Source organism: Oncorhynchus clarkii, chromosome 12, assembly GCF_045791955.1.
Source record: "Oncorhynchus clarkii lewisi isolate Uvic-CL-2024 chromosome 12, UVic_Ocla_1.0, whole genome shotgun sequence".
NCBI classification, from domain to species: domain Eukaryota; kingdom Metazoa; phylum Chordata; class Actinopteri; order Salmoniformes; family Salmonidae; genus Oncorhynchus; species Oncorhynchus clarkii.
The window spans coordinates 100,229,963-100,302,051 of NC_092158.1; the positions used below are offsets into that span (position 1 = coordinate 100,229,963).

Here is a 72,089-nt window from a genome sequence, read left to right on the forward strand (position 1 = left end):
TGCTCGCTGCTGCTGACGACACAACCTTTATAGTGGGGCTGAGTTGGCTACTGTAGTGAGAAGGCAGAGTGGGTCTCTGCTGGTTGATGAATTTGACAATGACATGGAAAATACGTTTTTCTCAGCAAGAAGTGACTGAATTAATGTTCAGGTTTATTGATAATCATTATAGTAATGAAGTATAACAATAATTCAAAACATGAGCATAAAAACAGATAATAATAAACATGAATCATAATTATATTACTTCACAGTAATCTGTTAAATGCTTTTTGAGTCCTTCCTCTTGTGTTAGCAGTGTGGAAAGGGACAGGAAGAAGCCCTCTTGTGCTAGCAGTGTGGAAAGGGACAGGAAGAAGCCCTCTTGTGTTAGCAGTGTGGAAAGGGACAGGAAGAAGCCCTCTTGTGTTGGCAGTGTGGAAAGGGACAGGAAGAAGCCCTCTTGTGTTAGCAGTGTGGAAAGGGACAGGAAGAAGCCCTCTTGTGCTAGCAGTGTGGAAAGGGACAGGAAGAAGCCCTCTTGTGTTAGCAGTGTGGAAAGGGACAGGAAGAAGCCCTCTTGTGTTAGCAGTGTGGAAAGGGACAGGAAGAAGCCCTCTTGTGTTGGCAGTGTGGAAAGGGACAGGAAGAAGCCCTCTTGTGTTAGCAGTGTGGAAAGGGACAGGAAGAAGCCCTCTTGTGTTAGCAGTGTGGAAAGGGACAGGAAGAAGCCCTCTTGTGTTAGCAGTGTGGAAAGGGACAGGAAGAAGCCCTCTTGTGTTAGCAGTGTGGAAAGGGACAGAAAGAAGCCCTCTTGTGTTAGCAGTGTGGAAAGGGACAGGAAGAAGCCCTCTTGTGTTAGCAGTGTGGAAAGGGACAGGAAGATGCCCTCTTGTGTTAGCAGTGTGGAAAGGGACAGGAAGAAGCCCTCTTGTGTTAGCAGTGTGGAAAGGGACAGGAAGAAGCCCTCTTGTGCTAGCAGTGTGGAAAGGGACAGGAAGAAGCCCTCTTGTGTTAGCAGTGTGGAAAGGGACAGGAAGAAGCCCTCTTGTGTTGGCAGTGTGGAAAGGGACAGGAAGAAGCCCTCTTGTGTTAGCAGTGTGGAAAGGGACAGGAAGAAGCCCTCTTGTGCTAGCAGTGTGGAAAGGGACAGGAAGAAGCCCTCTTGTGTTAGCAGTGTGGAAAGGGACAGGAAGAAGCCCTCTTGTGTTAGCAGTGTGGAAAGGGACAGGAAGAAGCCCTCTTGTGTTGGCAGTGTGGAAAGGGACAGGAAGAAGCCCTCTTGTGTTAGCAGTGTGGAAGGGGACAGGAGGAAGCCCTCTTGTGTTAGCAGTGTGGAAAGGGACAGGAAGAAGCCCTCTTGTGTTAGCAGTGTGGAAAGGGACAGGAAGAAGCCCTCTTGTGTTAGCAGTGTGGAAAGGGACAGGAAGAAGCCCTCTTGTGCTAGCAGTGTGGAAAGGGACAGGAAGAAGCCCTCTTGTGTTAGCAGTGTGGAAAGGGACAGGAAGAAGCCCTCTTGTGCTAGCAGTGTGGAAAGGGACAGGAAGAAGCCCTCTTGTGTTAGCAGTGTGGAAAGGGACAGGAAGAAGCCCTCTTGTGTTAGCAGTGTGGAAAGGGACAGAAAGAAGCACACAGGAGTTTTCCTGTGAGGGGGAGTGGTGGTGTATCCAGGGAGAAAACTAAACTAATCTTCTGAAATGTCATTTGTGGTCTAATGCTGCCATCTATTGGAATTATGTAGCAACTGCAGTAGTACTGAATAATGTGTAATTCCTTACTAAAGTAGTAATTACTCAGAATTGCGAAATATGACATTTTCTAGTTCATTTTCCCACTAACAACAATAAAATAACAATGTATAGTATAACAAACAATGCACCTGACAAACCAAAAACACCATACATTTAGTTAATTATATATATAATTATTTATTTAGATGGGTGACATTATCTGCCAAAGTAGCAGCCCTGTAGACAAAGAAGAGCTCTCCAGTAGATACCAAAACTTTCAACGGACATTTTCTCAAAAGTGAGGTTACAAGTTCATCAACGTTCAAAGCAGAATTACTTTCCCATTGTTCCTCATCTGTAGTGTCTGATATAGCATTATCTAGCCCTCAGTCTCTACTTTTATCCAATCTGGAAAACAACATTTCAAATGTTGCTAAATGAGACCGAATCGAGCCAGAAACATTTGAGAGTGAGGCAGATATTTAGCATTCAGCAAAACCACATGATTATTTGTCTCTTTGAATTGATACCATCATCATCAAGTGATAGATTTTAAACAAATACATGTCTGTCATTGAACAACCCCATGCCATGATTAGATAGTGAACAACACACCAATCTCTTTCCTAATTCCTTTAAACAATAAAAGCTAATTTACGAACATTTCCGAAAAGTGAGATTTTGCGTTTTGGAATGAAACTGTTCTTATGTTTCCCCATCTGAGCTCAGAGTAGATGAGAGATGTAATGTTTGTCTCTGTTGTGTTGAAGACCAATCAAGCAGGAGAGACCAGCCTCCCCTGTTCCCAGCTGTGTGTCCATGAAGAGTGACTGGTCTATGAATCCTCCTCTAAACTTTAGAGAGGGAGACTTTTCTACTGAACAAAGGTAAGAAGAACTCATGGGTCCTGGTCAGTGAGTTAAACAACACTGTCTCTAGTCATTTCTCCTCTCCCATTTTCCCATTTATTGTTGTTGTTTTCATAATCCATAGGCTAATCATTTTGTCCATTTGCATAGTCCTAAAACAATATTAAACAAACACAACATTCCCTCCGTGTGTGTGTGTGTGTGTGTGTGTGTGTGTGTGTGTGTGTGTGTGTGTGTGTGTGTGTGTGTGTGTGTGTGTGTGTGTGTGTGTGTGTGTGTGTGTGTGTGTGTGTGTGTGTGTGTCTGTGTGTGTACTCCCTGGATGAGGAGATGTAATCTCATGTTTTGTCCACAGAAACCAACAGGAGAGATCAGAGTCAGAGATTCTCAGTGGTCAGTCTTCCCAGAGTCATCAAACAGACCTGGCCTCCATATTCAGTGTATGTGGTCCTGTTATATACATTTGTTTTTGTTTACCTCAAGTAAAGTTGATCTGTCAATCATTCATTAATGTGTTAATGAGAAAGCATTTAGTCTCTTGCTTAACTTATATACTTTATTTATTTCAGTTGCTTGAAGAGAAAATTATGACATTTGTGAAGAACGAGCTGAAGATGTTCAAGAGGATTCTTAGTCCAGAACTCCCAGAAGGCTTTGAGAGTCAGAAGCAGGATAAGGAAGTGGTGGACCCTGAAGATGAGCAGCAGGAGAGCAGTGCCAGAGAGGGGGCTCTGAAGATCACACTGCACATCCTGAGGAAAATGAACCAGAAGGAGCTTGCTGACACACTGGAGAAATGTAAGATCTGTCTGCCTCATGTTGAATGCTGTTTTATAACATTTAAAAGCTGTAGCTAAAGTACAGCTAAAGTAGCTGTGTAACTCAATGATATTGTAGCAGCCTTAACACAACACCTAGTGACCTCATCAAGTAGCAGCAGGGATGTGTTGTGGTGATTAATTAAGAGAGAGAGAGACAACATTAATAATACCTTCAATAATACCAATAATAATATAATCAGTCACGCCAGTCTGTAATGCATTATGAAAACATTTACACATTTATACAGTCAGTTAAGAAAAAAAAAAAAACAGTCTCTGTGCAGAAGTTCATTCTGGACTGGGCTGAAGGAAAAACAAATCAGGATGTCCAATTTGTATTTTCATTCCCTTTTCGGGAGCTGAATTTGATGAAAGAGGACAACCACACGTTGATTGAACTTCTCAATCACTTCTCAATGGAAACCAAACAATCAAGAATCTCCATCTACAACAAGTACAAAGTTCTGTTCATCTTTGATGGTCTGGATGAGTGCCGACTGCCCCTAGACTTCCAGAAGAACAAGATCTGTTGGGACGTCACAGAGTCAACCTCAGTGGATGTTCTGCTAACAAATCTCATCAAAGGAAATCTGCTTCCCTCTGCTCTCCTCTGGATAACTACCCGACCTGCAGCAGCCAATAAGATCCCTTCACGGTGTATTGACCAGGTGACAGAGGTACGAGGGTTCAATGACCCACAGAAGGAGGAGTATTTCAGGAAGAGATTCAGTGATCAGGACCTGGCAAACAGAATCATCTCCCACGTAAAGACATCAAGGAGCCTCCACATCATGTGCCACATTCCAGTCTTCTGTTGGATTTCTGCAATAGTCCTTGAACACATACTGAAACATAAGAGAGAAGAGATGCCCAATACTCTGACTGAGATGTACACACACCTTGTGGTGTTTCATACCAAACAGAAGAATTAAAAGTATCTTGGGAATGTAGAGACAGGTATACACTGGAATAAAGAGAGCATTCTGTCACTGGGAAAACTGGCTTTTCAACAGCTTGTGAAGGGCAATCTGATTTTCTATGAAGAAGACCTAAAAGAAGCTGGCATTGATGTCAATGTAGCCTCAGTGTACTCAGGATTGTGCACACAGCTCTTTAAAGAGGAATGTGTGCTGTACCAGGACAAGGTGTACTGCTTTGTTCATCTGAGCATTCAGGAGTTTCTGGCTGCTGTATGTATATGTGTTCCTCTCATTCATCAACAACAATGAGAATCTTATGGACAAACTGCAAACAAAGTCCAGTATCTTTTCTTCGATGTTCAGAGACGAGCCTGAAGTTAATGTCTACAAGAGTGCTGTGGATAAAGCCTTACAAAGTGAGACAGGAAACCTGGACCTTTTCCTCCGCTTCCTTCTGGGCCTCTCACTGGAGTCCAATCAGAAGTACTTTCGAGGTCTGCTGACAAAGACAAGAAGCAGCTCACAGTGCCATGAAGAAACAGTGAAGTACATCAAGGAGAAGATCAGGGAGAATCCCTCTCCAGAGAGGAGCATCAATCTGTTCCACTGAGGAGATCCAAAGCTTCCTGAGATCAGGAAGTCTCTCAAAACCCAACCTGTCACCTGCACAGTGGTCAGCTCTGGTCTTTGTGTTGCTGACTTCAGAAAAGGAGCTGGATGTGTTTGACCTGAAGAAATACTCCAGATCAGAGGAAGGTCTTCTGAGGCTGCTGCCAGTGGTCAAAGCCTCCAGAGCTGTTCTGTGAGTAAATAACATGACATATAAGAACTAATCATCGGGAATAAATATTCAGTTTAGAGAAAAATATGTATTATAATATGTACATAATATTATATTGAAAAACATATTGAATAAATGCATTGATTTTCACATTAGTATAACATTATGACCATACAATTTAGGAGAAGAAAGATGGATCTTTTCATTGTTTGGGAGAATAAACCAAATGCATCTGCCATTGTCCTTCTACACTACTGGTGTTAAATTAACAGCGTGTTTGTGAAGTCATGATGATCTATTTGCAGGCTGTCAGGCTGTGGAGTCACAGAGGAAGGCTGTGCTTCTCTGGTCTCAGCTCTGGAGTCAAACCCCTCACACCTGAGAGAGCTGGATCTGAGTAACAATGACCTGAAGGATTCAGGAGTGGAGCTGCTCTCTCATGGACTGGGGAATCCCCACTGTAAACTGGAGACTCTGAGGTCAGTATTATCAGATATGAAAGTGCTTTATGTATTTAGTTCTACCATTTGAAATACGAAGCCTGGTAAGTGTTCCTACCTTTTAATAACATGACAACAATGATTGATAGCTGCCTCCGATTGAGAACCATACCAGGCCAAACACAGAAATCCCAAATGATAGAAAAAGGAACATAGACTGCCCACCCCAAATCACGCCCTGACCATACTAAAACAAAGACAAAAGAAAGGAACTGAGGTCAGAACGTGACAGAACCCCCCCCCCCCCCCTGTGGTCTCCGGCCGCAAACCTGAACCTATAGGGGAGGGTCTGGGTGTGCGCCTGACCGTGGTGGCGGCTCTGGCGCGGGACATGTAACCAACTCCACCATAGTTTTTGTCCGCCTCTTCACCTGCCTCCGTGGCCTCTTTAGAGTGGAGACCCTCGCCGCCGGCCTCGGACCCTTGTCCCGGGTCCCGAATGGACGAGAGATTCCGGCAGCACCGGACAGGCGGGAGACACCAGCAGCTCCCGACTGACGAGCGGCTCTGGCAGCTCCTGACTGACGGACGGCTTTGGCAGCTCCTGGCTGACGGGCGGCTCTGGCAGCTCCTGACTGACGGGTGGCTCTGGTAGCTCAGGACAGACGGGCGGCTCTGGCAGCTCAGGACAGACGGGCGGCTCTGGCAGCTCAGGACAGACGGGCGGCTCTGGCAGCTCAGGACAGACGGGCGACTCTGGCAGCTCAGGACAGACGGGCGACTCTGGCAGTTCAGGACAGACGGGAGCACCTGTAGGGAGGAGACGGAGAGACAGCTTGGTGCTGGGGGCTGCCACCGGAGGGCTGGTGCGTGGAGGTGGCACCGGATAGACCGGACCGTGAAGGCGCACTGGAGCTCTCGAGCACCGAGCCTGCCCAACCCTACCTGGCTGAATGCTCCCCGTGGCCAGGCCAGTGCGGCGAGGTGGAATAGACCGCACTGGGCTGTGATGGGACCAGGGACACCATGCATAGGGCTGGTGCCATGTACCCCGGCCCGAGGAGACGGGCCAGAGAACCATACCAGGCCAAACACAGAAATCCCAAATGATAGAAAAAGGAACATAGACTGCCCACCCAACTCACGCCCTGACCATACTAAAACAAAGACAAAACAAAGGAACTAAGGTCAGAACGTGACAATTATAAGTAAGAATAGAAGATGTTTCTGTACACTTCTACATTCATGGGGATGCTACTATGATTATGAATAATCAGAAATGGTGAGAGGTTAGTATGTTTTGTTGTAGCCTCTGTTGTTGGTAATGATGAGAGGTTAGCATGTTTTGTTGTAGCCTCTGTTATTGGTAATGGTGAGAGGTTAGCATGTTTGTTGTAGACTCTGTTATTGGTAATGGTGAGAGGTTAGCATGCTTTGTTATGGCCTCTGTAACTTTCACACTCATTATTATTCATGATTCACTCATGATTTTTCTTAATCAAGACGTCATCAGTATTCATTTTTCAGTATTAATTTATTATTGTTTAGAAACATGTTATCTACTCTCTTTTACAGAAAATTACTCCAGTCATCATCCACCATTTTTTATTGGGCAAAACACAACCCAAAACACAACCAAAAACACAACCCAAAACACAACCCAAAACACAACCCAAAACACAACCCAAAACACAACCCAAAACACAACCCAAAACACAACAAACTGCAAATGCAACCAACGAGTTTATGACCAAATACTAAACTTTTGACTACTTTAATACACTATGAGTGAATTGGTCAGAACACTTATGACTTATTCAAATGGGGGGACTGGAAACATAAAGTGTTTTCATTTTGAATCGTGAAACAGATACAGTAGAAGTCGGAAGTTTACATACACTTAGGTTGGAGTCATTAAAACTTGTTTTTCAACCACTCCACGTCTTGTTAACAAACTATAGTTTTGGCAAGTTGGTTAGGACATCTACTTTGTGCATGACAAAAAGTAATTTTTCCAACAATTGTTTACAGACAGATTAATTCACTGTATCACAATTACAGTGGATCAGAGGTTTACATACACTAAGTTGACTGTGCCTTTAAACAGCTTGGAAAATTCCAGAATATTATGTCATGGCTTTAGAAGCTTCTGATAGGCTAATTGACATAATTTGGATGTATTTCAAGGCCTACCTTCAAACTCAGTGCCTCTTTGCTTGACATCATGGGAAAATGAAAAGAAATCAGCCAAGATCTCAGAAAAAAAATTGTAGACCTCCACAAGTCTGGTTCATCCTTGGGAGCAATTTCCAAATGAATGAAGGTACCACGTTCATCTGTTCAAACAATAGTACGCAAGTCTAAACACCATGGGACCACACAGCCGTCAGGAAGGAGATGCGTTCTGTCTCCTAGAGATTAACTTACTTTGGTGCAAAAAGTGTAAATCAATCCCAGAACAACAGCAAAGGACGTTGTGAAGATGCTGGAGGATACAGGTACAAAAGTATCTATATCCACAGTAAAATGAGTCCTATATCGACATAGGCTGAAAGGTTGCTCAGCAAGGAAGAAGCCACTGCTCCAAAACCGCCATAAAAAAGCCTGACTACGGTTTGCAACTATGAATGGGGAGAAATATCATACTTTTTGGAGAAATGTCCTCTGGTCTGATGATTAAAAATAAGAACTGTTTGGCCATAATGACCATCGTTATGTTTGGAGGAAAAAGGGGGAGCCTTGCAAGCCGAAGAACATCGTCCCAACCGTGAAGCCCGGGGGTGGAAGCATCATGTTGTGGGGGTGCTTTGCTGCAGGAGGGACTGGTGCACTTCACAAAATAGATGGCATCATGAGGTAGGGAAATTATGTGGAAATATTGAAGCAACATCTCAAGACATCAGTCAGGAAGTTAAAGATTAGTCATGGGTCTTCCAAATGGACAATGACCCCAAGCATACTTCCAAAGTTGTGGCAAAATGGCTTAACAAAGTCAAGGTATTGGAGTGGCCATCACAAAGCCCTGACCTCAATCCTATGGAAGATTGTGGGCAGAACTGAAAAAGTGTGTGCAAGCAAGGAGGCCTATTATCCTGACTCGGTTACACCAGCTCTGTCAGGAGGAATGGGCCAAAATTCACCCAACTTATTGTGGGAAGCTTGTGGAAGGTTAAACAGGTTAAACAATTTAAAGGCAATGCTACCAAATACTATTTGAGTGTATGTAAACTTCTGACCCACTGGGAATGTGATGAAATAAATAAAAGCTGAAATAAATAATTATCTCTACTATTATTCTGACATTTCACATTCTTAAAATAAAGTGGTGATCTTAACTGACCTAAGACAGAGAATTTTTACTCGGATTTAAATGTCAGGAATTGTAAAAAAAAAAATGAGTTTAAATGTATTTGGCTAAGGTAGACTTCCGACTTCAACTGTATGTATTAAAATACCCTCAAATAAAAGGTGACATTATATACTGTCACCTCATATGAAACATTTGATCTGAAATCCAAAATGTTGGAGTATAGAGACACATTTAAAATGTTAGCTTCACTGTCTAAATAGATATGGTGTGGACTGTATACTCAATACAATCTAAATATGATACCTCACTGTCTAAATAGATATGTTGTGAACTGTTTACTCAATACAATCTAAATCTGATACCTCACTCTATGTCTTCTGACTGATACTGCTTTTAAACTGGTCTGGTCAGTCTACTCAAATATTTGTACTATACATGTTTCTATCTGCAGGCAATACTTTGATCATTTGTCATTTTTAATGATGATACATTGATTTACGAATAGATATGGAAGGTGTCAGAATATGTTGAATATACAGCCACTATTTTCACCACCAAAGAATAGCAGTGTGATTTTAATATGATTTGACTCTTTGCAGGCTGTCAGGCTGTCTAGTCACAAAGGAAGGCTGTGCTTCTCTGGTCTCAGCTCTGGAGTCAAACCCCTCACACCTGATAGATCTGGATCTGAGTAACAATGACCTGAAGGATTCAGGAGTGTATCTCCTCTCTGCTGGACTGGGGAATCCACACTGTAAACTGGAGACTCTGAGGTCAGTATTCCTGTAGTTGGTCAACAAGTGATAACTGTTCACCAGATTCACATGTGTTTACCAGGCAATCATAGTCCACACCATGTATATTGTATGTCACCAAGATGGCATAGCAGTCAGACGTCTTTTGTCCTCACCTAGTCGTGTCCCGTGTATGTATGCATGTATATATATATATATATATATATATATATATATTTACAACTTTCTTCTTTTATATATATATATATATATTTTTTTTTTTCCATAAGCTCATCTTCAAAACACTCTCCTGCAACCCGCCTCACCAATTTATATTAAAAAAAGAAAGTATTATTTACCTCAAATATGCTATCCTCCATAGAAGCTAACCAGACACTAGCCAGAACCTAACCAGAAGCTAGCCAGAAGCCAACCAGAAGCTAACTAGAAGCTAGTTAGCTTCTTTACTGGCTAATCGTTAGTATTCAGCTAACCACGGTTTGTGGTAATCAGCCATCCTTTAGCTCGAACATCTATCACCAGTTTTGTACAGCGCGGCTCGGACCGGAACATACCGGGCCTATTTTTCTCTCCATGTCCCCGGATTTCAACCGCAAGCTCTGGACATTTATACCTGGATCTCGCAGCTAGCTAGCTGCTATCCGCGTGAATATCGGCTTACGTTGATTCCGGAGCAAACATCAATTACTCCGGAGCTAGCCAGCTGAAGAGTTCCATCAGTCACTCCTGGGCTACAATCACCTATCCGGACCCATTTTACTGCCAACGCGGAACCCCACCGGGCCTTCACAACTGGACTACCGACGTTATCTACCAGAGGGAGTTATCCGGCTGGCTCCCCCGTCGCGACGTCGCGACGTTACCTGAACGCCCATCTTCGGTCCGCTGTCTTATCGGCTGCTATCTGAATAGACCTATCAGACATTTTTTTTTATTTTTGGGGCCATATAACCATCTCTATTTTTGTTTTTTTGTTTTTGCGAATTGGATTGATCCCCTCTACCACACGGAACCCCACTAATCCTACCGACTGAAACACACGAGGCTAAAAACAGACCTCCATCCTGTGCTAGCTTGCTACCGATGGCCCGGCTAGCTGTCTGAATCGCCGTGACCCCAACAAACCTCACTACTCACTGGACCCTTTTGATCACTCGACTAAGCATGCCTCTCCTTAATGTCAATATGCCTTGTCCATTGCTGTTCTGGTTAGTGTTTATTGGCTTATTTCACTGTAGAGCCTCTAGTTCTGCTCACTATACCTTATCCAACCTATTAGTTCCACCGCCCCCACATGCGATGACATCTCCTGGTTTCTATGATGTTTCTAGAGACAATATCTCTCTCATCATCACTCAATACCTAGGTTTACCTCCACTGTATTCACATCCTACCATACCTTTGTCTGTACATTATACCTTATATATATATCGCCCCCAGAAACCTCCTTTTACTCTCTGTTCCAGACGTTCTAGACGACCAATTCTTATTGCTTTTAGCCGCACCCTTATCCTACTCCTCCTCTTTTCCTCTGGTGATGTAGAGGTGAATCCAGGCCCTGCAGTGCCTAGCTCCACTCCTATTCCCCAGGCGCTCTCTTTTGATGACTTCTGTAACCGTAATAGCCTTGGTTTCATGCATGTTAACATTAGAATTTGTAAGATTCTTGTTTGCATAAAATAGACGGAGACCAGTCTTATCAATAATAGATAAAAGTATTTATTCTCGGAGTGCGCTGCCACGTTACCACGAGCAACAGTTTATATACAATAACATGACATACTTTCATTGCTTCTAGAATTAATCCCCTCCTCCCGACCTAGAATTTAGTGAGTTTAAAAGTTAATTCCAACTCACTCACATACTCACAGGTCACACAACATAACTGAATTAACTCTTGACTCCTCACCATTATCGATCACCACTTAGCTGACAGTTCTAATTAACAGAAAACCTAGGAATTCACTCACTGTCTTACCTAAAACACCCCAGAGCTCAGTTTCGTCAGTTCAACCATAGGTTAATTACCAGATCTGCTTACTTAATCCACAACCCATTCCTTTCTGCCTAGTTGGAATAGTGTTCATTAACTTTAATTACTTTGTGTCCGTGTCACACAATCCCACCTTATGAACTCATATTGTTAATCAGATATAATAAAACCGAGTATAAGTTTACCTAGTTACAATTCTATTTAAAATGGGGATATTGTTTCTTCATTTATCCATAATAATTTCAACAATCCACCTTGAAAATGACTAAACAATTCTTACCATCATTAAACACTAAAAGGAAACTTCAATGATATCCTAGGAATAAGACAACCAATACATGTATGTACATAATCAACTTCAATGACTGTTCTAACCTACATCAGAATCTTAACTCTACTTATCAGGATTTTCCGTTACAATCTTCATGAAAAAACATTCTATACATTGAAACAAGAAAACATCTAAATTCCCTACATCTACATTCCTAAATTTCCTAAACATCAAATATGGTCTCCCCGCGAGTGAAAGGATCCAGATTCTTCTATTACGTCCAAGACATGTATTTTGTATTCCACTGGTCAGAGCTTACCAGATTGGTCCATATATCACCATCTGAAGTGTTGTATTCCACTGGTCAGAGCTTAGGATTAGTCCATATATCACCATCTGAAGTGTCATTGATTTCTCCAGAGTCCTGGAAATGATAACTTTCATACACGTAATCAAACACATCCACACAAAACTAACAGTCACACAGGTGAAGGAAGCCCATAACACAGTAATCATAACATTTTTCCGTCTTCCAAACACACTGTCAACCCAATTAGTCAGAGAAGTATCCACCCCTGAGTTCACTGCCAACTCGTGAGCCAGGGTGTGTAAACCAGCCAAACATAGGCAACTGATCCATCTGGAGCTGTGTCATTGGTATCCAAACTACCTCCATACACTCCCACCATTTTCAGCCAGTAAACATATCCAAGACTATTCTATTCTGCCAAGCCATTCATTATATATCTGATTTAATTGGTGAAGCGCTGTGGATTTTAATAGATATAATTGATCCAATCCACGTTCTCATTGAGAGTGGACCACCAAAAAAATACTTGACTCTAATCCTGCCAGGATCTAATTTATAGCTTTGATCTCATCTGCCCCCCCGTGGAACCACAATGTTATTAATACAAACCCTATCATCAAAACCCCCAGACGGAGTACTTCTTTTCTCCCGTTTAGTCAACTTCATGTCATGGTGTTGAATGAGTGTGAAAAGCATTCTCAAATGTACCAGTGCACATAACCCTGTCCAATTAGCAGGTAAAATCGGCCATAACGTCATTCCCCCACACAACCACCAGATATCAGCCCTGGGCCTCCTTATCTTCCTGAAATCCCCAGAACTCAACCAGTCTGCCAGATTACTCATCACCCCATCAGTAGTAATATTCTCTGTCACATTGCAGGTACTGATTTCCCCCACATATTTCCCAGAAGTACTATACTGAATCAAACAGTAAACAGTCACCCCTTGCCTCTGTGAAAGGAGGAAGCTTAGATTTCAGAGGAACTTGTGGATATATGAGTTCAAATCCATACAACTGTTATTATCTGTCTTTCCTGCTTCCATGAATAGCTTTACCATACAGGCCGTTCCCCTAGGTGAATTAATTCCCTTTAATGGAAAAGGGATGGTTGTCAACTGAGGTTTGCTGTGGCACAAACATAGCATTCTTCTTTAGCTATTGATCTGGCCGTATATTGAATTCACTCTAACCAGCGGTTAGAATCCCCATAACCAGTTTCCATCTCTATTACTTCCTTAAGATCTTTCATCTGAACTATCCACACCGGCTCTTGGCTCTGGACAACTCCACAGTCAGTATCTGCTTTGTCAGGGGGACTCGTATTTTGCTGACTATAGAGCAATTATCTGCTCTAATGTTTTCTACCCAGAATGCACTAGATTATCAACTGAAACCCTTACTTTCACTACACTCCATCTTCTTCCATGCTGGGTATGTAGATTTATGTAGCCTTCTCACATGATGTGAGCTATAACCTGTTTCCATGAACTACACAGCGACTTGCATAGATGTCTTCCATAATAGCTGCTCTTAGTCCTGAACTGCCAAGGAGTCAGATTTAGAATCCCATTTGGTCTACATAGAACTCCAATGAGACATCGTTCCCAGTCTCACTCTCACTTCCTGTTTATCCAGATCAAGTGATCTCTTATGCTTGGTTAATACTACATCCTCATTGTCTAACTACCTGTCAATATTACCCTCTGGCCTTCTCGGGGTTCATGGTGTATCAGGAATATGGCTCCCACAACCAGACAGCTCAGGATGGCCAGCCCACCTATAAAGCCCCACCCTCTTCCAGATAACACATCATCAGCAAGAGCCAGACACACTTTCACTTCTATGAACAAACACAGGGATGGAATGACAGGAAAAGGGAATCTTCATTCAAGAGAAAACAGGGGTGATAGGACAGGGAGGATTACTTCATTCAAGCCCCCGGAATTCTGTTAATTCCAGAACACTGTTATTGTTCGACAGTGTCAATGTGTCTTACCATCCCACAATGTGATATGAATCCGGGTAGCTCTTTCAGCTAGCTGTCACCAGGAGTCCTTGGTATGGTTCCTCCAACAGGCCTGCCTCAGGGACTGGGTTGAGTGACTTCACCTGTAATTCACCTGTAGTGCATAAAATCTTGGACATACAGGTTTGGTTAATAACCTCTTGGGGATAGTGTGACGCTAGCGTCTCAAGTGGCCAATAGCCTCGGGAAATGCAGAGCGCCAGTGTTACGGATACAGGTATCCTGTGTCTGTGTGTATCCTGTGTGTGTTTCTTTTCTCTCCTTCTCCCCTCACAGGTGAAAATCATTACTCCCCAATCAGTCAACAATCAACCCATCAATCAGAAGACACACCTCCTCCTGTTTCCTACCCTATCACAGTTCCTTTCCCTTGGTTTAAAAACCCTATCATTTGTTTGCTCTAGAGCACAATCTCTTTGTAATGCCATGTTGGTAGATCGCTATTCTTTATAGATTTCAGTAGCACAATCTCTTTGTAATGCCATGTTGGTAGATCTCTATTCTTTATAGATTTCAGTAGCACAATCTCTTTGTAATGCCATGTTGGTAGATCTCTATTCTTTATAGATTTCAGTAGCACAATCTCTTTGTAAATGCCATGTATGTAGATCTCTCTCTTTGCGTATTAACCTCTCTTTTGTTTGAGCACCTCCATATCACTTTGTCATCTCCTGTGAGTATTGTTTTTGCTTATGGTGTTTGCTGGTGGGAAAAGGGGAAACCAAGACAAGTCGCCCATGGGCATACACTACCCGTAGGTAAACTTTGTTAAAAACACTAGTTAGAACTGGGTGGACCACCCACTGTATTTTTGGTTAGTTAGTTAGCTGTTGTTGAAACAGGCTAGTCTAACTTAGGGGTGTTTTTGCATATTTGTTTCTTTCCTTGGGTCCAGCTCAGCCCCTTTTCCTGCCCCCCCCCCCCCCCATTACCGTGTGTTTTACAATAAACCCTGAGTTTGACGGTATTATTTCAGTTGTCCTGGTTATTACGTTCACACTTTTACTTTGTCGCAATTATAATTTACATGAGTTATGTTACGCGTCTCATTACCATCCCCCCTAGACTGTCGGGCCAAAAAGGGATTCGTAACAGCCAGATTCAAATAAAACGCGTTAAAACTCAAACTTTCATTAAATCACAAATGCAGGGTACTCAATTAAAGCTACACTCGTTGTGAATCCAGCCAACATGTCAGATTTAAAAAATGCTTTTCTGCAAAAGCATGAGAAGCTATTATCTGATAGCATGCACCCCCCTGAACCAGTTGTAAACAAAATAACTAGCGTAGCAGGCGCTACACAACGCTGAAATAAAATATAAAACATGCGTTACCTTTGACGAGCTTCTTTGTTGGTACTCCAATATGTCCCATAAACATCACAATTGGTCTTTTTTTTTCGATTAATTCCGCCCATGTATACCCAAAATGTCCATTTATAAAGCAGGTTTGATCCGGAAAAAAACAGCTTTCCAAAACACAACATCACTACAAAACATTTCAAAAGTCGCCGCTATCAAATTTCCCTTGGCAAAGACAACTGAGGGAACGGTCAGAGGAAAAAAACTAAAAATTATTCTGAACAGTTTTTCCTCTGGGTTTTGCCTGCTACATAAGTTCTGTTATAGTCACAGACATGATTGAACCAGTTTTAGAAACTTCAGAGTGTTTTCTATCCACACCTACTAATCATATGCATATAATATATTCCTGGCATGAGTACCAGGCAGTTGAAATTGTGCACGCTATGTATCCAAAAGTGGAAATGCTGCCCCCTATCTCTAAGAAGTTTTAACAAACAGTTTCAAATTTGTTCTATCTGATTATATCTTTAACTTCTATACCTACTTCTTAGCAAAAAAATAAAAAAATGTTTATTATCCAGTAGGCCACATCCTATCCTAGAACACAATTTACCCATCCCCCCTTTGATTCCTGGCTCTTCGCAGGTAACAACCTACTCTAAACAATGACTTAGGTAAGATTAGTAAATTATCCTTGTGTCTGACATCATCATGTAGGAGCGCCCCTTTCATTCTCCACATGTCCAATTCTCCCTTGGGCGTCCATTCATATCAATCCTGTACCAATTCTCTGTCAAGTGCCTTATCTACTTTAAGAAGTATCTGTGCTACTTATATATGTTCTTAAATATATATATTTACCGATTTAAACAGTAACCCTTTTCTCTCCTATCTCTCAAATACCACTAAGTGTCTCATTGTTTGACTTTTCCTTAATCAATCTATCTTCATCCTAACAATAATTCTAAATCATCACAGATGTCATATATTCCTGTTAAATTTAATACTATTTAAAAAAAACTCCTAATAGTCAAACAAAGCCAAAACAAATGCTAAATATATCAAATCAATAAGCTCTTTCCTTCAGGGATCCACAGTATTTTATCTGAAAATAACATGAATTAACCTTAAAATCAGTTTCATCAATAATTTAATAAATGTTGCATAGTGTGGAATACCTTATCTACAGTAATATATCACACCTAAGAACTTAAACTTATTTTTCTATGTAATTTCCTGCCCTATTGGCTTAACCTCTTGGTGTTAGGGGGCAGTATTTTCATTTTTGGAAAAAAAACGTTCCTGTTTTAAACGGGATATTTTGTCAGGAAAAGATGCTAGAATATATAATATAATATAATAATAAATAAATATATAAATGACAGCTTTGGATAGAAAACACCTGAGACGCCCAATTTTTCATTTTTTGATTTGTTAAAAAAGTTTGAAATATCCAATAAATGTCGTTCCACTTCATGATTGTGTCCCACTTGTTGTTGATTCTTCACAAAAAAATACAGTTTTATATCTTTATGTTTGAAGCCTGAAATGTGGCAAAAGGTCGCAAAGTTCAAGGGGGCCGAATACTTTCGCAAGGCACTGTACGTATTCCCCAAGGTGTCTACAGCATTGTGACGTAGTTGTACGCATTTCTGTTGAAGAATAGCCGTATGGGGGCACTTTGCGTAAGTGGTCCCATGGTGGCTCCAAGAGAGATTCTCGCGTAAAGTGCAGAGGTAGCCATTACTCCAATCGGTCCTAGAGAAAAAGGAATTGTCCCGACGGATATATTATCGAATAGATATTAGAAAAACACCTTGAGGATGGATTCTAAACAACGTTTGCCATGTTTCTGTCGATATTATGGAGCTAATTTGGAATATTTTTCGACGTTGTGGTGACCGCAATTTCCGGGCGATTTCTGAGCCAAACGTGAAGAACAAACGGAGCTATTTCGCCTACAAAAATAATATTTGGGGGAAAAAATGAAATTTGGCTGTCTACCTGGGAGTCTCGTGAGTGAAAACATCCGAAGTTCATCAAAGGTAAATTTATTTAATTTGATTGCTTTTTTGATTTCCGTGACAAGTTTGCCTGCTGCTAGCAAGGCATAATGCTATGCTAGGCTATGATAAACGTACACAAATGCTTGTCTAGCGTTGGCTGTAAAGCATATTTTGAAAATCTGAGACGACAGGGTGATTCACAAAAGGCTAAGCTGTGTTCCAATATATTTCACTTGTGATTTTCATGAATAGGAATATTTTCTAGGAAGATTTATGTCCGTTGCGTTATGCTAATTAGTGTTAGATGATGATAACGGTCCCGTTCACGGGCTGGGCGTCACTACAGGTTAATATATCTCCTATCCAAACCTCAATGTATCTTATCTCCCGCTATATATTCTCAATGATAAATATGATTTTTTTCCTGTTGTAATACCAAATCAATAATAGCCAATTCAAAATCTTCACAGCTAATGTTGTAAAACAGAATCCTGAACCACTTTCTCATCTGTGGTTCAAACTATAATTATATCCCAAAACTATAACTCCATTATAATTAATTTACCTTAAAACTAGTAACCCAAATGACCACAAATTCATTATACAAATGGCTCTCCCCTGAGGCTGATCAGACCCCAAGAGATAGCCATGATAAGGTCAAAGGTCATACCACCCTTTTATAGTCATGTTCCATACTACATTAAACATATTAAAGAACCCTTTATCCTTAAAATAAATAAAAAATCACTTGTATAATTAAAACTCATAAAATAAAAACTCATAAAGTTCCATATGTGTGCAAGCCCCGTTAAAATACCTTTGCAGTAAAACAGATAGTCCTAACAAATGTTTTATGTGTGTATATTTGCAAACAGTGTTTTCTTTCCAAAGCTGTCAATTATATGCATAGTCGAGCATCTTTTCGTGACAAAATATCTTGTTTAAAACGGGAACTTTTTTCATCCAAAAATTAAAATAGCGCCCCCTATATCCAAGAAGTTAATCCCGCTCTTCTCTATCAGATATTAGGAATAGTTAGTTAAATCCTTACCGTTACTAGTAGCTATGGTATTTAATCACTTATCTATGCCTTTCTATTTTTTTACCTATGTGAGAATATGCTATTTACCGTTACTCAGTTACTTTAGTTGCTCTCCTGTCTGACTATGTGTGTGTCTCCTTAATGCATTAGCATCGAACAGCCCCAGTGGTATGCAGCTTTTCAGGGAAGCTAGAAACCATTACACACAGGCAGTTAGAAAAGCCAAGGCTAGCTTTTTCAAGCAGAAATTTGCTTCTTGCAACACCAACTCAAAAAGTTCTGGGACACTTTAAAGTCCATGGAGAATAAGAACACCTCCTCCCAGCTGCCCACTGCACTGAATATGGGAAACACTGTCACCACTGATAAATCCACTATAATTGAGAATTTCAACAATCATTTTTCTATAGCTGGCAATGCTTTCCACCTGGCTAACCCTACCACGGTCAACAGCACTGCACCCCCCCACAGCAATTCGCCCAAGCCTTCCCCATTTCTCCTTCTCCCAAATCCAGTCAGCTGATGTTCTGAAAGAGCTGCAAAATCTGGACCCCTACAAATCAGCCAGGCTAGACAATCTGTACCCTTTCTTTCTAAAATTATCTGCCGAAATTGTTGCCACCCCTATTACTAGCCTGTTCAACCTCTCTTTCGTGTCGTCTGAGATTCTCAAAGATTGGAGAGCAGCTGCGGTCATCCCCCTCTTCAAATGGGGGGACACTCTTGACCCAAACTGCTACAGACCTATATCTATCCTACCCTGCCTTTCTAAGGTCTTCGAAAGCCAAGTCAACAAACAGATTACCGACCACTTCGAATCTCACCATACCCTCTCTGCTATGCAATCTGGTTTCAGAGCTGGTCATGGGTGCACCTCAGCCACGCTCAAGGTCCTAAACGATATCTTAACCGCCATCAATAAGAAACATTACTGTGCAGCCGTATTCATTGATCTGGCCAAGGCTTTCGACTCTGTCAATCACCACATCCTCATCGGCAGACTCGATATCCTTGGTTTCTCAAATGATTGCCTCGCCTGGTTCACCAACTACTTCTCTGATAGAGTTCAGTTTGTCAAATCGGAGGGTCTGCTGTCCGGACCTCTGGCAGTCTCTATGGGGGTGCCACAGGGTTCAATTCTTGGACCGACTCTCTTCTCTGTATACATCAATGATGTCGCTCTTGCTGCTGGTGAGTCTCTGATCCACCTCTGCGCAGACGACACCATTCTGTATACTTCTGGCCCTTCTTTGGACACTGTGTTAACAACCCTCCAGGCAAGCTTCAATGCCATAGAACTCTGCTTCCGTGGCCTCCAATTGCTCTTAAATACAAGTAAAACTAAATGCATGCTCTTCAACCGATCGCTGCCTGCACCTGCTCGCCTGTCCAACATCACTACTCTGGACAGCTCTGACTTAGAATACGTGGACAACTACAAATACCTAGGTGTCTGGTTAGACTATAAACTCTCCGTCCAGACCCACATCAAACATCTCCAATCCAAAGTTAAATCTAGAATTGGCTTCCTATTTCGGAACAATGCATCCTTCACTCATGCTGCCAAACATACGCTTGTTAAACTGACCATCCTACCAATCCTCGACTTCGGCGATGTCAGTTACAAAATAGCCTCCAATACCCTACTCAACAAATTGGATGCAGTCTATCACAGTGCCATCCGTTTTGTCACCAAAGCCCAATATACTACCCACCATTGCGACCTGTACGCTCTCGTTGGCTGGCCCTCGCTTCATACTCGTCGCCAAACCCACTCGCTCCATGTCATCTACAAGACCCTGTTAGGTAAAGTCCCCCCTTATCTCAGCTCGCTGGTCACCATAGCATCACCCACCTGTAGCACGCGCTCCAGCAGGTATATCTCTCTGGTCACCCCCAAAACCAATTCTTCCTTTGGCCGCCTCTCCTTCCAGTTCTCTGCTGCCAATGACTGGAACGAACTACAAAAATCACTGAAACTTTAAACACTTAACTCCCTCACTAGCTTTAAGCACCAGCTGTCAGAGCAGCTCACAGATTACTACACCTGTACATAGCCCACCTATAATTTAGCCCACACAACTACCTCTTTCCCTACTGAATTTATTTAGTTTATTTATTTATTTTGCTCCTTTGCACCCCATTATTTTTATTTCTACTTTGCACATTCTTCCAATGCAAATCTACCATTCCAGTGTTTTACTTGCTATATTGTATTTACTTCTCCACCATGGCCTTTTTTTTTGCCTTTACCTCCCTTATCTCACCTTATTTGCTCACATCTTATATAGACTTGTTTATACTGTATTATTGACTGTATGTTTGTTTTACTCCATGTGTAACTCTGTGTCGTTGTATGTGTCGAACTGCTTTGCTTTATCTTGACCAGGTCGCAATATTTAAACTGCAGTTGTAAATGAGAACTTGTTCTGAACTTGCCTACCTGGTTATGAATAGATATGGAAGGTTTCTGGACACTGATATATCTGAATATGTTGAAAAAATATACTGCCACTATTTTCACCACCAAAGAATAGCAGTGTAATTTTAATATGATTTGACTCTTTGCAGGCTGTCAGGCTGTCTAGTCACAGAGGAAGGCTGTGCTTCTCTGGTCTCAGCTCTGAGGTCAAACCCCTCACACCTGAGAGAGCTGGATCTGAGTAACAATGACCTGAAGGATTCAGGAGTGGACCTGCTCTCTGCTGGACTGGGGAATCCCCACTGTAAACTGGAGACTCTGAGGTCAGTATTCCTGTAGTTGGTAAACAAGTGATAACTGTTCACCAGATTCACATGTGTTTACCAGGCAATCATAGTCCACACTACATGCCTGTGTTACTGTTTAGAAATTAATAGTGAATAAAGATGAAAAACAAAGTTATAGAGGCAGAAAGATGTTTTTTTAAATGCTATTCTCCTCTGTTATTGGTAATGGTGAGAGGTTAGCATGTTTTGTTGTAGCCTCTGTTATTGGTAATGGTGACAGTTTAGCATGTTTTGTTGTAGTCTCTGTTATTGGTAATGGTGCGAGATTAGCATGTTTTGTTGTAGCCTCTGTTATTGGTAATGGTGAGAGGTTAACATGTTTTGTTGTAGTCTCTGTTATTGGTAATGGTGAGAGGTTGGCATGTTTTGTTGTAGCCTCTGTTATTGGTAATGGTGAGAGGTTAGCATGTTTTGTTGTAGTCTCTGTTATTGGTAATGGTGAGAGGTTAACATGTTTTGTTGTAGCCTCTGTAACTCTCTCACTCATTATTATTCATGATTCATTCATGATCTTTCTCAATCATGGCAGTCACAGGCTTGATGTAGTCATTGTGTTCAAAGAATATGGGACCAAATACTAAAGTTTTGACTACTTTAATAAACTATAAGTGAATTGGTCAGAATACTTATGACTTCTTCAAATAGGGGGACAAGATACATGAAGAGCTTTAATTTTTCTAAACCGTGAAACAGATATGTATTAAAATATCCTCAAATAAAAGATGACATTATATACTGTCACCTCAAATTAAAAATTTGATCTTAAACCTAAAATGTTGGATATATAGCCATATTTAAAATGTTAGCTTCAGTGTCAAAATAGATATGTTGTGGACTGTATACTTAAAACAATCTAAATCTGATACCTCACTGTCTAAATAGATATGGTGTGGACTGTATACTCAATACAATCTAAATCTGATACCTCACTGTCTAAATAGATATGGTGTGGACTGTATACTCAATACAATCTAAATCTGATACCTCACTGTCTAAATAGATATGGTGTGGACTGTATACTCAATACAATCTAAATCTGGTACCTCACTGTCTAAATAGATATGGTGTGGACTGTATACTCAATACAATCTAAATCTGATACCTCACTGTCTGTCTTCTGACTGATACTGCTTTTTAAACTGGTCTGGTCAGTCTACTCAAACATTTGTGTATACATGTTTATATCAGCAGGCAATACTTTAATAATTTGTCATTTCTAATAATGATACATTCATTAATTAATAGATCTCAGTATACTATACACTCTACTCAAATATTTGTACTCTTCATGTAATATTATGATCACTTATACAAATTATACATTCATTCATTTATGAATAGATATGGCAGGTTTCAGGAGACTGAAACTATTTTAACCACCAAAGAATAGCAGTGTGGTTTTAATATGATTTTACTCTTTGCAGGCTGTCAGGCTGTCTAGTCACAGAGGAAGGCTGTGCTTCTCTGGTCACAGCTCTGAGGTCAAACCCCTCACACCTGAGAGAGCTGGACCTGAGCTACAATCACCCAGGAGACTCAGGAGTCAGACTGCTCTCTGCTGGACTGGAGGATCCACACTGCAGACTGGAGAAACTCAAGTATGTAGAGGGTTTATGTCAATGTTCATATCAGACATGTATGACTCATCAGGCTAGTTAAGACAAACATTCTTACGACCACTTGCACAAAGTTATGTGCTGTGTGTGTGTGTGTGTGTGTGTGTGTGTGTGTGTGTGTGTGTGTGAGTTCAGTGTGTTCGTGTCCAGTGTGTGTATGTCCAGTGTAAATCTCTCAATGACACACAAACACACTCTGGACACACACATTCTGGACACACACTGGATTCACACACTGGACAAACACAGGACACACACAAACACTCACGTGTGTGTGTGTGTGTGTGAGAGTTCAGGTGTATCCCTCAATGACTGTCTGTTCTTCTGCTTACCGCTACAGTGTGGAACATGGTGGAGAGTACACAATGAAACCTGGGCTTAGAAAATGTGAGTGTTGACTGCAGTGAAGAATATGACTAAGAATAAGTCTTAATTCAAGTTAAGTCAAAGTCAAAGACCACCATCATTACTGACTTGGTCATATTAAATATCAGCTGTAGTTCTACAGAAGCAGAAATCAGGGACACCAAAGTTTACAAAGAGGTGATTTGACTGTGTGTGTGTGTGTGTGTGCGTGTGTGTGAATGTGCGTGTGTGTGTGTAATTAATGGGAATAAGTGTGTTTTATATTACCATGCAGTATAATATATGATCATTCAACAAGTCTCAAGTTACATTAACTTCTCCTTTTGATAACTAGAAACATCTACATTAAATGAATTAGTGAAAAGTTAGTTAACATTCTAATGTGAATGATGATGATTTCTAATATTGTGTCTGGTTTCATCCATCAGATGTCTGTGATCTCACACTGGACCCAAACACAGTAAACAGACTCCTCTCTCTGTCTGAGGAGAACAGAAAGGTGACATGTAGGAGAGAGAAGCAGCTGTATCCTGATCACCCAGAGAGATTTGAGGACTGTGGACAGGTGCTGTGTAGAGAGGGTCTGACTGGGCGCTGTTACTGGGAGGTAGAGTGGAGTGGGAGAAGGGCTGATATAGGAGTGACATATAAAGGAATCAACAGGAGAGGAGGGGTTCAGGACTGTTGTCTTGGATTTAATGACAAGTCCTGGATTCTGAACTGCTCTGACAACAGTTACATTGCCTGGCACAATAATAATCCCACTACCATAGACGTCCCCTCCTCCAGCTCCCACAGAGTAGGAGTGTATCTGGACTGGCCAGCCGGCACTCTGTCCTTCTATAGAGCCTCCTCTGACACACTGACCCACCTGAACACATTCACCTCCACATTCACTGAGCCCATCTATCCAGGGATTCATATTTGGTATGATGGTGACTCAGTGTCTCTCACAACATGTCAAACACAACATGACGTTTCACTCTAATAGTTCAGTAAGACACACTGGAGCATCAAAGTAGAAGGTTAACCTCTCTATCCAGGGTGTTTGGTATGAATATCTCTCTAGTGTGTAAACCTCTCTATCCAGGGTGTTTGGTATGAATATCTCTCTAGTGTGTAAACCTCTCTATCCAGGGTGTTTGGTATGAATATCTCTCTAGTGTGTAAACCTCTCTATCCAGGGTGTTTGGTATGAATATCTCTCTAGTGTGTAAACCTCTCTATCCAGGGTGTTTGGTATGAATATCTCTCTAGTGTGTAAACCTCTCTATCCAGGGTGTTTGGTATGAAAAATATGTAGTAGCATTACTTTAAATGATAGGTGTGTACAATCGTGTTACTCTGGTTGTGTAAATGGCTGTTTTCACATAACTCTGTACCTAATTCACCACAGCTGTCCACATCTCGTGTTACTCTGGTTGTGTAAATGGCTGTTTTCACATTACTCTGCACCTAATTCACCACATCTTGTCTGTTCCGAACAAAGTCTCTCCTCATCCTCTATTCTAAGAACCAACTGTTCTTGGTTCTCGTAGGAGAACACAGAGGACTCTGACTAGTTGGCCACCTCATCTACTAGATATGTGTTGGTTCGACACATTGAGTCAGTTGTGGTGGAACCAGCCATGACAAAGCATTAATAGGTTTACTCTATGAGACCTCTGTTGGTTTCTGTATGTCAGAGCTCTTGGCCCAACACTCAAGATTGTGGGGTCGACCAGCCTCATTATTGCAGGGCTCTCAACGAGTCTCTTATGGGTGCAGTGATTCAGGGTGGAGCTGTTATGAGCCCCAAATCTTTACCAACATAAATCAAATCCCACCCAAAAATGGTGGCTTGCTTGTTTTGCATGTTATTTTGGCATTAATATGTGACACATATCCGTTTGCAAACAATGTAATTTTTTATAATATATATATCATTGAATTAATAAAGCTCTATAGAAACATTGTTGCTTTTTTGATTTCTTGAGTAAGGCAACTAAAAAAAAAGCAGGTGTTTCAGCCCAGCTCAGTGCTTTTTAGTGGTGGTGGGGCAAGCCAGCAGAAAATACAAGCGTTGCGCCTTGATTGACTCAGTGTTCTGTCACCCATGGGGAAACTACGTCACCTCCAAGTCTAAGGGGAGACCTAGAGAATTCTAGCCCCTTGGGTGTTGCCATAGAGTTACATTAGAAATGCCCATCCAAGAAGGCTCAAAGTCATTGGCCACAGATAAAATGACGTCAAATCACATATGTGCAGTAGCTTTGATTGGACTGATCATGTCAACATCATACCTTCAAAATCTTAGCTAGCAAGCTAGACAGTCATCATCATGAATCAAGTCGAAAATCTACTGGCAAATCATATGATGAGAAATAATAGACAAAACATATCGGTGCTCATCGGCCATTGGACATAAACACAACAAGTTGGAAATTTAACAACACGTGTTGAACGGTCATCCAACTCGGAATTGTAAATCCTCTTTCTAGAGAAACGACCTGAAGCTCAATGACCTCATCATGATTTGACCTTGTTTTTTCCGAGTTCCAGTTGTTTTGAAAGCACCATAAATCCAGAAAATTCCAGGCTTTGATGACAAAATTTTCCCACGAAGGACCGTGCCAACGGCCGTGCCAACTTCCTGTTCAAGTGAGCACAGCACAACAAGTTGAGTCCAAAACTGTTTTCTATGCTGCTGCATAAATATTGTAATATGCCAGGGAGATATGTATACCGTAGCTAAGAAAGTAATACTAAGTGTATGTTGTGTAGTAAGATGTTAGTAGCCCATGTGCCTCACCCTAATAATTCAGTATTTTTACCCCTCTTAATTACACCTACTGTTCTGACTTGGTGGTGCACATGTAGCATGTAACCTGTTTTAGAGAAATGTAATCATTGAATATTGTAAGAGCTTTCATTGTCTGCTTATATGCCCCCGTTATTTATCCTACTGTTCTGAATAGGTGTGCAGGGAGAACACTGTAAGAACGGCCCACATTATGAATTCTGTCGCTGTACATTTAAAAAATGCTAACCAAATAGTTATAGTGACTACGTCCGTCCGCTCGCTCATTAATGTCTTAAGCAAAATTACAGATTGCCTCTTATCCGCTTGTGGTCCCCTTATGCCATAGATTGTACATCTCAATTGTCATTAGAAACCACATTTGTTTAAGCCATATCAGATATGTTTTTAAAGGCAGTAAATGAGGCTGAAAGACCTGTTTCGCTGCCAGACAAGGCTCTGCTGAAAGCCAGGTGTAGCAGTGGTAAGGTGTTGGGACACTGCTGATAGCCAGGTGTAGCAGTGGTAAGGTGTTGGGACTCTGCTGATAGTCAGGTGTAACAGTGGTAAGGTGTTGGGACTCTGCTGATAGCCAGGTGTAGCAGTGGTAAGGTGTTGGGACTCTGCTGATAGCCAGGTGTAGCAGTGGTAAGGTGTTGGGACTCTGCAGATAGTCAGGTGTAACAGTGGTAAGGTGTTGGGACTCTGCTGATAGCCAGGTGTAGCAGTGGTAAGGTGTTGGGACTCTGCTGATAGTCAGGTGTAACAGTGGTAAGGTGTTGGGACTCTGCTGATAGTCAGGTGTAACAGTGGTAAGGTGTTGGGACAGCTGTTCGGACTCTGCTGATATCCAGGTGTAGCAGTGGTAAGATGTTGGGACTCTGCTGATAACCAGGTGTAGCAGTGGTAAGGTGTTCCTGATTCCTGCACCTCCCTCCGTTAGGAGGCATGTAACATCATTAAATGTTTCTTGAAGGATGGATGATTTTTTAAAATTAATATTTATAACAAGAAAATATTCAAACACCTGGGAAACAGTTCGGGCTGGCCAACCCTCCCGGAGAGCAGCATTTTCTTCCAGCCCTGTTTTAAACAGACACTTCGCCCAAATGACCAAATATGAAATGTTTGTGTCCGTACCTGAAAGCAGTCTGTGGACAAGCAGACTGAACTGCCATCAACCATTAATATGATGATTTCCTGTGCAGAGCCTTGGTGTAGTGGTGACACTTCCTGGTACGTGTCTGATTTCCTGTGCAGAGCCTTGGTGGAGTGGTGACACTTCCTGGTACGTGTCTGATTTCCTGTGCAGAGCCTTGGTGGAGTGGTGACACTTCCTGGTACGTGTCTGATTTCCTGTGCAGAGCCTTGGTGGAGTGGTGACACTTCCTGGTACGTGTCTGATTTCCTGTGCAGAGCCTTGGTGGAGTGGTGACACTTCCTGGTACGTGTCTGATTTCCTGTGCAGAGCCTTGGTGGAGTGGTGACACTTCCTGGTACGTGTCTGATTTCCTGTGCAGAGCCTTGGTGGAGTGTTGACACTTCCTGGTACGTGTCTGATTTCCTGTGCAGAGCGTTGGTGTAGTGGTAACACTTCCTGGTACATGTCTGATTTCCTGTGCAGAGCCTTGGTGTCGTGGTGACACTTCCTGGTACGTCTCATACAACTTTCCACCTGAGAACAGAGATCAATCCCTGCTTCCAACCTGTTAATAACCTCTTGCGACGAGCAATCCCGTATCCGGGAGCGTAATTATAGCCTCAAGCTCATTACCATAACGCAACGTTAACTATTTTTGAAAATCGCAAATGAAATGAAATAAATATATTGGCCCACATGCTTAGCCTTTTGTTAACAACACTGTCTTCTCAGATTTTCAAAATATGCTTTTCAACCATAGCTACACAAGCATTTGTGTAAGAGTATTGATAGCTAGCATAGCATTAAGCCTAGCATTCAGCAGGCAACATTTTCACAAAAACAAGAAAAGCATTCAAATAAAATAATTTACCTTTGAAGAACTTCTGATGTTTTCAATGAGGAGACTCTGTTAGATAGCAAATGTTCAGTTTTTCCAAAAAAAAATATTTGTGTAGTAGAAATCGCTCCGTTTTGTTCATCACGTTTAGCTAAGAAAACCCCCCGAAAATTCAGTCATTACAACGCCAAACTTTTTTCCGAATTATCTCCATAATATCGACAGAAACATGGCAAACGTTGTTTAGAATCAATGCTCAAGGTGTTTTTCACATATCTATTCGATGCTAAATCATTCGTGGCAGTTGCCTTTCTCTTCTGAACCAAATGGAAACGTCCATGCAGCTGGAGATTACGCAATAATTTTGACGGAGGACACCAGGCGGACACCTTGTAAATGTAGTCTCTGCTGGTCAATCTTCCAATGATATGCCTACAAATACGTCACAATGCTGTAGACACCTTGGGGAAACGAGTGTAGTGTAGGCTCATTCCTTGCGCATTCACAGCCATATAAGGAGTCATTGGAACACATTGCATTCAAAATCTGGGGACTTTCCTGTTTGAAATGTCATCTTGGTTTCGCCTGTAGCATCAGTTCTGTGGCACTCACAGACAATATCTTTGCAGTTTTGGAAACATCAGAGTGTTTTCTTTCCAAAGCTGTCAATTATATGCGTAGTCGAGCATCTTTTCGTGACAAAATTTCTTTTTTAAAACGGGAACGTTTTTCATCCAAAAATGAAATACTGCCCCCAGAGGTTCAAGAGGTTAAGGGATTTTTTTTATCAATGATGACTAATTATGTATACATTACAATCAGGACTGACTAATCAGAATACTATTATGTTACTGTATATGTACTAATCCGAATACTATTATGTTACTGTATATGTACTAATCAGAATACTATTATGTTGTTGTATATGTATGAGTTTTAATTCTTGATCCCAGTACTGAATATAATGTGTGTGAATGAATCGAGGATTAGAACAATGACGGTCTGTTCCTGGGTAGGAATGAATTAACGATATCTTCAGACTGGCTAGAATGCTTATCTACACCGGAAAACCTTGGCTCAGTCATAAATTATATTAAATTGGTAGGGAGACAGATGTGGGAAGGCTTGAGATACATCCTTTGTACTGGAACGGAGATGGCACGGGTTGGTACTGGAACTAATGACGTCATTTTCAGTTTATAACCTGTGGTAACCTGTATCGTGTTCAGTACTCTCGTGAATAAACTCTGCTGTTGGACTTTAAGACTGGGCTCTGTCCATTATTATAGAATAAGGGTCTTACAAATCCTTATGAATCGACAGAGTGTTTAATTTTAATTGGGTATTACAACATAGAGCAATTTAATTCCTTTAACAAATTGGTCCTTCGAGCCGGATCTAAATATCCGTCCCTGCCATCTGGAGGTCGTACGCCGTTAAAATCGTGCACGTTAGTTAAGACCTGGCCTCTGAATTGAGGTTTAAAAAAAACAGGCCGGTATACACCCCAGAAGACAGGGGTGGTGACTAGATCCAAACGAACAGGGCAGCAGGTCAGTAGCCTTTATTCTCGAATTTGGGAGGGATTATTTAGGATATATTTTTGATTCATGTTCTAAAGGAGTTTGGATTGAATCAATGATCGGTGCTTAAATATTCTGAACAAATAAAATGGGTTTCTACCTTGGGTTTTAACCTAAATCGATAGGAAGGAAACAGGTCTGAAATTGACCTGTGGTAAGGTGCACTACCATAAATAAACTAGAGCTTAATAAATCCTGGTTTTGCCACCCGGAAGGTTATTAAAGGAGAGATATAGTACGCATTGGGGAATTAGGACGCTTGTTCCGTACAAATAGGATAGCCATTAATTAAAAAAATATACCTAAATAAAGTTTTAACCTGAGTCTATCTGTATATGGGAAGTAGTCTGACTATCAAGAAGTAGCAGATAAGATATATATATATAACAGGTGAGGATAAATTTGGCTTGGTGAGAAGGCAGGGTAATTCTAGGCGAACAGACTAATTGAACCTGTACAATGCTGAAAGAAATTAATATCAAAGGATGAGGTTAACTTAGTTTAGAGTAGTGAGATATGAGATATTAACGTTGAAAGTCCCAAGGAGAATATCCTACTGGTGAAATGTAATGTCCGATCAAAAGTCATCTATAGACGTGGTTTCCAAAAAGGAGAAATACATACTGATTATCTTTAAAGAGACACACACATAGTCAGACAGAAAAGCAACTAAAGTAACTAAGTAACGGTAAATAGCAGATTCATAGAAATACACGCACATAGAATGTAAAATTAAATATAGAAAGGCATAGATAAGTGATTAAATACCATAGCTAAGTAACGGTAAGGATGGATAGAAATTCCTCAAAGGAAGTGTCAGAACTAACGGGAGATTACCGTTATAGGAGAACAAAGAGAATGGAAGGGAGGCGTCCAAAATCTGACTCAGACAAAGAACCCGAATGGAAGCTGATATTACTAATATAGTCAAAAATCAATGATTTTAGATAAAGTCAGTGAGACGCTTAGTGGTATTTGAGAGATAGGAGAGAAAGGAATTACTGTTTATATATTTAAGAATATATAAGTAGCACAGATACTTCTTAAAGTAGATAAGACACTTGACAGAGAATTGGTACAGGATTGATTTTTTAAAATCTTTATTTAACTAGGCAAGTCAGTTAAGAACAGATTCTTATTTTCAATGACAGCCTAGGAACAGTAGCCTGTTCAGGGGCAGAACGACAGATTTGTACCTTGTCAGCTTGGGGGTTTGAACTTGCAACCTTCTGGTTACTACTCCAACACTCTAACCACTAAGCTACCCTGCCGCCCCTAATGGATGCCCAAGGGAGAATTGGACATACATGATAATGTCAGAACATAAGGATAATTTACTAATCCTACTAGTCATTACTAGTCATTATTTAGGGTAGATAAAGGTTGTTACCTGGGCAGAGCCAGGTATCAAAAGGGGGATGGGTAAGTTTGTGGTCTAGGATAGGACACTTAGTGGCCTATTGGATAATAAACTAATAATACATTTTAAAAAATTTAGCTAACAAATAGGCATAGAAGTTAAAGATAGAATCAGATAAAACATATGAGAAACTGTTTGTTAACCAAGCCTGTATGTCCAGGATTTTATGCATTACAGGTGAGGTCACTCAATCCGGTCCCTGAAGCCTGTTGGGGGGACCATACCAAGCACTCCTGGTGACTTCCTTCGTGGTGAGGATAGCTGAAAGAGTTCCTGGGGTGCGTATCACACATTGTGGGAGGGTAGGACACACTGACACTGTCGAACAATCACAGACGTAGGAGAGGAACCGCAAACCTTTTAGGGTGCGGGGGTCAAACTACTATTGAAGATTCCCGATTTTTCCCCAGCTGTGAGCGTTCATAGAAGTGAAGTCTTGGCCTCTTGCTGGTGATATATTTTCTGGGAAAAGGGTGGGGCTTCATCGGAGGGCTGTTCGTCTGAGCTGTCTTCTCGTGGGGGCCATATTCCTGATACAGCACGTCCCACCTGAGTATGCGGAGAGTGGTAATTGACCCATGGTTTAGACAATGAGGATTTTGTTCCAAACAAGCATAAGAGATCCCTAGATCTGGGTAGACAGGAAGTTGGAGTAGAGGTTGGGAAGGATCTCTCAATGGAGTTTTATATAGACCAAATGGGGTCTTTAACTACATGGCAGTCTAGGACTCTGAGCCATTACGGTATATATCGGTGCAGGTCCCCATGTGGGTCGTGGGGACAGGTCATAGCTCATAGGGAGAGAGAGGGCTATATGAATCTACTTACCCAGTATGGAAGGAGGTGGAGTATAGTGAAGGTGAGAGTTTTTGACTGTAATCCGGAGAGAGGGATGTATTGCATAAAGATACGCCTTACCCTTTAAAAAGTAATGAAAGAGGATCTAGGATTATTGTATGTTGGATATGACCAGTTTTCAGTCGACACCCTAGTACAGTTCCGGGTAGAGGAGGTTAGGCCAGTATGGTAAAGCTGTTCACGAAAGCAGGAATGCCAGATAATGACAATTACATTGATTTGCACTATTTATATCCACAGGTTCCCCTTTAAATCAAGACTTCCTCCCTTTACAGTGACCGGAGGAGATTATTACCGTTTGGCCCGGTACAGTACTCTTGGGAAATATGTAGGGGAAGTTAGTACCTGCAATTGGACAGAGAATATTACCACTGACGAGACCATGTCTAATTTGACAGGCTGTTTGAATAAGGTAAAGTGGGCCAGGGCTGAGATCTGGAGGTTGTGTGGGGGAATGATGTCAGGGCCAGGTTTTACCGGCAGATTGGACAGGATTATGCTCCCTTGTACATTTGGGAATGCCTTTCACACTCATTCAACACTAAGACATGACGTTAGCCAAACGGGAGAAAATAAGTACTCCATCTGGGTCTTTTGAAGAGAGAGTATATATTGATAACGTTGAGGTTCTACTGGGGATACCAGACGAGTTCAAAGCAAGAAATCAGATCGTAGCAGGATTAGAGTTAAGCATTTCCTGGTGGTCTACTCTCAATAAGAACGTGGACTGGATTAATTACATTTATTATATTCAACAGCGCTTTATCAATTATACCAGAGATGCTATTAAAGGTTTGGCAGAACAGACTGAAGCAACCAGCCTGATGGCTTGGCAGAATAGAATTGCATTAGATATGTTATTGGCTGAAAAGGGAGGAGTATGCGTGATTTTCGGGACCATGTGTTGTACTTACATCCCAAATAACACAGCTCCGGACGAATCAGTGACCGAAGCCTCAGCTGGTTTGACCACCTTGGCTCACGGTTTGGCAGAAAACTCTGGGGTTGATACTTATCTGACGACTTGGTTTGATAGTACGTTTGGAAATTGGAAAAATGTTATGATCACTGTGTTATGGGCTACATTCACCTGATGTGACTGTTTTAGTTTTATGTGGCTGTTGTCTAATTCCCTGTGTACGAGGCCTTATTTCCAGGACTCTGGAGAAATCGATGACAATATATGGTGAGGTACCAGCCGATTCCAGGTTCTGACCCGTGGAGTGCTGAATGCATGTCTACAGAACAAGTAGGGAGGCTAGGTTGTATCTTGTTTCAATATTAGACTGTTTTTTTTAAATGAAGATTGTAACGAAATTCCTGATAGGAAGAGTTATGATTCTGATGTAGGCCTAAAAACAGTAATTTCGAATGCAAGTAGTGGTGATGATCTTCGGATGTTTGCACTCACGAGACTCCCAGTTAGACAATAAATGTTTATTTTGTTCAATAAAGATTCTGTTTATATCCAAAAACCTCAATTTGGTTGGCCCGTTTTGTTCAGTAATCCACAGGCTCGTGCCGGTCACGGCGGGCAGACGAAAAATCCAAATAGTATCCAGAAAGTTTGTAGAAACATGTCATACGTTTTTTATAATCAATCATCAGGTTGTTTTTACAATAAATAATCGATAATATTTCAACTGGACGGTAGCCTTTTCAATAGCAAAGAGAGAGAAAAGGTCTCGCTCCAGTGGCTCGCGCATGCACAAATCTGGGGACACCCAGCTATCCACTGATGCGATGTGATCATTCTCGCTCATTTTTCAGAATAAAAGCCTGAAATTATGTCTAAAGACTGTTCACACCTTGTGGAAGCCATAGAGAGAGGAATCTGGTTGATATCCCTTTATTAAATGGAGGGAAGGCATGCAATGGAACAGAGAGGTTTCAAAATAACAGCACTTCCTGGTTGGATTTTCCTCAGGCTTTCGCCTGCAATATCAGTTCTGTTATACTCACAGACAATATTTTGACAGTTTCGGGAACTTTAGAGTGTTTTCTATCCTAATCCAATTATATGCATATTCTAGCTTCTGGGCCTGAGAAATAGGCCGTTTCATTTGGGCACGTTTTTCATCCAAACATCAAAATACTGCCCCCTAGTCTCAAGAAGTTAAGGGAATATCCTCTGCAATGGTAAATTGGGAAGAAGTTGTGCTTTACAGATTGAGAAATGGTCTGGATGGATCATGGCTTTGCCAGGGGGGGTTGGAATGGTGTAAGTGATGAGGGGACAATGGAAGAAAAATTGGAATGGGGTGGATGATATGGTGGAAGTGAGGATGAGGAGATGGCGTTGGCTGATATGGTGGAAGGAGGATGAGGAGATGGCGTTGGTTGATATGGTGGAAAGGAGGATGAGGAGATGGCGTTGGCTGATATGGTGGAAGGGAGGATGAGGAGATGGCGTTGGCTGCTATGGTGGAAGGGAGGATGAGGCGATGGCGTTGGCTGATATGGTGGAAGGGAGGATGAGGAGATGGCGTTGGTTGATATGGTGGAAGGGAGGATGAGGAGATGGCGTTGGTTGATATGGTGGAAGGAGGATGAGGAGATGGCGTTGGTTGATATGGTGGAAGGGAGGATGAGGAGATGGCGTTGGTTGATATGGTGGAAGGGAGGATGAGGAGATGGCGTTGGCTGCTATAGTGGAAGGAGGATGAGGAGATGGCGTTGGTTGATATGGTGGAAGGAGGATGAGGAGATAGTGTTGGCTGCTATGGTGGAAGGAGGATGAGGAGATGGCGTTGGCTGATATGGTGGAAGGAGGATGAGGAGATGGTGTTGGCTGATATGGTGGAAGGGAGGATGAGGAGATGGTGTTGGCTGCTATGGTGGAAGGAGGATGAGGAGATGGCGTTGGCTGATATGGTGGAAGGAGGATGAGGAGATGGCGTTGGCTGATATGGTGGAAGGAGGATGAGGAGATGGCGTTGGCTGATATGGTGGAAGGGAGGATGAGGAGATGGTGTTGGCTGCTATGGTGGAAGGAGGATGAGGAGATGGTGTTGGCTGCTATGGTGGAAGGAGGATGAGGAGATGGCGTTGGCTGATATGGTGGAAGGAGGATGAGGAGATGGCGTTGGCTGATATGGTGGAAGGAGGATGAGGAGATGGTGTTGGCTGATATCTCGTATGTTTCCTCTGCACTGTGGCATCGGTTGTCATGTTTAGAGCCTCGTCTGGCCTTCTGGCCAAGATACAGGCAAATATTGTTTTGGGTTCCACAAAGTGTTTTGTATTTGTCAAAAGAGGAGGTTAAGGTCTTGTACATCTGGCTGGTAGGGCTGCTGCCTTCTGGTTTCAGTTTATTCAAACTGTACAAGCCACCGTTACTAAAGGGGACTGGTGATATGTAATGGAGGGTATTGATGGGGACTGGTGATATGTAATGGGGGGTGATACATGGCATCATTGCAGTTAATGCTTTTGTTTCTGTCATTAACTCAGATGTTGGAGATGGATGTCCTTTATGTAATATAAGAGAAACAATGTTTCACTGTTTTAAGGAGTGTGAGAGGATAAAGCCTCTCTCTGAAATACTAGAGTCTTTGTTTACAGCTGTAGGGGAGATGTTCAATAACACTGTTTGATGGAGTGTGAGAGGATAAAGCCTCTCTCTGAGATACTAGAGTCTTTGTTTACAGCTGTAGGGGGGATTTTTAATAACACTGTTTGATGGAGTGTGAGAGGATAAAGCCTCTCTCTGAGATACTAGAGTCTTTGTTTACAGCTGTAGGGGGGATTTTCAATAACACTGTTTTTATTTTGGGGTTTCAAAATAGTAAGATACAGAAAATACAATGTCAAATGTTACATTTTATTATGGGTCAAGATGATAAACAGAGGATCCATCTAAAACAGTATTAAACAAGACGATAAACAGAGGATCCATCTAAAACAGTATAAAACAAGATGATAAACAGAGGATGCATCTAAAACAGTATAAAACAAGATGATAAACAGAGGATCCATCTAAAACAGTATAAAACAAGATGATAAACAGAGGATCCATCTAAAACAGTATAAAACAAGATGATAAACAGAGGATCCATCTAAAACAGTATAAAACAAGATGATAAACAGAGGATCCATCTAAAACAGTATAAAACAAGATGATAAACAGAGGATCCATCTAAAACAGTATAAAACAAGATGATAAACAGAGGATCCATCTAAAACAGTATGAAACAAGATGATAAACAGAGGATCCATCTAAAACAGTATAAAACAAGATGATAAACAGAGGATCCATCTAAAACAGTATAAAACAAGATGATAAACAGAGGATCCATCTAAAACACTTTGTATGTGTTTCCAGTTTTGTGTGTGTGTGTCCAGTGAGTGTGTGTGTGTGTGTCCAGTGAACGTGTCCAGTGTGTGTGTGTCAGGTGATTATTTCAGGGACACTGAGGAGTCAACACAAACATAAATCCCTGGATAGAGGGACTCAGTGAATGTGGAGGTGAATGTGATCAGGTGGGTCAGTGTGTCAGAGGAGGCTCTATAGAAGGACAGAGTGCCGGCTGGCCAGTCCAGATACACTCCTACTCTGTGGGAGCTGGAGGAGGGGACGTCTATGGTTGTGAGATTATTATTGTGACAGGCAATGTAACTGTTGTCAGAGCAGAACAGACTCCAGGACTTATCATTGTATCTAAGTCATCAACCCTTCCTCTCCTGTTGATTCCTTTATATGTCACTCCTATAACAGCCCCCATTATCCCACTCCACTCTACCTCCCAGTAACAGGGCCCAGTCAGACCCTCTCTACACAGCACCTGTCCACAGTCCTTAAATCTCTCGGGGTGATCAGAATACGGCTGATTCTCTCTCCTACATGTCACCTTTCTGTTCTCCTCAGACAGAGAGAGGTGTCTGTCTACTGTGTTTAGGTCCAGTGTGAGATCACAGACATCTGATGGATGAAACCAGACACAATATTAGAAATCATCATCATTCACATTCGAATGTTAACTCACTTATTACTAATTAATTTAATGTGGATGTTTCTAGGTATCAAAAGGAGAAGATAAGGTAACTTGAGACTTGTTGAATGATCATATGTTATACTGTATGGTAATATAAAACACACTTATTCCCATTAATTACAGACAGACAGACAGACAGACAGACAGACAGACAGACACATTGTCAAAGCAACTCTTTGTAAACGTTGGTGTCCCTGATTTCTGCTTCTGTAGAACTACAGCTGATATTTAATATGACCAAGTCAGTAATGATGGTGGTCTTTGACTTTGACTTAACTTGAATTAAGACGTATTCTTAGTCATATTCTTCACAGCAGTCAACACTCACATTTTCTAAGCCCAGGTTTCATTGTGTTCTCTCCACCATGTTCCACACTGTAGCGGTAAGCAGAAGAACAGACAGTCATTGAGGGATACACCTGAACGATCTCACACACACACACACACACACACACACACACACACACACACACACACACACACACACACACACACACACACACACACACACACACACACACACAGTGTTTGTGTCCAGTGTGTCCAGAGTGTGTGTGTGTGTGTCCTGTGTGTGTGTTGTCCTGTGTGTGTGTCCAGTGTGTGTGTGTGTGTCCAGTGTGTGTGTTTGTCCAGTGTGTGTGTGTGTGTTCAGTGTGTGTGTGTGTGTCCAGTGTGTGTGTGTGTGTCTAGCGTGTGTGTGTGTGTTCAGTGTGTGTGTGTGTGTCTAGCGTGTGTGTGTGTGTTCAGTGTGTGTGTGTGTGTTCAGTGTGTGTGTGTGTGTGTGTGTTCAGTGTGTGTGTCTAGCGTGTGTGTGTGTGTTGAGTGTGTGTGTGTTTGTGTCCAGCGTGTTTGTGTGTGTGTGTTTTTTTGTTTGTCCAGTGTGTGTGTGTGTTTGTCCAGTGTGTGTGTGTGTTTCCAGTGTGTGTGTGTCCAGTGTGTGTGTGTGTGTGTTTGTCCAGTGTTTGTGTGTTCAGTGTGTTTGTGTCCAGTGTGTGTGTGTGTGTGTGTGTCTGTCCAATGCCTGTGTGTGTGTCCAGTGTGTGAGTGTGTGTGTGTGTGTCTGTCCAGTGCCTGTGTGTGTGTCCAGTGTATGTGTGTGTCCAGTGTGTGTGTGTGTGTGTGTCCAGTGTGTGTGTCCAGTGTGTGTGTCCAGTGTGTGTGTGTGTCCAGTGTGTGTGTCCAGTGTGTGTGTGTGTGTGTGTGTTTGTCCAGTGTGTGTGTGTGTGTTCAGTGTGTGTGTGTCCAGTGTGTGTGTGTGTGTGTGTGTGTGTGTGTGTGTGTGTGTGTGTGTCCAGTGCCTGTGTGTGTGTCCAGTGTGTGTGTGTGTGTGTCCAGTGCCTGTGTGTGTGTCCAGTGCCTGTGTGTGTGTCCAGTGTGTGTGTGTGTGTGCCCAGTGTGTGTGTCCAGTGTGTGTGTGTGTCCAGAGTGTGTGTGTGATTGTCTCTGTCCAGTGTGTGTGTGTGTGTGTGTGTCTCTGTCCAGTGTGTGTGTGTGTGTGTGTTTGTGTGTGTGTGTCTCTGTCCAGTGTATGTGTGTGTGTGTGTCTCTGTCCAGTTTGTGTGTGTGTGTCTCTGTCCAGTGTGTGTGTGTGTCTCTGTCCAGTGTGTGTGTGTGTGTCCAGTGTGTGTTTGTGTATCCAGTGTGTGTGTCCAGCAGGTGTGTGTGTGTCCAGTGTGTGTGTGTCTTTGCCCAGTGTGTGTGTGTGTGTGTCTTTGCCCAGTGTGTGTGTGTGTGTGTCTTTGCCCAGTGTGTGTGTGTGTGTGTCTTTGCCCAGTGTGTGTGTGTGTTTGTCCTGTGTGTGTGTCTTTGTCCAGTGTGTGTGTGTGTGTCTCTGTCCAGTGTGTGTGTCTTTGTCCAGTGTGTGTGTGTGCAATGTGAGTGTTTGAGTGTGTGTGCGTGTGTGTGTGTGTGTCCAGTGTGTCAGGTTATTATTTCAGGGACACTGAGTCACCAAACCACCAAACCCTAAACCCTGGATAGAGGGGCTCAGTGAATGTGGAGGTGAATGTGATCAGGTGGGTCAGTGTGTCAGAGGAGGCTCTATGGAAGGACAGAGTGCCGGCTGGCCAGTCCAGATACACTCCTACCCTGTGGGAGCTGGAGGAAGGGACGTCTATGGTAGTGGGAATATTATTGTGACAGGCTCTGTAACTGTTGTCACAGCAGGACAGACTCCAGGACTTGTCATTGTATCCAAGACAACAGTCATCACCCCTTCCTCTCCTGCTGATTCCTTTATATGTCACTCCTATATCAGCCCCTCTCCCACTCCACTCTACCTCCCAGTAACAGCGCCCAGTCAGACCCTCTCTACACAGCACCTGTCTCCAGCCCACAAATCTCTCTGGGTGATCAGGATACGGCTGCTTCTCTCTCCTACATGTCACCTTTCTGTTCTCCTCAGACAGAGAGAGGAGTCTGTTTACTGTGTTTAGGTCCAGTGTGAGATCACAGACATCTGATGGATGAAACCAGACACAATATTAGAAAACATCATCATTCACATTAGAATGTTAACTCACTTATTACTAATTAATTTAATGTAGATGTTTCTAGGTATCAAAAGGAGAAGTTAAGGTAACTTGAGACTTGTTGAATGATCATATGTTATAGTGTCTGGTAATATAAAACACACTTATTCCCATTAATTACACACACACACACACACACACACACACATACACACACACACACACACACACACACACACACACACACACACACACACACACACACACACACACACATTGTCAAAGCAACTCTTTGTAAACTTTGGTGTCCCTGATTTCTGCTTCTGTAGAACTACAGCTGATATTTAATATGACCAAGTCAGTAATGATGGTGGTCGTTGACTTTGACTTAACTTGAATTAAGACTTATTCTTAGTCATATTCTTCACAGCAGTCAACACTCACATTTTCTAAGCCCAGGTTTCATTCTGTTCTCTCCACCATGTTCCACACTGTAGCGGTAAGCAGAAGAACAGACAGTCATTGAGGGATACACCTGAACTCTCACACACACACACACACACACACACACACACACACACACACACACACACACACACACACACACACACACACACACACACACACACACACACACACACACACACACACACACACACACACACACACACACACACACACACGTGTGTGAGTGTTTGTGTGTGTGTGTCCAGTGTGTGTGTGAGTGTCCACACACACACACATCATATAACTTTGTCCAAGTGTTGGTAAGAATGTTTGTCTTAACTATCCTGATAAGTCAAACATGTCTGATATGAACATTGACATAAACCCTCTACATACTTGAGTTTCTCCAGTCTGCAGTGTGGATCCTCCAGTCCAGCAGAGAGCAGTCTGACTCCTGAGTCTCCTGGGTGATTGTAGCTCAGGTCCAGCTCTCTCAGGTGTGAGGGGTTTGACCTCAGAGCTGAGACTAGAGAAGCACAGCCTTCCTCTGTGAGTAGACAGCCTGACAGCCTGCAAAGAGTCAAATCATATTAAAATCACACTGATATTCTTTGGTGGTGAAAATAGTGGCAGTATATTTTTTAAACATATTGAGATTCATCAGTGTCCTGAAACCTGCCATATCTATTAATAAATGAATGTATCATTATTATAAATGATTATAGTTAAAATATTTAATTAATTAATTAAAATATTATACTTGTAGAGAGAAAATGAGAATATTTGAGTAACATGTTTCTAAACAATGACGTCTGTCTGTTGTGTTTGTGTGTCCAGTCTGTTTGTGTGTCCAGTGTGTTTGTGTGTCCAGTGTGTTTGTGTGTCCAGTGTTTGTGTGTCCAGTGTGTTTGTGTGTCCAGTGTTTGTGTGTGTGTGTGTGTGTGTGTGTGTGTGTTTGTCCAATGTGTTTCTCCAGCGTGTCTGTGTGTTCAGTGTGTGTGTGTGTGTCCAGTATGTGTGTGTGTGTGTGTGTGTGTTTGTTTCCCATGCGTGTGTTTGTCCAGTGTGTGTGTATGTCCAGTGTTTGTGTGTGGCCAGTACGTGCTTGGCTAGTGTGTGTTTTTGTCCAGGGTTTGTGTGTGGCCAGTGTGTGTGTGTGTGTGGCCAGTGTGTGTGTGTGGCCAGTGTGTGTGTGTGTGTGTGTGTATGTGTGTGTGTCACTGGAAACAAACACTGTCCAAACACATATGGTGTGGACTATGTGTGTCTGGTAAACACATGTGGATCTGGTGAACAGTTATCACTTGTTGACCAACTACAGGAATACTGACCTCAGAGTCTCCAGTTTACAGTGGGGATTACCCAGTCCAGCAGAGAGCAGCTTCACTCCTGAATCCTTCAGGTCATTGTTACTCAGGTCCAGCTCTCTCAGGTGTGAGGGGTTTGACTCCAGAGCTGAGACCAGAGAAGCACAGCCTTCCTCTGTGACTCCACAGCCTGACAGCCTGACAAAGAGATCATCATGACTTCACAAACACACTGTTAATTTAATGAGTATTGTAGAAAGACAACGGCAGATGCATTTGGTTTATTATCCAAAACAACATATAGATTCATCTTCCGTTTCCTAGATTAATGTGAAAATCAATGCATTAATTCAGTATGTTATTCAATATAATATTATATTATATTATATACATATTATAATACATATTTTTCTCTAAACTGAATTTTTCTTCCTGATGATTAGTTCTTAAATGTCATTTTATTTACTCACAGAGCAGCTCTGGAGGCTTTGACCGCTGGCAACAGCCTCAGAAGACCTTTCTCTGATCTGGAGTATTTCTTCAGGTCAAACACATCCAGCTCCTTTTCTGAAGTCAGCAACACAAAGACCAGAGCTGACCACTGTGCAGGTGACAGGTTGGGTTTTGAGAGACTTCCTGATCTCAGGAAGCGTTGGATCTCCTCCACTAGAGAATGGTCATTCAGTTCATTCAGACAGTGGAACAGATTGATGCACCTCTCTGGAGAGGGATTCTCCCTGATCTTCTTCTTGATGTACATGACCGTTTTTTCATGGGTCTTTGAGCTGCTTCCTGTCTTTGTCAATAGACCTCGTAAGTGCTTCTGATTGGATTCCAGTGAGAGGCCCAGAAGGAAGCGAATTAAAAGGTCCAGGTTTCCCGTCTCACTTTGTAAGGCTTTATCCACAGCACTCTTGTAGAAAGCAACTTCAGACTTGTCTCTGAACAGCAAAGAAAAGATACTGGACTTTGTTTGCAGTTTGTTCATTAGATTCTCATTGTTGTTAATGAATGAGAGGAACACATATACAGCAGCCAGAAACTCCTGAATGCTCAGATGAACAAAGCAGTACACCTTGTCTTGGTACAGCACACATTCCTCTTTAAAGAGCTGTGTGCACAATCCTGAGTACACTGAGGCTTCATTGACATCAATGCCAGCCTCTTTCAGGTCTTCTTCATAGAAAATCTGATTGCCCTTCACAAGCTGTTGAAAAGCCAGTTTTCCCAGTGACAGAATGCTCTCTTTATTCCAGTGTGGACCTGTCTCTTCTTTCCCAAGATACTTTTCATTCTTCTGTTTGGTATGAAACTCCACAAGGTGTGTGTACATCTCAGTCAGAGTCTTGGGCATCTCTTCTCTCTTATTTTCAGCATGTGTTCAAGGACAATTGCAGAAATCCAACAGAAGACTGGAATGTGGCACATGATGTGGAGGCTCCTTGATGTCTTTATGTGTGAGATGATTCTGCTGGCCAGGTCCTCATCCCTGAATCTCTTCCTGAAGTACTCCTCCTTCTGTGGGTCATTGAACCCTCGTACCTCTGTCACCTGGTGAACACACTCTGAAGGGATCTTATTGGCTGCTGCAGGTCGGGAAGTTATCCAGAGGAGAGCAGAGGGAAGCAGATTTCCCTTGATGAGATTTGTCAGCAGAACATCCACTGAGGTTAACTCTGTGACGTCCCAACAGATCTTGTTCTTCTGGAAGTCTAGGGGCAGTCGGCACTCATCCATACCATCAAAAATGAACAGAACTTTGTACTTGTCGTAGTTGGAGATTCTTGATTGTTTGGTTTCCATTGAGAAGTGATTAAGAAGTTCAATGAAAGTGTGTTTGTCCCCTTTCATCAAATTCAGCTCCCGAAAAGGGAATGAAAATACAAATTGGACATCCTGATTTGCTTTTCCTTCAGCCCAGTCCAGAATGAACTTCTGCACAGAGACTGTTTTTCCAATGCCAGCGACTCCCTTTGTCAGCACAGTTCTGATTTTGTCTTGTCCAGTTAAGGGTTTGAAGATGTCGTTACATTTGATTGCAGTCTCTGGTCTTGCTTGTTTCCTGGTTGTTGTCTCAATCTGTCTCAGCTCATGTTCATTATTGACCTCTCCTGTCCCACCCTCTGTGATGTAGAGCTCTGTGTAGATCCTATTGAGAAGTGTTGGGTTTCCTTGTTTCGCGATCCCCTCAAATACACATTGAAACTTCTTCTTTAGATTAGATTTGAGTTCACGTTGGCAAATCACAGCAAGCTCATCTGAATCTAGAAATAACACAGAGGATATTAATATTACATCTGTTTTAATGCCTACAGTATTGTAGAACTGTTAAAAAGTTTTACATTATAATAATTTATTCTCTTAACTGTCTGTATTAATGTGTAAATGTTTTCATAATGCATTACAGACTCGTGTGACTGATTATATTATTATTGGTATTATTGATGGTTGTTGTCTCTCTCTCAATATTAATCACCACAACACATCCACTTCCTTATGTCTGAAACACAAGAATGTGTTTCAGACATAAGGAAGTGGATGGCTGCAAACTTTTTACTTTTAAACTCGGACAAAACAGAGATGCTAGTTCTAGGTCCCAAGAAACAAAGAGATCTTCTGTTGAATCTGACAATTAATCTTAATGGTTGTACAGTCGTCTCAAATAAAACTGTGAAGGACCTCGGCGTTACTCTGGACCCTGATCTCTCTTTTGAAGAACATATCAAGACCACTTCAAGGACAGCTTTTTTCCATCTACGTAACATTGCAAAAATCAAAAACTTTCTGTCCAAAAACGATGCAGAAAAATTAATCAATGCTCTTGTCACTTCTAGGTTCGACTACTGCAATGCTCTACTTTTTTAAAGCACTAAATAAACTTCAGTTAGTGCTAAATACGGCTGAAGACTCATCTCTTCAGTGGGTCATATGATTGAGTGTAGTCTTGCCCAGGAGTGGGAGGGTGAACGGAAAGGCTCTGGAGCAACGAACCGCCTTGCTGTCTCTGCCTGGCCGGTTCCCCTCTTTCCACTGGGATTCTCTGCCTCTAACCCTATTACAGGGGCTGAGTCACTGGCTTACTGGGGCTCTCTCATACCATTTCCCTGGAGGGGGTGCGTCACCTGAGTGGGTTGATTCACTGATGTGGTCATCCTGTCTGGGTTGGCGCCCCCCCCCCCCCCCCCCCTTGGGTTGTGCCGTGGCGGAGGTCTTTGTGGGCTATACTCAGCCTTGTCTCAGGATGGTGGTTGAAGATATCCCTCTAGTGGTGTGGGGGCTGTGCTTTGGCAAAGTGGGTGGGGTTATATCCTTCCTGTTTGGCCCTGTCCGGGGGTGTCCTCGGATGGGGCCACAGTGTCTCCTGACCCCTCCTGTCTCAGCCTCCAGTATTTATGCTGCAGTAGTTTATGTGTCGGGGGGCTAGGGTCAGTTTGTTATATCTGGAGTACTTCTCCTGTCCTATTCGGTGTCCTGTGTGAATCTAAGTGTGCGTTCTCTAATTCTCTCCTTCTCTCTTTCTCTCTCTCTCAGAGGACCTGAGCCCTAGGACCATGCCCCAGGACTACCTGACATGATGACTCCTTGCTGTCCCCAGTCCACCTGGCCGTGCTGCTGCTCCAGTTTCAACTGTTCTGCCTTATTATTATTCGACCATACTGGTCATTTATGAACATTTGAACATCTTGGCCATGTTCTGTTATAATCTCCACCCGGCACAGCCAGAAGAGGACTGGCCATCCCACATATGCTCTCTCTAATTCTCTCTTTCTTTCTCTCTCTCGGAGGACCTGAGCCCTAGGACCATGCCCCAGGAATACCTGACATGATGACTCCTTGCTGTCCCCAGTCCACCTGACTGTGCTGCTGCTCCAGTTTCAACTGTTCTGCCTTATTATTATTCGACCATGCTGGTCATTTATGAACATTTGAACATCTTGACCATGTTCTGTTATAATCCCCACCCGGCACAGCCAGAAGAGGACTGGCCACCCCACATAGCCTGGTTCCTCTCTAGGTTTCTTCCTAGGTTTTGGCCTTTCTAGGGAGTTTTTCCTAGCCACCGTGCTTCTACACCTGCATTGCTTGCTGTTTGGGGTTTTAGGCTGGGTTTCTGTACAGCACTTTGAGATATCAGCTGATGTACGAAGGGCTATATAAAATAAATTTGATTTGATTTGATCCCTGCTGCTACTTGATGAGGTCACTAGGTGTTGTGTTAAGGCTAGAGGTCGACCAATTAACCGGAATGGCCGATTAATTAGGGCCGAATTCAAATTTTCAATCGGAAATTTGAATTTTTAGACACCAATTCTTTTTTTTACACCTTTATTTAACTAGGCAAGTCAGTTAAGAACACATTCTTATTTTCAATGACGGCCTAGGAACTCGTTCAGAGGCAGAATGACAGATTTTCACCTTGTCAGCTCGGGGGATCCAATCTTGCAACCTTCAGGTTAACTAGTCCAATGCAATAACGACCTGCTTGCCTCTCGTTGCACTCCACAAGGAGACTGTCTGTTACGCGAATGCAGTAAGCCAAGGTAAGTTGCTAGCTAGCATTAATCGTATCTTATCAAAAACAATCAATCAATCATAATCACTAGTTAACTACACATGGTTGATGATATTACTAGATATTATCTAGCGTGTCCTGCTAGATAATATATATAATCTGACTGAGCATACAAGCATACAAGTATCAAGCATTGCGCTGTTTATGACTTCAAGCCAATCAACTCCCGAGATGAGGCTGGTGTAACCGAAGTGAAATGGCTAGATAGTTAGCGCGCGCTAATAGCGTTTCAAACGTAACTCGCTTTGAGCCTTGGAGTGGTTGTTTCCCTTGCTCTGCATGGGAAACGCTGCTTCGGGGGTGGCTGTTGTTGTTGTGTTCCTGGTTCGAGCCCAGGGAGGAGCGAGGAGAGGGACGGAAGCTATACTGTTACACTGGCAATACTAAAGTGCCTATAAGAACATCCAATAGTCAAAGGTTAATGAAATACAAATGGTATAGAGGGAAATAGTCCTATAATAACTACAACCTAAAACTTCTTACCAGGGAATATTAAAACCTGTTAAGGATATGGCAGACATACGCCCCCTTTGGAGAGATTGGGTACCCCTAGTAAACTGGAAAAAAAATCTGTCAAAAATTGCTAATATATGCAAATAAAAAATATTATTGGATAGAAAACACTCTAAAGATTCTAAAACCGTTGGAATTATGTCTGTAAGTATAGCAGAACTCACAGGGCAGGCATTCTTCCAAACTAGTTTTTGTGGCCATGAAAGTTGGAGCAACTTTGACGTCATGGCCCCCACCCTTCCCAACCAGTTATGATTCTGGGGACACTTTCTATCTCTTCCGCTAGATGTCCTCTTTCAGTAGAGCTTTGAATCGTTCAAATCGAGAATTGACCCTATGGGAGTGAAATTAGTGCGTGCCACGAGAGAATAGGCTGTGCGTATGGGCGCGAATTGGTCCCAGCCATTCCTTTGTTCCAGCACTCAGGAGAAGGGCAGACGATGGCCGATTGAATTGAAGTTTGTTTTGCGTGTCTAAAACATCATCAAGCTTGCTTCTGCACTTAGTTTGACCTGTTTAGTCGACATATAATATGTAATTTTGAAGTTTTGATGCGCAACTTTTCCGGACCAGAGGACGTTTTGGGTGCATTTCAGCTGATGTTATTAGCAGTAGCTAATACAAAGACGCAAGACTTGAAACCAAACGATGTATTGGGTAAGTATGAAGCCTTCCAGAACATTCTGAACGAAGACCATCGAAGGTAAGGGAATATTTATGCTTAAATCTGTGTTTCTGTTGACTCCAACATTACGTAGAAATGTAGCTTGGAACTGAGCGCTGTCTCAGCATATGGAATAGTGTGCGATTTCTGTAACGTTAAAAATAAATCTAACACAGCGGTTGCATAAAGAAGCAGTGTATCTTTCTAACTATATGTAGAACATGTATATTTAGTCAAAGTTTATGATGTCTATTTACGTTATCTTGCCGCGCTACATAGATTTCCTGCGGGCATTTTTGAGTAATTTCTGAACGTGAACTCACTGTAAATTGACATTTATGGATATAAATGGCATATTATTGAAAAAAAAAAAATATGTACTGTGTAACATGTCATATTACTGTCATCTGATGAAGATTTTCAAAAGGTTAGTGAGCGATTTATTTTTTAATCCTGCGTTTGTTGATTGCATGTTTTGGCTATTCAAATGAGCTGTGTCTGGTGGTGGTTTTACATATATATGTGCTATGTTTTCGCCGTAAAACATTTTAGAAATCTGACTTGCTGGCTAGATGAACAAGGTGTTTATCTTTCATTTGAGCTATTGGACTTGTTAATGTGTGGAGGTTAAATATTTTAAAGAATATTTTTGCGTTCCATGCGCCACCGTTTCAGCTGAACGTGGGAGGGTTGATTCCCAATTGGGAACCAGTATCGTAGACAGGTTAAAGACTCATCTTAAAAGGAACCACCAGCTTTCATATGTTCTCATGTTCTGAGCAAGGAACTTAAATGTTAGCTTTCTTACATAGCACATATTGCACTTATACTTTCTTCTCCAACACTTTGTTTTTGCATTATTTAAACCAAATTGAACATGTTTCATTATTTATTTCAGGCTAAATTGATTTTATTGATGTATTATATTAAGTTAAAATAAGTGTTCATTCAGTATTGTTGTAATTGTCATTATTACAAAAACACGTTTTATATTTTTTTAAATTGGCCGATTAATCGGTATCGGCTTTTTTGGTCGTCCAATAATCGGTATCGGTATCTGCGTTGAAAAATCATAACCGGTCGACCTTTAGTTAAGGCTGCTACAATATCATTGAGTTACACAGCTACTTTAGCTGTACTTTAGTTACAGCTTTTAAATGATATAAAACAGCATTCAACATGAGAAAGACAGATCTTACTTTTCTCCAGTGTGTCAGCAAGCTCCTTCTGGTTCATTTTCCTCAGGATGTGCAGTGTGATCTTCAGAGCCCCCTCTCTGGCACTGCTCTCCTGCTTCTCATCTTCAGCGTCCACCACTTCCTGCTTCTGACTCTCAAAGCCTTCTGGGAGTTCTGGACTAAGAATCCTCTTGAACCTCTTCAGCTCGTTCTTCACAAATGTCATAATTTTCTCTTCAAGCATCTGGAATAAATTAAGTAAATGAGTTAAGCAAGAGACTAAATGCTTCTCATTAACACATTAATGAATGATTGACAGATCAACTTTACTTGAGGTAAACAAAAACAAATGTACATAACAGGACCACATACACTGAATATGGAGTCCAGGTCTGTTTGATGACTCTGGGAAGACTGACCACTGAGAATCTCTGACTCTGATCTCTCCTGTTGGTTTCTGTGGACGAAACATGAGATTACATCTCCTCATCCAGGGAGTACACGTACACGTACACACACACACACACACACACACACACACACACACACACACACACACACACACACACACACACACACACACACACAGGGAGGGAATGTTGTGTTTGTTTAATATTGTTTTAGGACTATGAAAATTGACAAAATGATTAGCCTATGGATTATGAAAACAACAACAATAAATGGGAAAATGGGAGAGGAGAAATGACTAGAGACAGTGTTGTTTAACTCACTGACCAGGACCCATGAGTTCTTCTTACCTTTGTTCAGTAGAAAAGTCTCCCTTTCTAAACTCTATAGGAAGTTCCATAGACCAGTCACTCTTCATGGACACACAGCTGGGAACAGGGGAGGCTGGTCTCTCCTGCTTGATTGGACTTCAACACAACAGAGACAAACATTACATCTCTCGTCTACTCTGAGCTCAGATGGGGAAAAATAAGAAGAGTTTAATTCCAAAAAGCTATATATTCATATTCAGAAATGTTCATAAATTAGCTTTTATTGTTTAAAGAAGTTATGTTTATGTTAAGTTATGTTTTTTGCTAAATGAGGAGATGGCACGTGGGTACCTGCTTCTATAAACCAATGAGGAGATGGCACGTGGGTACCTGCTTCTATAAACCAATGAGGAGATGGCACGTGGGTACCTGCTTCTATAAACCAATGAGGAGATGCAGCACGAACTGCGTCACAAATAGAACTGACTTCAAGACGCTGAGGTTCTGACTAGTGATTATTTACCCGGGGTTCAATACCTGCTGTTAGAGTAGCTAGCTAGCTTACCGAGCTGTACCGACTAGCTAGGACAACTAGGATGCTGCTGGTAGAGTAGCTAGCTAGCTTACCGAGCTGTACCGAGTAGCTAGGATAACTAGGATGCTGCTGGTAGAGTAGCTAGCTAGCTTGCAGAGCTGTACCTACTATTTTGGCTAGCCAGCAGGTCGTTCCTCTGTCTCTTGTCTCGAGGATGATGACAAATCCGGTGAACCACAAAATGAAACAAGGATAGAGAGTGAAAAGGATCTGACTACACTCATATTGTCCCTGACCGTAAAGAAAAAAGCAAATTGAACAATAAACTTCGGTGTCTCAACACTGTAACAAACTCCGTCGTTATTCCCCAAGATCACCTCAGTCCACTCTGCACGTAACCGGACAATATCCTTGGCGCCACACCAAATGTGGACGTGGACAGTTCTGTACGGGGACGCGGGAAGTTCCAGAACAGTGTCATAAAACAACTAATCCCAGAATGCGGACATGAGCAGTGCAACACAATAAACACAGTCTTTATTGTACTGTAATGTATTGTATTGTATTGTATTGTATTGTATTGTAATGTAATGTATTGTATTGTATTGTAATGTAATGTATTGTATTGTAATGTAATGTATTGTAATGTAATGTATTGTATTGTACTGTAATGTATTGTATTGTAATGTAATGTATTGTATTGTAATGTAATGTATTATATTGTATTGTAATGTAATATATTGTACTGTATTGTAATGTATTGTATGGTAATGTATTGTATTGTACTGTATTGTATTGTAATGTATTGTATTGTATTGTATTGTAATGTAATATATTGTACTGTATTGTATTGTAATGTATTGTAATGTAATGTATTGTATTGTAATGTATTGTATGGTAATGTATTGTATTGTACTTTATTGTATTGTAATGTATTGTAATGTATTGTATTGTATTGTAATGTATTGTAATGTATTGTAATGTATTGTATTGTAATGTAATGTACTGTATTGTATTGTATTGTATTGTATTGTAATGTAATGTATTGTATTGTAATGTAATGTATTATATTGTATTGTATTGTAATGTAATGTATTGTACTGTATTGTAATGTATTGTATTGTACTGTATTGTATTGTAATATATTGTAATGTATTGTAATGTATTGTATTGTATTGTATTGTAATGTAATATATTGTACTGTATTGTATGGTAATGTATTGTATTTTACTGTATTGTATTGTAATGTATTGTAATGTATTGTATTGTATTGTAATGTATTGTAATGTATTGTAATGTCTTGTATTGTATTGTAATGTAATGTACTGTATTGTATTGTATTGTATTGTAATGTATTGTATTGTAATGTATTGTAATGTATTGTAATGTAATGTAATGTATTGTATTGTAATGTATTGTAATGTATTGTATTGTAATGTATTGTAATGTATTGTAATGTAATGTATTGTAATGTATTGTAATGTAATGTAATGTATTGTATTGTAATGTAATGTATTGTAATGTAATGTATTGTAATGTATTGTAATGTAATGTATTGTAATGTATTGTAATGTAATGTATTGTATTGTAATGTATTGTAATGTAATGTAATGTAATGTATTGTATTGTAATGTAATGTATTGTATTGTAATGTATTGTAATGTATTGTAATGTATTGTAATGTGTTGTATTGTATTGTACTGTGTTGTATTGTATTGTATTGTACTGTATTGTATTGTAATGTAATGTAATGTAATGTAATGTAGTGTAATGTATTGCATTCTATTGTAAAAAAGTCATCCAGAGTTGACGTGGGCCATCGTTCAAACAAAGAGATGCCTCCCTGACCACCAGTGTGTTTGGATATAATGAAGATCAATTCAGTGAAGAAGAACCTCTAGAGTTCTGACCAAAGAGCCCTATAAAGGGTTAAATATATACTGTATACTCAGACAGGCTAACCTCCTATAAAGGGTCAAATATATACTGTATACTAAGACAGGCTAACCTCCTATAAAGGGTTCTATATATATTCTACATATACTGTATACTCAGACACTTCCTAACCTCCTATAAAGGGTTCTATGTATATTCTATATATACTGTATACTCAGACAGGCTAACCTCCTATAAAGGGTTCTATGTATATTCTATATATACTGTATACTCAGACAGGCTAACCTCCTATAAAGGGTTCTATGTATATTCTATATATACTGTATACTCAGACACTACCTGACCTCCTATAAAGGGTTCTATATATATATTCTATATATACTGTATACTCAGACAGGCTAACCTCCTATAAAGGGTTCTATATATATTCTATATATACTGTATACTCAGACACTTCCTAACCTCCTATAAAGGGTTCTATATATATTCTATATATACTGTATACTCAGACACTACCTGACCTCCTATAAAGGGTTCTATATATATTCTATATATACTGTATACTCAGACACTTCCTAACCTCCTATAAAGGGTTCTATATACATTATATATATACTGTATACTCAGACACTTCCTAACCTCCTATAAAGGGTTCTATATAGAACTTTAGTGGTTCCATATATTAAGCAAGATGGAACCCTTTTTGGTATTAAAAAGGATTGAAGTGTGTTGATATAACGGTAATATTGTCAAAATAAGAGCTGGTAACAACAATAATAATAATAACAGCAATAATTAAGAGTAGGCTAAATGATTGTGTCATGTTAACATTCAAAAATTCTAATGAACAATAATATTTTACAACCTGCAGGTTCCCAAAATCATTTCTCAGTAAATTAACAAATGTGCATTTTTGGGGGATGAAAAAATTGTGTAACGTTTTAGAAACAAAGTTCTTAAAAAACATTGTAATCTCACCTCTTAGCTTTGATGTCATGTTCCCCTGAGAGTCTCATTTTAGAGGCATGGCCCCCCTCCTCTCTCTCCCCAGAGAGACTCATTTTAGAGGCAGGGCCCCCCTCCTTTCTCTCCCCAGAGAGTCTCATTTTAGAGGCAGGGCCCCCCTCCTCTCTCTCCCCAGAGAGACTCATTTTAGAGGCAGGGCCCCCCTCCTCTCTCTCCCCAGAGAGACTCATTTTAGAGCACTGACCCCTAAACAGAGATCCAACATGTTGGTTGTGGTTAACACAGTGACAACTAAACAGAGATCCAACATGTTGGTTGTGGTTAACACAGTGACAACTAAACAGAGATCCAACATGTTGGTTGTGGTTAACACAGTGACAACTAAACAGAGATCCAACATGTTGGTTGTGGTTAACACAGTGACAACTAAACAGAGATCCAGCATGTTAGTTGTGGTTAACACAGTGACAACTAAACAGAGATCCAACATGTTGGTTGTGGTTAACACAGTGACAACTAAACAGAGATCCATCATGTTGGTTGTGGTTAACACAGTGACAACTAAACAGAGATATAACATGTTGGTTGTGGTTAACACAGTGACAACTAAACAGAGATCCAACATGTTGGTTGTGGTTAACACAGTGACAACTAAACAGAGATCCAACATGTTGGTTGTGATTAACACAGTAACAACTAAACAGAGATCCAAGATGTTGGTTGTGGTTAATACAGTGACAACTAAACAGAGATCCAACATGTTGGTTGTGGTTAACACTGTGACAACTAAACAGAGATCCAACATGTTGGTTGTGGTTAACACTGTGACAACTAAACAGAGATCCAACATGTTGGTTGTGATTAACACAGTAACAACTAAACAGAGATCCAAGATGTTGGTTGTGATTAACACAGTGACAATTAATTATTGAAAGTCAATTGTTCTCATGTATTCATTATCTCTTTGAGAAATAAAACATTTACTAACAGACATAGAAACAGTCAGGTGATTTAATGCATCACATGAACATGTAGTTGTGACTGATATTTGTCTCTCCATGTTTGTTGTCAGTAATAATTATAATAACAATAATATCATGTGTCACTGTTTGTTAAAAACTTATTAAGGCTCCCTGACGTGACCAACTGAGTTTCTTTTTGAGGATGAACGGAGGGAAATGAATACACCAATTGCCATGGTTACTCCTGTGTTCTTATGCTCCAACATTATAACAACATCAGTGGGGTCTAATTGTCCAGCTTTTATTTAGTTGAATGAACATTTTCTCAAAGATGATATGCTGTTATTGAAATATGTTTCAGTCCATTGTCTTTTATACTTTCTATTTGGTTTTAGTCGTTTAAGTTAATACTGAAAACATTTGTTTCGGTGATGTCATCCCCCGACCCACCTGGAGCCCTGCCGCGACCCACAAGTGGTCCTGACAGAGTTTACATAGACTATCCCCCGACCCACCTGGAGCCCTGCCGTGACCCACAAGTGGTCCTGACAGAGTTTACATAGACTATCCCCCGACCCACCTGGAGCCCTGCCGCGACCCACCAGTGGTCCTGACAGAGTTTACATAGACTATCCCCCGACCCACCTGGAGCCCTGCCGTGACCCACAAGTGGTCCTGACAGAGTTTACATAGACTATCCCCCGACCCACCTGGAGCCCTGCCGCGACCCACAAGTGGTCCTGACAGAGTTTACATACAGTGCCTTGCGAAAGTATTCGGCCCCCTTGAATTTTGCGACCTTTTGCCACATTTCAGGCTTCAAACATAAAGATATAAAACTGTATTTTTTTGTGAAGAATCAACAACAAGTGGGACACAATCATGAAGTGGAACGACATTTATTGGATATTTCAAACTTTTTTAACAAATCAAAAACTGAAAAATTGGGCGTGCAAAATTATTCAGCCCCCTTAAGTTAATACTTTGTAGCGCCACCTTTTGCTGCGATTACAGCTGTAAGTTGCTTGGGGTATGTCTCTATCAGTTTTGCACATCGAGAGACTGACATTTTTTCCCATTCCTCCTTGCAAAACAGCTCGAGCTCAGTGAGGTTGGATGGAGAGCATTTGTGAACAGCAGTTTTCAGTTCTTTCCACAGATTCTCGATTGGATTCAGGTCTGGACTTTGACTTGGCCATTCTAACACCTGGATATGTTTATTTTTGAACCATTCTATTGTAGATGTTGCTTTATGTTTTGGATCATTGTCTTGTTGGAAGACAAATCTCCGTCCCAGTCTCAGGTCTTTTGCAGACTCCATCAGGTTTTCTTCCAGAATGGTCCTGTATTTGGCTCCATCCATCTTCCCATCAATTTTAACCATCTTCCCTGTCCCTGCTAAATAAAAGCAGGCCCAAACCATGATGCTGCCACCACCATGTTTGACAGTGGGTATGCTGTGTTCAGCTGTGTTGCTTTTACGCCAAACATAACATTTTGCATTGTTGCCAAAAAGTTCAATTTTGGTTTCATCTGACCAGAGCCCCTTCTTCCACATGTTTGGTGTGTCTCCCAGGTGGCTTGTGGCAAACTTTAAACAACACTTTTTATGGATATCTTTAAGAAATGGCTTTCTTCTTGCCACTTCCATAAAGGCAAGATTTGTGCAATATACGACTGATTGTTGTCCTATGGACAGAGTCTCCCACCTCAGCTGTAGATCTCTGCAGTTCATCCAGAGTGATCATGGGCCTCTTGGCTGCATCTCTGATCAGTCTTCTCCTTGTATGAGCTGAAAGTTTAGAGGGACGGCCAGGTCTTGGTAGATTTGCAGTGGTCTGATACTCCTTCCATTTCAATATTATCGCTTGCACAGTGCTCCTTGGGATGTTTAAAGCTTGGGAAATATTTTTGTATCCAAATCCGGCTTTAAACTTCTTCACAACAGTATCTCGGACCTGCCTGGTGTGTTCCTTGTTCTTCATGATGCTCTCTGCGCTTTTAACGGACCTCTGAGACTTCACAGTGCAGGTGCATTTATACAGAGACTTGATTACACACAGGTGGATTGTATTTATCATCATTAGTCATTTAGGTCAACATTGGATCATTCAGAGATCCTCACTGAACTTCTGGAGAGAGTTTGCTGCACTGAAAGTAAAGGGGCTGAATAATTTTGCACGCCCAATTTTTCAGTTTTTGATTTGTTAAAAAAGTTTGAAATATCCAATAAATGTCGTTCCACTTCATGATTGTGTCCCACTTGTTGTTGATTCTTCACAAAAAATACAGTTTTATATCTTTATGTTTGAAGCCTGAAATGTGGCAAAAGGTCGCAAAGTTCAAGGGGGCCGAATACTTTCGCAAGGCACTGTAGACTATCCCCCGACCCACCTGGAGCCCTGCCGTGACCCACAAGTGGTCCTGACAGAGTTTACATAGACTATCCCCCGACCCACCTGGACCCCTGCCGTGACCCACAAGTGGTCCTGACAGAGTTTACATAGACTATCCACCGACCCACCTGGAGCCCTGCCGCGACCCACAAGTGGTCCTGACAGAGTTTACATAGACTATCCCCCGACCCACCTGGAGCCCTGCCGCGACCCACCAGTGGTCCTGACAGAGTTTACATAGACTATCCCCCGACCCACCTGGAGCCCTGCCGCGACCCACAAGTGGTCCTGACAGAGTTTACATAGACTATCCACCGACCCACCTGGACCCCTGCCGCGACCCACAAGTGGTCCTGACAGAGTTTACATAGACTACCAGTAGCAGGACTCATCACCTTCAAATAAATTTCATTCTAAATAACTGAGAATATAGTGATATTTCCTAAACATTTCCCACAGAGACCCTCAGGTTGTTCAGGAATATAAAGGATATTTCTAAACATTTCCCACAGAGACCATCAGGTCGTTCAGCAATATAAAGGATATTTCTAAACATTTCCCACAGAGACCCTCAGGTCGTTCAGGAATATAAAGGATATTTCTAAACATTTCCCACAGAGACCATCAGGTCGTAAAAGGATCATATCTCAGCCTATTCTGTCTATTGAATGTGTGACGACCTAAGTTCATAATAATTATCCTAGACTTACCAGTCTGCACGTCTTCCCTTCAAATCAAAACATTTATCCCACTTCTAGTTGTGCAGACAAATCTGTGCCACAGTTTCTACAGCCATTTTGTAACTGCACTTATTTACAATTTCATGAGGAAATCCCATATTTTCTGACGCTGTTGCAGAGGAAGTGGTCTGTATTACAAACTTCAAAAACCTTTTTATATTCATCTCAAATACACTACAAGTTTTAAATTCCCTACATTGCAGGAGAGTTCTCATGCAAAAGGTTATAAATTCAGATCCTGTACAGAGATCGTCTTTGGTATTGGGAAGGCTGAAAGATAACATTGAATTCCCCTCAAGTATTGAAAACAGGAAGTGAACTTAGTCACAAGGTTGTACTACAGTAGTGTTGCAAAATCCTTACCACCCCACTCTTCCCCATCTGTTTTAAGAACAAATATTTAATATATAATTAAAACCCATTTCGCTCACACCTTCCTAACTTAATCTGCCTGTTAACCCATTTCCCTCACTCCTTCCTAATCTGCATTTTAACCCATTTCCCTCACACCTTCCTAACTTAATCTGCCTGTTAACCCATTTCCCTCACACCTTCCTAATCTGCATTTTAACCCATTTCCCTCACACCTTCCTAACTTAATCTGCCTGTTAACCCATTTCCCTCACACCTTCCTAATCTGCATTTTAACCCATTTCCCTCACACCTTCCTAACTTAATCTGCCTGTTAACCCATTTCCCTCACACCTTCCTAACTTAATCTGCCTTTTAACCCATTTCCCTCACACCTTCCTAACTTAATCAGCCTTTTAACCCATTTCCCTCACACCTTCCTAACTTAATCTGCCTGTTAACCCATTTCCCTCACACCTTCCTAACTTAATCTGCCTGTTAACCCATTTCCCTCACACCTTCCTAACTTAATCTGCCTGTTAACCCATTTCCCTCACACCTTCCTAACTTAATCTGCCTGTTAACCCATTTCCCTCACACCTTCCTAACTTAATCTGCCTGTTAACCCATTTCCCTCACTCCTTCCTAATCTGCATTTTAACCCATTTCCCTCACACCTTCCTAACTTAATCTGCCTGTTAACCCATTTCTCTCACACCTTCCTAACTTAATCTGCCTGTTAACCCATTTCCCTCACACCTTCCTAATCTGCATTTTAACCCATTTCCCTCACTCCTTCCTAATCTGCATTTTAACCCATTTCCCTCACACCTTCCTAACTTAATCTGCCTGTTAACCCATTTCTCTCACACCTTCCTAACTTAATCTGCCTGTTAACCCATTTCCCTCACACCTTCCTAATCTGCATTTTAACCCATTTCCCTCACTCCTTCCTAATCTGCATTTTAACCCATTTCCCTCACACCTTCCTAACTTAATCTGCCAAGACGATGTGCTGTAGGACCTTGGTGTCCAGCCATCCACTGATGAGTCTCTCTTTCCTCACTGAATAAAAGACAAATAGATGAATGGGCCATAATTGTGCACCTTGCAAGCTTCACAATTCAATTTAAATGAGGTCTAACTGAATGGTAAGGAAGGTGAAGAGGTTGATTTAATGTAGCACAACAGTGTATTGATGAGGTGAAGAGGTTGATTTAATGCAGCACAACAGTGTATTGATGAGGTGAAGAGGTGATTTAATGTAGCACAACAGTGTATTGATGAGGTGAAGAGGTTGATTTAATGTAGCACAACAGTGTATTGATGAGGTGAAGAGGTTGATTTAATGTAGCACAACAGTGTATTGATGAGGTGAAGAGGTTGATTTAATGCAGCACAACAGTGTATTGATGAGGTGAAGAGGTTGATTTAATGTAGCACAACAGTGTATTGATGAGGTGAAGAGGTTGATTTAATGTAGCACAACAGTGTATTGATGAGTTGAAGAGGTGATTTAATGCAGCACAACAGTGTATTGATGAGGTGAAGAGGTTGATTTAATGTAGCACAACAGTGTATTGATGAGTTGAAGAGGTGATTTAATGTAGCACAACAGTGTATTGATGAGTTGAAGAGGTGATTTAATGTAGCACAACAGTGTATTGATGAGGTGAAGAGGTGATTTAATGTAGCACAACAGTGTATTGATGAGGTGAAGAGGTTGATTTAATGTAGCACAACAGTGTATTGATGAGGTGAAGAGGTGATTTAATGCAGCACAACAGTGTATTGATGAGGTGAAGAGGTGATTTAATGTAGCACAACAGTGTATTGATGAGGTGAAGAGGTTGATTTAATGTAGCACAACAGTGTAATGATGAGTTTGTGTTATGCCTGTTTATCAGCAGTAAATCATTTGACCACACGCCTTGTGGCTTGATAATATTCTCTTTTATGTTTAACTTTCTATAAATAAACTGTTATGGGACTGTTCTATTGACTGTAACTCTAATACTAATCACATGTATTGTAAAGGGAAATGACAACATGCTATGAGTTGCAGCCTTTAGAATAATGTAAAACATGTCCTTGACTCTATCAAGTTGATGAACGAAAGTTAGCCTGTAGACAAGATTACATCTACATTAATCTGATAAGTGACAATATTAGGCCTCTCAGTTTTCATATTGTACATGAAGAGATGGGAGCATCTAGTACATGAAGAGATGGGAGCATCTAGTACATGAAGAGATTGGAGCATCTAGTACATGAAGAGATGGGAGCATCTTGCAGTGAAAGGAGCATCTCTTTATCAAATCCTCCTCCAGAGTCACAAGCAGGTTAAACATTGTGGTTTCTATATAATACTGTATCTGAGATCAGATTCTGCAGGTTAAATGTTGTGATTTCTATATAATACTGTATCAGAGAGCAGATTCTGTAGGTTAAACATTGTGATTTCTATATAATACTGTATCTGAGTTTAAACATTGTGATTTCTATATAATACTGTATCAGAGATCAGATTCTGTAGGTTAAACATTGTGATTTCTATATAATACTGTATCTGAGATCAGATTCTGCAGGTAAAACATTGTGGTTTCTATATAATACTGTATCTGAAAGAACAGATTCTGCAGGTAAAACATTGTGATTTCTATATAATACTGTATCTGAGTTTAAACATTGTGGTTTCTATATAATACTGTATCAGAGAGCAGATTCTGCAGGTAAAACATTGTGGTTTCTATATAATACTGTATCAGAAAGAACAGATTCTGCAGGTTAAACATTGTGGTTTCTATATAATACTGAATCTGAGTTTAAACATTGTGATTTCTATATAATACTGTATCTGAGATCAGATTCTGCAGGTAAAACATTGTGATTTCTATATAATACTGTATCAGAGATCAGATTCTGCAGGTAAAACATTGCGATTTCTATATAATACTGTATCAGAGATCAGATTCTGCAGGTTAAACATTGTGGTTTCTATATAATACTGTATCAGAAAGAACAGATTCTGCAGGTAAAACATTGTGATTTCTATATAATACTGTATCTGAGATCAGATTCTGCAGGTTAAACATTGTGGTTTCTATATAATACTGTATCAGAGTTTAAACATTGTGATTTCTATATAATACTGTATCTGAGTTTAAACATTGTGATTTCTATATAATACTGTATCAGAGTTTAAACATTGTGATTTTTATTTATCACAGGACCACTCCAGCAGCATTGATCAACATCCGTGTTGTCCAGGTATTTATCACAGGACCCCTGCAGCAGCATTGATCACCATCTGTGTTGTCCAGGTATTTATCACAGGACCACTCCAGCAGCATTGATCAACATCCGTGTTGTCCAGGTATTTATCACAGGACCCCTGTATCAGCAGCATTGATCAACATCTGTGTTGTCCAGGTATTTATCACAGGACCCCTGTAGCAGTATTGATCAACATCTGTGTTGTCCAGGTATTTATCACAGGACCCCTGTAGTAGTATTGATCAACATCTGTGTTGTCCAGGTATTTATCACAGGACCACTCCAGCAGCAGCATTGATCAACATCTGTGTTGTCCAGGTATTTATCACAGGACCACTCCAGCAGCAGCATTGATCAACATCCGTGTTGTCCAGGTATTTATCACAGGACCCCTGTAGCAGCAGCATTGATCAACATCCGTGTTGTCCAGGTATTTATCACAGGACCCCTGTAGCAGCAGCATTGATCAACATCCGTGTTGTCCAGGTATTTATCACAGGACCCCTGTAGCAGCAGCATTGATCAACATCTGTGTTGTCCAGGTATTTATCACAGGACCACTCCAGCAGCAGCATTGATCAACATCTGTGTTGTCCAGGTATTTATCACAGGACCCCTGTAGCAGCAGCATTGATCAACATCCGTGTTGTCCAGGTATTTATCACAGGACCCCTGTAGCAGCAGCATTGATCAACATCTGTGTTGTCCAGGTATTTATCACAGGACCCCTGTAGCAGCATTGATCAACATCCGTGTTGTCCAGGTATTTATCACAGGACCCCTGTAGCAGCATTGATCAACATCTGTGTTGTCCAGGTATTTATCACAGGACCCCTGTAGCAGCATTGATCAACATCTGTGTTGTCCAGGTATTTATCACAGGACCCCTGTAGCAGCAGCATTGATCAACATCCGTGTTGTCCAGGTATTTATCACAGGACCCCTGTAGCAGCAGCATTGATCAACATCTGTGTTGTCCAGGTATTTATCACAGGACCCCTGCAGCAGCATTGATCAACATCTGTGTTGTCCAGGTATTTATCACAGGACCCCTGTAGCAGCATTGATCAACATCTGTGTTGTCCAGGTATTTATCACAGGACCCCTGTAGCAGCATTGATCAACATCTGTGTTGTCCAGGTATTTATCACAGGACCCCTGTAGCAGCATTGATCAACATCTGTGTTGTCCAGGTATTTATCACAGGACCCCTGCAGCAGTATTGATCAACATCTGTGTTGTCCAGGTATTTATCACAGGACCCCTGTAGCAGCATTGATCAACATCTGTGTTGTCCAGGTATTTATCACAGGACCCCTGCAGCAGCATTGATCAACATCTGTGTTGTCCAGGTATTTATCACAGGACCCCTGTAGCAGCATTGATCAACATCTGTGTTGTCCAGGTATTTATCACAGGACCCCTGCAGCAGCATTGATCAACATCTGTGTTGTCCAGGTATTTATCACAGGACCACTCCAGCAGCAGCATTGATCAACATCCGTGTTGTCCAGGTATTTATCACAGGACCCCTGCAGCAGCAGCATTGATCTGCAACTAGGCAGAAACTAGTACCACAATCAAATTAAAATCTTATATTCTGTCGTCAATGGATGAATGGCCAATAGAAACCAGATAGAAATTGATAATAGTGCATGTGACTTCAGTTCTGGTTAGCCACAGACTTGCTCAATGTCTTTCCATGTCTGGGGAAATGAAACCAGGCCAGTGGTGGTTGAGTGTCTGAGACTGTGGTTTTGAGTCATGTGGAGCCTGACATGGACAAAGGCAGACGTGACCATGGACAACATCTTCACATCAATTTCCCTGGCAGACAAGTTGATTACAAAGAAGCCTGCTAGTAACAATCAAAGGTGGAAGCTGTGGTAAAGCAACACTCACGGTGTGATGTAGAGGTAAAGCAACACTCACAGTGTGATAGAGAGAGGTAAAGCAACACTCACAGTGTGATGGAGAGGTAAAACAACACTCACAGTGTGATAGAGAGAGGTAAAGCAACACTCACAGTGTGATGGAGAGGTAAAGCAACACTCACAGTGTGATAGAGAAGTAAAGCAACACTCACAGTGTGATAGAGAGGTAAAGCAACACTCACAGTGTGATAGAGAAGTAAAGCAACACTCGCAGTGTGATAGAGAGGTAAAGCAACACTCACAGTGTGATGGAGAGGTAAAGCAACACTCACAGTGTGATAGAGAGGTAAAGCAACACTCACGGTATGATGTAGAGGTAAAGCAACACTCACAGTGTGATGGAGAGGTAAAGCAACACTCACAGTGTGATGGAGAGGTAAAGCAACACTCACAGTGTGATAGAGAGAGGTAAAGCAACACTCACAGTGTGATGGAGAGGTAAAGCAACACTCACAGTGTGATAGAGAGGTAGAGCAACACTCACAGTGTGATAGAGAGGTAGAGCAACACTCACAGTGTGATAGAGAGGTAAAGCAACACTCACAGTATGATAGAGAGGTAAAGCAACACTCACAGTGTGATGGAGAGGTAAAGCAACACTCACAGTGTGATAGAGAGGTAAAGCATCACTCACAGTGTGATAGAGAGGTAAAGAAACACTCACGGTGTGATGTAGAGGTAAAGCAACACTCACAGTGTGATGGAGAGGTAAAGCAACACTCTCAGTGTGATAGAGAGAGGTAAAGCAACACTCACAGTGTGATAGAGAGGTAAAGCAACACTCACAGTGTGATAGAGGGGTAAAGCAACACTCACAGTGTGATAGAGAGGTAAAGCAACACTCACAGTGTGATAGAGAGGTAAAGCAACACTCACAGTGTGATGGAGAGGTAAAGCAACACTCACAGTGTGATAGAGGTAAAGCAACACTCACAGTGTGATGGAGAGAGGTAAAGCAACACTCACAGTGTGATGGAGAGCGGTAAAGCAACACTCACAGTGTGATGGAGAGGTAAAGCAACACTCACAGTGTGATGTAGAAGTAAAGCAACACTCACATTGTGATGTAGAGGTAAAGCAACACTCACAGTGTGATGGAGAGAGGTATAGCAAGACTCACAGTGTGATAGAGAGGTAAAGCAACACTCACAGTGTGATGGAGAGAGGTATAGCAACACTCACAGTGTGATAGAGAGGTAAAGCAACACTCACAGAGTGAGGTAGAGGTAAAGCAACACTCACAGTGTGATGGAGAGAGGTATAGCAACACTCACAGTGTGATGGAGAGAGGTAAAGCATCACTCACAGTGTGATGGAGAGAGGTATAGCAACACTCACAGTGTGATGGAGAGAGGTAAAGCAACACTCACAGTGTGATGGAGAGAGGTATAGCAACACTCACAGTGTGATGGAGAGAGGTATAGCAACACTCACAGTGTGATGGAGAGAGGTCAAGCGACACTCACAGTGTGAGGGAGAGGTAAAGCAACACTCACAGTGTGATGGAGAGAGGTAAAGCAACACTCACGGTGTGATGTAGAGGTAAAGCAACACTCACAGTGTGATGGAGAGGTAAAGCAACACTCACAGTGTGATGGAGAGGTAAAGCAACACTCACAGTGTGATGGAGAGGTAAAGCAACACTCACAGTGTGATAGAGAGGTAAAGCAACACTCACAGTGTGATAGAGAGGTAAAGCAACACTCACAGTGTGATGGAGAGAGGTAAAGCAACACTCACAGTGTGATGGAGAGGTAAAGCAACACTCACAGTGTGATAGAGAGGTAAAGCAACACTCACAGTGTGATGGAGAGAGGTAAAGCAACACTCACAGTGTGATGGAGAGAGGTATAGCAACACTCACAGTGTGATGGAGAGAGGTATAGCAACACTCACAGTGTGATGGAGAGAGGTCAAGCGACACTCACAGTGTGAGGGAGAGGTAAAGCAACACTCACAGTGTGATGGAGAGAGGTAAAGCAACACTCACGGTGTGATGTAGAGGTAAAGCAACACTCACAGTGTGATGGAGAGGTAAAGCAACACTCACAGTGTGATGGAGAGGTAAAGCAACACTCACAGTGTGATGGAGAGGTAAAGCAAAACTCACAGTGTGATGGAGAGGTAAAGCAACACTCACAGTGTGATAGAGAGGTAAAGCAACACTCACAGTGTGATAGAGAGGTAAAGCAACACTCACAGTGTGATGGAGAGAGGTAAAGCAACACTCACAGTGTGATGGAGAGGCAAAGCAACACTCACAGTGTGATAGAGAGGTAAAGCAACACTCACAGTGTGATGGAGAGAGGTAAAGCAACACTCACAGTGTGATGGAGAGAGGTAAAGCAACACTCACAGTGTGATGGAGAGGAAAAGCAACACTCACAGTGTGATGGAGAGAGGTAAAGCAACACTCACGGTGTGATGTAGAGGTAAAGCAATACTCACAGTGTGATGGAGAGGTAAAGCAACACTCACAGTATGATGGAGAGGTAAAGCAACACTCACAGTGTGATGGAGAGGTAAAGCAAAACTCACAGTGTGATGGAGAGGTAAAGCAACACTCACAGTGTGATAGAGAGGTAAAGCAACACTCACAGTGTGATAGAGAGGTAAAGCAACACTCACAGTGTGATGGAGAGAGGTAAAGCAACACTCACAGTGTGATGGAGAGGTAAAGCAACACTCACAGTGTGATAGAGAGGTAAAGCAACACTCACAGTGTGATGGAGAGAGGTAAAGCAACACTCACAGTGTGATGGAGAGAGGTAAAGCAACACTCACAGTGTGATGGAGAGGAAAAGCAACACTCACAGTGTGATGGAGAGGTAAAGCAACACTCACAGTGTGATGTAGAGGTAAAGCAACACTCACAGTGTGATGGAGAGAGGTATAACAAGACTCACAGTGTGATAGAGAGGTAAAGCAACACTCACAGTGTGATGGAGAGAGGTAAAGCAACACTCACAGTGTGATGGAGAGAGGTAAAGCAACACTCACAGTGTGATGGAGAGGTAAAGCAACACTCACAGTGTGATGTAGAAGTAAAGCAACACTCACATTGTGATGTAGAGGTAAAGCAACACTCACAGTGTGATGGAGAGAGGTATAGCAAGACTCACAGTGTGATAGAGAGGTAAAGCAACACTCACAGTGTGATGGAGAGGTAAAGCAACACTCACAGTGTGATGGAGAGGTAAAGCAAAACTCACAGTGTGATGGAGAGGTAAAGCAACACTCACAGTGTGATAGAGAGGTAAAGCAACACTCACAGTGTGATAGAGAGGTAAAGCAACACTCACAGTGTGATGGAGAGAGGTAAAGCAACAATCACAGTGTGATGGAGAGGTAAAGCAACACTCACAGTGTGATAGAGAGGTAAAGCAACACTCACAGTGTGATGGAGAGAGGTAAAGCAACACTCACAGTGTGATGGAGAGAGGTAAAGCAACACTCACAGTGTGATGGAGAGAGGTAAAGCAACACTCACGGTGTGATGTAGAGGTAAAGCAACACTCACAGTGTGATGGAGAGGTAAAGCAACACTCACAGTGTGATGGAGAGGTAAAGCAACACTCACAGTGTGATGGAGAGGTAAAGCAAAACTCACAGTGTGATGGAGAGGTAAAGCAACACTCACAGTGTGATAGAGAGGTAAAGCAACACTCACAGTGTGATAGAGAGGTAAAGCAACACTCACAGTGTGATGGAGAGAGGTAAAGCAACACTCACAGTGTGATGGAGAGGTAAAGCAACACTCACAGTGTGATAGAGAGGTAAAGCAACACTCACAGTGTGATGGAGAGAGGTAAAGCAACACTCACAGTGTGATGGAGAGAGGTAAAGCAACACTCACAGTGTGATGGAGAGGAAAAGCAACACTCACAGTGTGATGGAGAGGTAAAGCAACACTCACAGTGTGATGTAGAGGTAAAGCAACACTCACAGGGTGATGGAGAGAGGTATAACAAGACTCACAGTGTGATAGAGAGGTAAAGCAACACTCACAGTGTGATGGAGAGAGGTAAAGCAACACTCACAGTGTGATGGAGAGAGGTAAAGCAACACTCACAGTGTGATGGAGAGGTAAAGCAACACTCACAGTGTGATGTAGAAGTAAAGCAACACTCACATTGTGATGTAGAGGTAAAGCAACACTCACAGTGTGATGGAGAGAGGTATAGCAAGACTCACAGTGTGATAGAGAGGTAAAGCAACACTCACAGTGTGATGGAGAGAGGTATAGCAACACTCACAGTGTGATAGAGAGGTAAAGCAACACTCACAGAGTGATGTAGAGGTAAAGCAACACTCACAGTGTGATGGAGAGAGGTATAGCAACACTCACAGTGTGATGGAGAGAGGTAAAGCATCACTCACAGTGTGATGGAGAGAGGTATAGCAACACTCACAGTGTGATGGAGAGAGGTAAAGCAACACTCACAGTGTGATGGAGAGAGGTATAGCAACACTCACAGTGTGATGGAGAGGTAAAGCAACACTCACAGTGTGATGGAGAGGTAAAGCAACACTCACAGTGTGATGAAGAGAGGTATAGCAACACTCACAGTGTGATAGAGAGGTACAGCAACACTCACAGTGTGATGGAGAGAGGTATAGCAACACTCACAGTGTGATGGAGAGAGGTATAGCAACACTCACAGTGTGATGGAGAGAGGTCAAGCGACACTCACAGTGTGAGGGAGAGGTAAAGCAACACTCACAGTGTGATGGAGAGAGGTAAAGCAACACTCACGGTGTGATGTAGAGGTAAAGCAACACTCACAGTGTGATGGAGAGGTAAAGCAACACTCACAGTGTGATGGAGAGGTAAAGCAACACTCACAGTGTGATGGAGAGGTAAAGCAAAACTCACAGTGTGATGGAGAGGTAAAGCAACACTCACAGTGTGATAGAGAGGTAAAGCAACACTCACAGTGTGATAGAGAGGTAAAGCAACACTCACAGTGTGATGGAGAGAGGTAAAGCAACACTCACAGTGTGATGGAGAGGTAAAGCAAAACTCACAGTGTGATAGAGAGGTAAAGCAACACTCACAGTGTGATAGAGAGGTAAAGCAACACTCACAGTGTGATGGAGAGAGGTAAAGCAACACTCACAGTGTGATGGAGAGGTAAAGCAACACTCACAGTGTGATAGAGAGGTAAAGCAACACTCACAGTGTGATGTAGAGGTAAAGCAACACTCACAGTGTGATGGAGAGAGGTATAACAAGACTCACAGTGTGATAGAGAGGTAAAGCAACACTCACAGTGTGATGGAGAGAGGTAAAGCAACACTCACAGTGTGATGGAGAGAGGTAAAGCAACACTCACAGTGTGATGGAGAGGTAAAGCAACACTCACAGTGTGATGTAGAAGTAAAGCAACACTCACATTGTGATGTAGAGGTAAAGCAACACTCACAGTGTGATGGAGAGAGGTATAGCAAGACTCACAGTGTGATAGAGAGGTAAAGCAACACTCACAGTGTGATGGAGAGAGGTATAGCAACACTCACAGTGTGATAGAGAGGTAAAGCAACACTCACAGAGTGATGTAGAGGTAAAGCAACACTCACAGTGTGATGGAGAGAGGTATAGCAACACTCACAGTGTGATGGAGAGAGGTAAAGCATCACTCACAGTGTGATGGAGAGAGGTATAGCAACACTCACAGTGTGATGGAGAGAGGTAAAGCAACACTCACAGTGTGATGGAGAGAGGTATAGCAACACTCACAGTGTGATGGAGAGGTAAAGCAACACTCACAGTGTGATGGAGAGGTAAAGCAACACTCACAGTGTGATGAAGAGAGGTATAGCAACACTCACAGTGTGATAGAGAGGTACAGCAACACTCACAGTGTGATGGAGAGAGGTATAGCAACACTCACAGTGTGATGGAGAGAGGTATAGCAACACTCACAGTGTGATGGAGAGAGGTCAAGCGACACTCACAGTGTGAGGGAGAGGTAAAGCAACACTCACAGTGTGATGGAGAGAGGTAAAGCAACACTCACGGTGTGATGTAGAGGTAAAGCAACACTCACAGTGTGATGGAGAGGTAAAGCAACACTCACAGTGTGATGGAGAGGTAAAGCAACACTCACAGTGTGATGGAGAGGTAAAGCAAAACTCACAGTGTGATGGAGAGGTAAAGCAACACTCACAGTGTGATAGAGAGGTAAAGCAACACTCACAGTGTGATAGAGAGGTAAAGCAACACTCACAGTGTGATGGAGAGAGGTAAAGCAACACTCACAGTGTGATGGAGAGGTAAAGCAAAACTCACAGTGTGATAGAGAGGTAAAGCAACACTCACAGTGTGATGGAGAGAGGTAAAGCAACACTCACAGTGTGATGGAGAGAGGTAAAGCAACACTCACAGTGTGATGGAGAGGTAAAGCAACACTCACAGTGTGATGTAGAAGTAAAGCAACACTCACATTGTGATGTAGAGGTAAAGCAACACTCACAGTGTGATGGAGAGAGGTATAGCAAGACTCACAGTGTGATAGAGAGGTAAAGCAACACTCACAGTGTGATGGAGAGAGGTATAGCAACACTCACAGTGTGATAGAGAGGTAAAGCAACACTCACAGAGTGATGTAGAGGTAAAGCAACACTCACAGTGTGATGGAGAGAGGTATAGCAACACTCACAGTGTGATGGAGAGAGGTAAAGCATCACTCACAGTGTGATGGAGAGAGGTATAGCAACACTCACAGTGTGATGGAGAGAGGTAAAGCAACACTCACAGTGTGATGGAGAGAGGTATAGCAACACTCACAGTGTGATGGAGAGGTAAAGCAACACTCACAGTGTGATGGAGAGGTAAAGCAACACTCACAGTGTGATGAAGAGAGGTATAGCAACACTCACAGTGTGATAGAGAGGTACAGCAACACTCACAGTGTGATGGAGAGAGGTATAGCAACACTCACAGTGTGATGGAGAGAGGTATAGCAACACTCACAGTGTGATGGAGAGAGGTCAAGCGACACTCACAGTGTGAGGGAGAGGTAAAGCAACACTCACAGTGTGATGGAGAGAGGTAAAGCAACACTCACGGTGTGATGTAGAGGTAAAGCAACACTCACAGTGTGATGGAGAGGTAAAGCAACACTCACAGTGTGATGGAGAGGTAAAGCAACACTCACAGTGTGATGGAGAGGTAAAGCAAAACTCACAGTGTGATGGAGAGGTAAAGCAAAACTCACAGTGTGATAGAGAGGTAAAGCAACACTCACAGTGTGATAGAGAGGTAAAGCAACACTCACAGTGTGATGGAGAGAGGTAAAGCAACACTCACAGTGTGATGGAGAGGTAAAGCAAAACTCACAGTGTGATAGAGAGGTAAAGCAACACTCACAGTGTGATGGAGAGAGGTAAAGCAACACTCACAGTGTGATGGAGAGATAAAGCAACACTCACAGTGTGATGGAGAGGTAAAGCAGCACTCACAGTGTGATGGAGAGAGGTAAAGCAACACTCACAGTGTGATGAAGAGAGGTATAGCAACACTCACAGTGTGATAGAGAGGTAAAGCAACACTCACAGTGTGATGGAGAGAGGTATAGCAACACTCACAGTGTGATGGAGAGAGGTATAGCAACACTCACAGTGTGATGGAGAGAGGTCAAGCGAGACTCACAGTGTGAGGGAGAGGTAAAGCAACACTCACAGTGTGATGGAGAGAGGTAAAGCAACACTCACAGTGGGATGGAGAGAGGTAAAGCAACACGCACAGTGTGATGGAGAGAGGTAAAGCAACACTCACAGTGTGATGGAGAGAGGTATAGAAACACTCACAGTGTGAGGGAGAGAGGTAAAACAACACTCACAGTGTGAGTGAGAGAGGTATAGCAACACTCAGGTACTGCTCTCCCTCTTCACCAAGCACCACAGCTCCAAGCAGGCAGCAGGTCCTGCTCTCCCTCTTCCCCAAGCACCACAGCACCAAGCAGGCAGCAGGTCCTGCTCTCCCTCGTCCCCAAGCACCACAGCACCAAGCAGGAAGCAGGTCCTGCTCTTCACACCAAACAAGGCCAATGAAAACTGTGTGCAGGGCAACCGATTTGACTTGTTTGTGGACCTGAAGCATAAAGAGAAGAGGGGATTGATTCATGTGTGAAGGAGCTACAGTGTCTGATAGCAGAAAGAGAAGAGGGGATTGATTCATGTGTAAAGGAGCTACAGTGTCTGATAGCATAAAGAGAAGAGGGGATTGATTCATGTGTAAAGGAGCTACAGTGTCTGATAGCAGAAAGAGAAGAGGGGATTGATTCATGTGTGAAGGAGCTACAGTGTCTGATAGCATAAAGAGAAGAGGGGATTGATTCATGTGTAAAGGAGCTACAGTGTCTGGTAGCATGAAGAGAAGAGGGGATTGATTCATGTGTAAATGAGCTACAGTGTCTGATAGCATAAAGAGAAGAGGGGATTGATTCATGTGTAAAGGAGCTACAGTGTCTGATAGCAGAAAGAGAAGAGGGGATTGATTCATGTGTGAAGGAGCTACAGTGTCTGATAGCATAAAGAGAAGAGGGGATTGATTCATGTGTAAAGGAGCTACAGTGTCTGATAGCATAAGGAGAAGAGGGGATTGATTCATGTGTAAAGGAGCTACAGTGTCTGATAGCATAAGGAGAAGAGGTGATCTGCAGTGTCTGATACAATCAACACATTATTGTTTTTACGTCTTGTCATCAATATTTTTCCACAAATATTTATTTATGAAATTCATCCTATATAATTGTTCATTCACTGGTGCTTTTGTTTAGGAATACAGAATACGTTTCACCTGGCTGGTTTTATTATTATTAGATATGTTATTGTTCAGGAATACAGAATACGTTTCACCTGGCTGGTTTTATTATTATTAGATATGTTATTGTTCAGGAATACAGAATACATTTCACCTGGCTGGTTTTATCATTATTAGATATGTTATTGTTTCTACTTTGTCAAAAGAAGCTGTAACTGGACTTTATTAACTTCTAAAACTCTATAATCAGATCTACAAATAGAGTTGATCAAACGGACTGTTTTTACTGGAAGGGAAATAGGCTGTAGGATGATCTATTTTACACTTTGTTGAATTAACTATTGTTGTTATTTTATATTGATATATTTCCACTAATTATTCTTCATGTCATTAATCCTTTACAATAGTATGTTACACTATTTATCAAGTGTTTATTTATTAACAAACCATGTATTCACACGTTGCACCTTGCTGGTTGATATGCATCTGATGCACAGTCTCCCTTCACAACATAGAGTTGGTCTGTTTACCTGAACTGTGACATCAGTGATGCCTCTCACAGCGACAGAGTCTCCCTTCACAACATAGAGTTGGTCTGTTTACCTGAACTGTGACATCAGTGATGCCTCTCACAGCGACAGAGTCTCCCTTCACAACATAGAGTTGGTCTGTTTACCTGAACTGTGACATCAGTGATGCCTCTCACAGCGACAGAGTTTCCCTTCACAACATAGAGTTGGTCTGTTTACCTGAACTGTGACATCAGTGATGCCTCTCACAGCGACAGAGTCTCCCTTCACAACATAGAGTTGGTCTGTTTACCTGAACTGTGACATCAGTGATGCCTCTCACAGCGACAGAGTCTCCCTTCACAACATAGAGTTGGTCTGTTTACCTGAACTGTGACATCAGTGATGCCTCTCACAGCGACAGAGTCTCCCTTCACAACATAGAGTTGGTCTGTTTACCTGAACTGTGACATCAGTGATGCCTCTCACAGCGACAGAGTCTCCCTTCACAACATAGAGTTGGTCTGTTTACCTGAACTGTGACATCAGTGATGCCTCTCACAGCGACAGAGTTTCCCTTCACAACATAGAGTTGGTCTGTTTACCTGAACTGTGACATCAGTGATGCCTCTCACAGCGACAGAGTTTCCCTTCACAACATAGAGTTGGTCTGTTTACCTGAACTGTGACATCAGTGATGCCTCTCACAGCGACAGAGTCTCCCTTCACAACATAGAGTTGGTCTGTTTACCTGAACTGTGACATCAGTGATGCCTCTCACAGCGACAGAGTCTCCCTTCACAACATAGCGGCAGCTTTTCAGTTTGTCTGTTTACCTGAACTGTGACATCAGTGATGCCTCTCACAGCGACAGAGTCTCCCTTCACAACATAGAAGCTTTTCAGTTGGTCTGTTTACCTGAACTGTGACATCAGTGATGCCTCTCACAGCGACAGATT

The 72,089-nt window shown here is 41.9% G+C and overlaps 1 protein-coding gene and 1 long non-coding RNA gene across 2 annotated transcripts; one reads left to right on the forward strand and one right to left on the reverse strand.

The window, feature by feature from the left end:
- Window positions 1-23,747: 23,747 nt before the first annotated feature.
- On the forward strand, window positions 23,748-25,265 carry LOC139422475 (uncharacterized). The gene is made up of 2 exons (XR_011635736.1): window positions 23,748-24,637; window positions 24,710-25,265. It is a non-coding gene; the product is annotated as an uncharacterized lncRNA (long non-coding RNA).
- A 13,589-nt stretch (window positions 25,266-38,854) lies between these two features.
- LOC139421795 (NLR family CARD domain-containing protein 3-like) lies at window positions 38,855-52,226 on the reverse strand. The gene is given in 11 exon segments (XM_071172915.1): window positions 38,855-39,384; window positions 39,842-39,888; window positions 40,241-40,414; window positions 41,176-41,349; window positions 41,622-42,510; window positions 42,513-43,409; window positions 48,101-48,323; window positions 48,452-48,536; window positions 48,838-48,954; window positions 49,711-49,777; window positions 52,208-52,226. Coding segments are annotated over 11 exon segments (3,222 nt in total).
- Window positions 52,227-72,089: the final 19,863 nt, after the last annotated feature.